General features: G+C 37.5%; 5 protein-coding genes across 7 annotated transcripts; 1 reads left to right on the top strand and 4 right to left on the bottom strand.

Moving 5' to 3' along the window:
• Window positions 1-14,737: 14,737 nt before the first annotated feature.
• Window positions 14,738-15,992, bottom strand: LOC138898986 (uncharacterized). The gene is made up of 3 exons (XM_070185096.1): window positions 15,558-15,992; window positions 15,408-15,485; window positions 14,738-15,226 (listed from the first exon to the last, which is right to left on the bottom strand). The coding sequence occupies exons 1-3, from the start codon at window positions 15,990-15,992 to the stop codon at window positions 14,738-14,740; spliced, it is 1,002 nt and encodes a 333-aa protein (XP_070041197.1).
• Window positions 15,993-17,169: 1,177 nt separating this feature from the next.
• On the bottom strand, window positions 17,170-17,835 carry LOC138898985 (uncharacterized). Its single transcript, XM_070185095.1, has one exon. It carries the CDS (start codon window positions 17,833-17,835, stop codon window positions 17,170-17,172), a length of 666 nt encoding a protein of 221 aa, XP_070041196.1.
• Window positions 17,836-21,595: 3,760 nt separating this feature from the next.
• Window positions 21,596-22,054, top strand: LOC138898984 (uncharacterized). Its single transcript, XM_070185094.1, has one exon. It carries the CDS (start codon window positions 21,596-21,598, stop codon window positions 22,052-22,054), a length of 459 nt encoding a protein of 152 aa, XP_070041195.1.
• Window positions 22,055-36,160: 14,106 nt separating this feature from the next.
• On the bottom strand, window positions 36,161-40,783 carry LOC104097203 (beta-glucuronosyltransferase GlcAT14B-like). 3 transcript variants are annotated; one of them, XM_070185644.1, is made up of 5 exons: window positions 39,916-40,783; window positions 39,179-39,254; window positions 38,972-39,087; window positions 36,781-37,282; window positions 36,161-36,727 (listed from the first exon to the last, which is right to left on the bottom strand). In XM_070185644.1, exons 1-5 carry the CDS (start codon window positions 40,475-40,477, stop codon window positions 36,715-36,717), a joined length of 1,269 nt encoding a protein of 422 aa, XP_070041745.1. In that variant the 5' UTR covers window positions 40,478-40,783; the 3' UTR covers window positions 36,161-36,714. The 3 variants fall into 3 exon arrangements, with proteins under 3 accessions (XP_070041745.1, XP_070041744.1, XP_009602042.1); XM_070185643.1 differs by having other exon boundaries at window positions 36,161-36,708; window positions 36,761-37,282; window positions 39,916-40,782; XM_009603747.4 differs by having other exon boundaries at window positions 36,161-37,282; window positions 39,922-40,781.
• Window positions 40,784-63,036: 22,253 nt separating this feature from the next.
• Window positions 63,037-63,810, bottom strand: LOC138898983 (uncharacterized). Its single transcript, XM_070185093.1, has one exon. The coding sequence runs from the start codon at window positions 63,808-63,810 to the stop codon at window positions 63,037-63,039; it is 774 nt and encodes a 257-aa protein (XP_070041194.1).
• Window positions 63,811-72,089: the final 8,279 nt, after the last annotated feature.

The following is a 72,089-nucleotide window of genomic DNA, read 5'->3' as shown; positions in this document are numbered from 1 at the left end:
TACAACTTTTCTCAACCCATGAGTCAATCATTGTCATGTAACCAACTCTCCAAGTACTAAGCTATGTAAATTTTAAATTCATAGTCATAATCATCTCAAGTTCGTAGAGAACAACTTACACATAATCAAGCCAATGGAACTGAATCTCTCAAAGTTAACCAAATTACGCAGACTGCCAACCCAGATGTCCTACCATAAAAGTGACTGCAATGCCCTATCATACTAAAGAAGACGATCATTTCCATTACCATACTAACCTAAGCCACTGCTATACTGACCCAAGTTCTTCAGATTACTCTTGACATGTTTTTAAGGCATCTCTTTTTTTTCTCAGTATATTGTGGTCTTTAGCCAAAACTTATCCTAAGTGATCCCAACATGAAACTGTGTCATCCTAATATCCGTAAGCTACTTTATTCTCTTCATGCACCCAAAAGTACCTCAACCCGAAATGTCTGCTCTAGTGAGTCCTTCAATGAATTTGAAGTTGTTCCTTTCATCTTTCTAATACTGCATGGCGAATTAATAATGATATAGAAGTACTCCTAGACTCTATAATAATCCAATACAAATCTCAAATTATTAGCCACACAATGAATCTGGTAATCCTTAAGCATCACATCTTGGAACTTTAACCCACTAGGACCATTTTTTAGAGTCACCCACTTTGCTCTAGTCCCTGATGCATAGCCAAACACGTCAAATAACTTGTGCTCCATTAGCACATGAATACTAAAGAAGAAGAAATCTCGTCCTTAAGCAACTAAGGGAATCCCTTATCCTTGCGCACTATAACCACGAAGAATATCAAACCTAAGTCATTCAACAGTCTCCTCATATCAATAAAGTATAGTACATCACACATCAAGCATATTCCGTGCCCAAGTCATCCTCATTGTCACTCTTCTCAAGTTATAACTAATCGACAAATACACTGTAGTCCATAAACTATAACATCACATACCCATATGATCCGATCATCGATGGTAGACCCCGCCACTTGGCTTTAAGCCATAATCTCATCATCTGATAATCCACAATAGTTTTTCCTTCTTATTTGCCATGATCTCACACTGTTGCACAACTGAATTTCTCATAATCTCATTTAGTACTACTCATAACACTTTCTAGATTATCTACCAAATGCATATTCATCCTTGTGACAGTCATTCCATCTTCCTCAAGCGATCCAAACTCTCTCGTCGTACATACACTCCACTTGATAAAAGGAAACTCTTCGTAGGAACTTTATATGAAATCATACAACCTCAAAAACCTTCTCACGAGAGATAACCCACCGGTTTAGCCTCAAATCATCTTCCTATGATCCTTCCATGGTTACAACCATTATGTAATCAATTAACCCTCCCGAGTCTACACTCATCACAAGATGTAAGAATATATTTTGTTTCACTAATGAATAACTGAAAGGTCCACCAATACATCCACAACTTAAGACTGCATTACACTCCAAGATGATAATGAAGCATCCATATTTACTTTGCACCTCAAGAAAATCCTTCCCGTAGCACCCAAACTCTCTAAGTGTAGCCCTTAGGCACACATTACTCATAACATAGCTATATTGCCTCTTATTGTGCCATCAATCCCACCACTAGGGATACTATTAGATATAAGAATCCAAAATTACATATTCACATAACTGAGTTTGTCGAGCCAAAGCCGCGGTATAAACCTAGCCACAAGTTTTTTAGACTAGCCTACCCTCAGAACACAGAAAAAGCATCTCATACCCCATACATGACATCACAAGCCATCTGTACACAACTGATATCGAGTACTCATCATCGCATACGAATGAATAAAAAGAGACCAAAGATGTAGGCTTCAAGAGGAAATAAAGTGGCAAGATAAGGAGAGAAACAAAGAGTTCCTAAATGCCATGTAGCCTCTCGAAGATAAGTATGGACGTTATCATCCTGATCCGCAAGACTTTGCTTTGCATTTGCTCATGACTTATAGAACTTATGAACTTAGATCTCTAATGCCAATTTGTCACGACCCAAAATCCCACCATGTCATGATGACACCCAACCCAACATGCCAGGTAAGCCAACTAACATGTACATAATCCAAACCAAAAATCATCATATAAATAATAAAATAAAAGGGTAGCCCGGTGCACTAAGCTCCCGCTATGCGCGAGGTCCAGGGAAGAGCCAGGCCACAAGGGTTTATAGTACACAGTCTTACCCTGCATTTCTGCAAGAGGCTATTTTCACAGCTTGAACCCGTGACCTCCTGGTCACATGGAAATAACTTTACCAGTTACGCCAAGGCGCCCCTTCTCATATAAATAGTAAAATAAAAATACAAAATAATTACACATATTTCTAGGACTGGTAGTACAAGTCATGAGCCACTAAGATTAAGATTTACAACACTGGTACGAAGACTAAGAAAGTCATGAGCCTCTAAGATTAAGATTTACAGTACTGGTACGAAGACTAAGAAAGTCATGAGCCACTATATGGGGTTGCTCATAACATCCCATGAACTCAATAAGTATCAAGACTAACCTCAGTAAAGTAGTAATGAGGTTCTGAGTCATAATATACTCACTTTATATAACCAGTGCAGCTCATAAGTATATACAATAATAGAAACTTATCCAAGGAAAATAGCCAAAGAATATCAGATATCAATGATAAGGTACACAATTCAAGCAAAAGATAATAAGCATGCTTTTCAAATAACCAAATCAGAATATGTACAAATGCACCAAATCTGCATATCAATAAAATTTTGAATCACGTAACATTTATCCAAGTTCTTCTATATGATCAGAAAGGGACTATGCATGATTGAGATTCATTTTCTCACATTTCGTAACTAGCATTTATTCAAATGCTCTATCATAAGTCTAAGTGTCTATGCATGATAAAGTCTCAATATGTTCATCAAACCCGATACTCTCCAAGTGTCCAACAATCCGTTAAGAAGTCCCATGCATATGGAAGATGTGTGAATGTATATATGTCGATGATATGTATGAATGTTTCAACACGAGTCTAAGATGTCCATGCATGCTCAAGACTCAATCATTTCTACAGAATCAACACCAATACACACAAACACACACACACACACACACACATTGCGCTCACTGGGCCCAAGGTACAATGGGTGATCACCTGACTCCGGAGCGACATATTCATATCCAAGTGCAACACTTACAACTCACGTGCTGCACGGATAACTCATGTGTCAATAATAATATCACTCGCATGGAAAACTCATGTGCTTTAACAATACCAATCTGCACAGATAACTCACGTTCCATACTCAATACCAGTATTACAATAACCACACGGTAGATACCTCATGCCATAATCATCTCAATAGCACGGACTACTTACGTGCTATAATATCGGTCCATATAAGAGGATCATATGCAGATATATATATATATATGCATGTGAATAACAGATAAACATATATAATACACATGAACAAAGACATAACCATGCAGGGGTATATACATGTGTACATATGTTGATATCTTGATAAAATGTATGCTTATGTGCAACGTGTGATGACAGCCCCAACATGTAATCCATCATTCAAATAATCGTCATGTCCAAGTAAGAATCAAAATACTAAACATGATATCTAACATTAATAAGAAAGCTCAAGTAGTCACACAACAGTTTAAGGCATATCACAAGAATAACATGTATGAATGTGTGTTCAGAATATAACGTGTAACTATGGCCAAAGAGTATATCAACAATCTTAAGAATAACTCATCATGCCCAAAATAAGGTATTATTAACCTAAACATTATCTCTAGCATGGTTTATTATACCCACATAGTCATTCAATCGAATGAAATATAGAACAAGTAGAACACACAATCAGACAAGGCATAAAGTAATCTAGAATCTACCCCCAAGCATGAATAATAACGGCACATGTATATAAACTAGTTTCCTCACATATACATCACCACCGCGTATAGAAAATAATATTATTTATTAGAAACATTTTCTCAAATCAAAACTAGGCAAGATATATACCTTATCCGGCTAGTCATCAATCCCAAATCACGTCTAAATTTCATTTTTGACCTCCAACCATGTAAATACAGTCAAACATCATCCATGAAAGTCAAACAATGCTATAAGAAGTGATCCCAATCAATAGAGTTTTGATCTTTGAAAAACATCTAAAAAGTCAACTCGGGGCCGCATGCCCAAAATCCAAAACCAATATCAAGTACCGATGACCCATAACCTGTTGAGTCCAAATATGTGATTAGATTTCAAATTCGAGTCTAAATCAGTATTCAAAACTCTAAAATATATCCTCTTAAGTTGGAGACAAAAATCTAAGGTTTACTTTAAATTTTCATATTTTAGGTGTAGACATTCATAAAAAATAAGATATATGATCAAAATCAAGTGGAAATTATTACCGTTAAGCTTGGGGTGAAAATATTCTCAAAACTCCTCTTAAACCGATGTTTAGGTCTCAAAAATGGAGAAAATAAACTCAAAATCCCGATAATCAACGATTTATACTATCAGGTGAACCTTCTTCGCGAATGCGACCAGACCACTGCGTGAGCGATGCACAATTGTTGTTTTCATCAAGTCCTCCATCCCATTTGCATAAAGCACATTATGTTCGCGTAGAATAAATCATGCCCCAGCCAAGTCCTTCTTCATGAACGCGGACAACCTCTCGCGAACGTGAAAAACAAAATCCTTCAGCCCACTCTCTTCTTCGCGAACGCAAGACTTCCCTCACGAATGCGATGAACACTTGACACCAGCCAAATCCAGCAATCTCACAATGGCCCAAAAAGATCTGAAGCCACCCCGAAAATCACTTAAGCCCCTCGGGACCCCGTCTAAACATACTAACTAGTCTGTACACCTTCCACTAACTTGTTCAAAGTCTCAAAACACGAATAACAACATCGAAATCAAGAATCGGGCATTAAACCAAAAAAATTCAAACTTTCATAAGTTCAACCTTCTACTAGAAGCGCGGAAAACCCCGAACCACTCGAGGCTTCAACCAAACATACGTATAAGTCCAAAATCATCATATAAACCTATTGGAACCTTCAAATTACCAATCCAGAATCTTCTACACTAAAGTCAAATGTTGCTCAACTCTTCCAGCTTAAGGCTTTCAAATTAAGAATTGTTCTTTCAAACCACTCCCAAACCTCTCGAAAATCAAAACCAACTATACTCACAAGCCATAATAAATCGTATAAAGCTACTCATTGTCTCAAATCACATAATGGAATGCTAGAACTCAAAATGACTGACCGGGTCATTACAAAAACACAATACAAAAATACATAACAACAATTAAAAAATGAAGAAGAAAGGAGAAACTCGTTATTGAATCTTCCGCCTTGCTCCTAGCGTATTCTTGCCTCCATAAATATTGTACCCCCTTCAAAAACAGTTTGAGAAAGTATTTACACGTAGTAGGGTTTGCATGAGGCGAATTTGCATGAGCCAACTTTAGAAAGGCGTCTGAATTTGCTTGTTTGCCCTCGCGTGACGCAAGGGCATGGCGAGCCCCAACTTCATCTTTTCTTCTTTATTTCGTGTACGCTCCTTCTCTTTTAGTTTACTATTTTTTGTGCAAGAGCTACCTCTTTTAGCTCGTTCACTCTCGTGTTGTGCACGAACTTGCACAAGCGATCAATTTTTTTCTTTCTTTGCTTCTTCACTCTCAATTATGAGTCGAAACATTTCTTTTGCTCACCTTTCCTCTACTCCCCTCCTACATACGAGGAAACATGTAATGAGCATAAATCACCTCAAAAACCCATGTAACCTCCCGCAATCACACAAGTTATGAGATGATATTACACCTAAAAGTCAATGAATTTTTTGTTTTTGTAGTCATCTTGAAAACTATAACACCAACATGGATTTATTAATTAGAAACATAGCTACCCGCCCACCATACCATACACATTTTCGATGGATCCATTTTCAGAACTATTTAACTTGCATGGTTGGCCATTCGAGATCCTCTAAAGGTATTCACCGTGCAGGTTCATTTTCCAAACTACTTTACTTTACAGGATTGCAATTGGGAATTCTCTAAACTATTCTCCTTAAAGGCCATAATAATATTTTTTGGTCAACAAACAATCACAAACTTCATTTTTTTTTAAAGGAAAAAATATATATATTTGAGTCAATAGACTGGTGAATGTGTAAGAAAGACAAAAGATGGAAGGATGACTCAATGGTCAAAGTCTTCCAAATGGACGAATATTCAAAATGCGGACATGTATGAACGCTGACCATTTAATAACTTGTATATCACATTCAAACTCGCGGATTGACTTAGCTTGCACCTAATTAGACAACTAGCTATAAGCTATTCGTTCCCGAGTTTAACTTCTATATGCTAATAGTGAAAATAAAATTTTACAGGTAACTATCCATAAAAAATGATAGTTATAACATTTAAAAAGGCAAATTACCTATTGAATACAACGACAATATAAAAGTTCTTTAAACTATCACGGTATATTAGCTAAACTCGTCCCCACACCCTAAACTTTTTATTGTTAATTCTCAGTCACCAACTTTAAGTATGCCTAAGATACATTAGATCAACCTTAATATATGTTTAAATATACTCTCACAGCAAAGCTAGAACAGCAATCTGAAAATGGACTATAAATTACTGGGAAATCCGTAGAGCTAGAATAGTGCAACCAGGAAAGAAAGAAGAGATGAAGGGACTCATGTCGCAGGAGAGATGGCACTTGTAATATTATTCCTCTCTGCGAAAAAGACAGTACGGAATCACCATTATTCAAGTGCCTCCCTCCTGCGACACGATGCCCACAATCTGCAATTACTAATTACCTACTCTTTTGTTTTACTTCATTGAGGTTAGTACTTTTAGTCTTTCACATACAGCATATGTATATAGATATGGATATACACACACTTATTATTGAGCTCAGCTGGTAAATAAGCTTTTACTTCTGGCATGTAAGTCGAGAGTTTGTGAACGCTGATCATTTCCCTTCTCTTTTCAACGATCGATAACTCTTTCTTGAAGTTTGATCTGCCCATCTGAAAAGGTCGGAAATTTGCAGCTCCGCCCTCTTCTCCCATGCTAACAGGCAATGCCTTGGAAACCACGAACATGGAAACTTGCATATGTGGTTCTGGCCGAGGGCTCTAGTGTGATGTACAAATACGGTTAGGTATCATAATTCGAGTAAGATAGTCATGGGCGCAAAAATGGAAATGGTCTGGTAATATATTGCTCTTCCTATTGGTTATATGTTTTTTACGTCTAGCAGACACCCTTCTAGCAAAGGCTCTTTATAAGCATGTGGCGTTTCTTTCTTTTCAGTATAATAAATTTGTGTGCTTATTGGAGATGGACTCCTACCTATATATGCTAACCATAATTATTTGGTCTTATTTGTTATGTTTGAACATATACAACAAAAACATTCACCAAAGCTTCTAAGCTCACTGGTGATCATCGTAAAGCACCAATGTGAAAAATAAAATGTAATTTCTCCGTTCCAGTTTACGTGAACATATTTGACTCGTCACAGAGTTTGAGAAAAAATGAAGATTTTTGAAATTTGTGATTCTAAACAAGTCAAAAAGGGGTCCAGAGTATTTTGGTGGTTATAAAAAAATTTCATTAAAAATTGAATTGTAAGTTTAAGTTAAATTATTACTAAATTTAGAAATGGGTCATTCTTTTTTGAACGGACCAAAAAGAAAATATATTCACATAAACTGGAATAGAGAGAGTAATAATTATTTTTTATAACCATCACAAATTCCAAAAGTCTTCATTTTTTACTTAAACTTCGTGTCTAGTCAAACAGATTCACCTAAATTGGAACGGAAGGAGTAATAATTATTTACAGTTAAAGCGAGGAATACTGACTGATTATATAATGGTTACGTTGGGTAAAAACAATGGCATTATGATTGTTGTCCTAAGTCCAAACGCATCATTTGCGTCAACCACTTATACTACGTATGAGGCAAAATGGGTACTTCAATAGCGGCTTCATAAAACCCGAATTCGTTTGTTGATTTTTCTTTTCTGCTTTTGTTTAGCGGATAACTAAATGCTCCTGCTTATAATGTGGACGTAACTTTTAAATAAGTACATAAGCTATTATAAAAGCATAAATGATGTGGAAAGGGACATTTTTACCCCTACTGTGTTAAGGTAAAACAAGAAGAATACTAAAACTAAACCAAGAAAAGTCATCTTGATATGGTTTGACCAGTTGCCCTCCTTATACTGCAAAGTCAGAGATTATTTGAAAGTAGTGTTTATGAGAACCATGAAGTAGAATCAGATCTTACAATTTGAACTCAATTGCATATGGTGTAACGATTATAAATTATTGTAAATTATTTCTAAATATGGAAGTGGATCATTCGTTTAGGCACGAACTAAAAAGAAATAGATTCACATAACTTGAAACGGAGGGACTATTCATTTGCAACAGTGTATATACATCTTTATATATTATTATATAATATTATACACTTGTTATAAATAATGTATCAACTTGTATTAAAATTTTAAAATAGCGTATAAGAGGTTATACACACCTTTACATAGTTACACAACATTACACGGTGTTATACAAAAATTAAATTTCACCTCATACGAATTTCAACTCACGATACTCCATCAGAAATGGATAAAAAAAACTTCACCAAATTACTCAAATTTTCACCAATATCTTTAAATTTTAAGCATAACTTTAAAATAAATACTCCCAGCAAATTCCAAACATCAATTTGTCAAAATTTTCAATAAATCATAATATCCCATGATAAGTTTTCAAGCTTTTAAAAATCCTGATAATGGATTTTCCCTTTCCATACTATTGAGTTCTTACAAATGGTTATTCACATTTATAGCTGATCCCATTCCTGTAAAGGACTTCCGCTAACGTTCAAGTTCAGGGGCGGGTTTAGAGGGTAGTAAATGGAGCATGTGAACCCATGAATTTTCTGTCAAACTAGGTATTTTATATACTGTAATATATAGCTATGGAAAAAAAGAAAAAAGCAAAAACGTTTAACTTCAATGCCTAGTATCCATATACTGTAATATATAGCTATGGAAGTGATTGGCGGCTAAACCGGGTAACAAAGTAAAATAGGAGGTAAATTGAGTAATTTTTTCCCGTAATTTTCTTGAAAAGAGGGTACGTTTTCTTTACAATCGGGGGAATTTTTATTTTAATTAGATAAACTTTAAAACGGAAAAAGACAATTGCCCCTAATTAAGAAGTTTAAGTTTTGCCTTCCCAATTTGCTCGTAGCTCCCTACAACGGTTTATGCAAAAAGAATTAGGTGGGCTAGCTACTTCTTGGATACTAGAGTATAACCAGCTTTATAAATGTTTTGATAAAGTAGCTACTGGTCCATTTAAATTTTAAATTAGAGAATATTAAAAATTTTACACCCAACTAAAACACCGAACAAACCTTTATTAATTACTTCAAACCCCAATAACAATACTGGAGTTCAGAATGGAAAAAAATCTGTGTCCCATTGGTCTGGTTCATACCATACGCATACTGTATGCTTCTGTGTGATTAATAATATAGCAAATCCTCAAATCAAAAGCAAGGAACGAAGATAGACGTTGCTGCTCCTCTTACTTGCAAACTTCTTTTAGTTGGAAGCCTGGCTTCGCTCTTTTGGTTTCGAAATAGGATATCTTGTCTTGTCTTAGATTGTTGTCATTGTTTATCCTTAAATCGAATAACAATTAAATTGGTACGCGATTTTAAAGATATGTGGTTTGACTCAACACAAGTAATCAAGAATATTAGATAAACGAATTAAAGACAAAATAAATGTTCAAACCAGTTCCAATGTTATTTTTTTTTATATATATAAAGCTGCCCAGGTGAATGCTAGGTGATGTTGTATCAAGCAAAAAAGCACAATGGAGGGGGACTAGACCAGAACCTCCTTTAACAACACATGGGTGATTCGATCACCCCAAAAAACAGAAGGAACCTCCTTAACAGTCGTAGGAGAGAATTCCTTCTAGCCAAAAATTAATGTACATCAACTAACAAAGAAGTTGGCTTTGCCATATCTTGTTCTAATACTAGGCATTTGACTTTTGTCTAGATGATATGATCCTCTAGCTTGTCTTGGAAGTTGCCGGTGATCGTAAATAATCATGCTCTCATTTTGCATAGCAGCTTGTTTGGCCAAACAGTCCGCGATTTGATTTGCCTCTCTGAAGCAATGTATGACATCTACATTGGCTTGTTCTATAATCCTTGTAATCCTATCCGTAACATGTTTAAGTTTGAGGTTCCTGGAATCTTTATTCTTCAGCATTTCGTCAATTATCATGGAGTCAAGTTCCAAAGAAAAATTAGTGTAGCCTTGTTGGCTATACCATTTCCCTCCAAACTCGTCTGCTAGAGCCTCTGCCATATTGTTGCTGCTACAAATAATAGGGATTGAGAAATCCATAATCATATCACCATTCCAATCCCTAATAATGCCGCCAATACCAGCTCTTTTAGTTTCCATGAAGAAGCTGCCATCAGTGTTAATCTTAACTGTGCCTTCTTGTGGATTGTTCCATCTGACTTGAATACTCTTTATCCTGGACCTTAGTCTTTCCGCCATAGCGCAAATGTTAGGCTAGTGAGTAATATTATCAATACAAGAGGCCATCTTAGATATGGCCATTCTTATGTTCCAAATTAATTCCCTGGAATTCCATCTTGGATAGCTGAAATTTCCTGTGTGTGCCATAAGTGCATGCGCACTTTTGTTTCCACAATTCCCAGCATATAAATATGGGGGCAACCTGTAAAATCAGCTTTTGAAAGTTCTTGCAAGGTTTCATATCCCACCACTTCTTAAATACTCCAATTACTGATGCATTGTTGTGCTTTATTCCAAGTGGATTACCGATCGCATGCCATATGAATTTAGCCGCATCAATTCCCACAAAGTCATGTTGTATAGTTTCACTATGTGGATGCCTGCAACAAGAACATCTTGAAACAATGTTAGTGCCAAACCTGTCCATAGTATCATCAAAAGGTAATTTTTTTGTAAAAGCCTCCAGTTTAGGAAAGAGATTTTAAAAGGATTTTTGGCATGCCAAATCAGTGTTTTAAAACACGTTTTCGGGGCGAGCCCCACCAAAAATGTCCCGAGGTGATGGTGTGGGGCAAAAGTCTCAAGAGGCGTACACCCAGCAATTCGGGGCGTACGCCCAAGCGTTTGAGGCATATTTTTTTAGTGAGGCGTAAGCCCTAGAGACTTTTTCAAACTAAAACATAATTTGTTAGAATAAGTCCTTCATATAATACCCAAATTCTCAAAATTAAGCTTGATAATTACTCAAAAGTTTTAAAAAAGAACTGAAATGTATTAAATTTAAAAGTCAAGACTTTTTTATTGATTGAAGCCCTAATTGATGGTCTTTTTCAATTCTTTATCTTGTCCACTAGTCTATTAATATCTCCCAAAAGCAACGAATATTCAATTTTTATTGTTTACAAATACAAAGAGAACTACATTCTCCTTCATAGCAGCAAGTTCAAAGTTCAAATTGCAAGTTAGTCATCATTTTTGTTCCTCCATGTAGAAAACTTTATTCTTTAGGACTCAAGTTACTTGTGATTGTAAGTAGCGTATAATAGATTGTTTTGACTAATTTTTTGTGGAACGGCGCACATCTATATTTTTTTTTTCCACATACATATAGTTTTTTTCAAATTTTATGCAATTTTACCCGTTTATAAATATTTCCTGTAATTATATTATTTTATAAAATATTACAAATTAAATACCTATGGGGCTTACGTCTCATGCCTCAGGGCTTACGCCTCGCTGAGGCATATGTAAAGCGTCTCGCCTTACGCCCACGCCTTTTAAAATACTGTGCCAAACCATATTTAAGAAATCATTTTTTTTTATTATGAATTCTAATGACCTGCCAGGCAGACCTATTAGTAAATTGGCCATCTTCTGTGATATTCCACAGGATAGTCATTGTCTCTTTGATTTCCAATAGCAATGTTGGAGATGTAATCGATCAAGTGGCTAGGTAGAGCATGATGAAGCTTTTCCATATTCCAAGTCGCATTCTCAATGAACTCGCTAACAGTGAGCTTAGCAGACTTGCCAGCACCTGGACAAAGTTTGGCTAAAGCACCTTTTCTCGTCCAATTGTCCCACCAAAAACTAGAATTCCCTGCTTGAATTTTTCAGATAATATTTGGCTCTACTTTGATTTTGATTTTCATATGACTTCTCCAGGAATGAGAGTCTGCAGAAGTACCAACCTTAGCGACTGAGTGAGATTTTTTGCAATATTTGGCTTTAAGAAAGGAGGCCCATAAGGATGGTTGAGTTCAAAATCTCCACCATCTTTTCAAGATGAGGGATTCCGTAATGTCGTCAATTCTTCTTATCCCTATCCCACCTTCCTCTTTAGGCCTGCATATTTTGTTCCAAGAAGTCCAATAATACTTATCCTTCCCTTCAGAGGAACCCCAAAGGAAATTAGCAAAATATTTTTTTATAAGTCATAGGGTGCCTTTGGGAGGGTTCAGAGCAGATAAGGTGTAGATAGGCATAGATTGGAGCACATTTTTTATTAGAGTCATTCTGGCGCCATAGAAAAGCATCTTACCCTGCCAATCACTCAATATGTTAATAATTTTGGCAAGTAGCAAAAAACAATCCTCCCATGAAATATAGGACAACCGAGATAATTAAAGGGGAAGTCCTTATTCATAAAGCCTGATGTTTTTCTCATCCTCTTGATTCTAGTAGCAGCAGTGTTAGGAGTTGTGATGAAGAAACTTTTATCATTATTCACTTTCTGGCCGGAAGCTTTTTCATATCTTTTCAACTGTTTCATAATAAGCTTGATGGATTTGTTGTTGCCTGATACGTTCAAATTACACCTATATAAATTGTGTAAGGCGGTCAGTGTCAAATATAATAACCCAACTAGGTTGGGGTCGAATCCCATAGGGAATAGGTGTGAGAAGGTTACTTGAATAGTGTGAAACTTGACTTAAGCCATAGTTCTACTCCGTTAGTTTAAAAAGAGTTTTGTAATTGTGAATTGTCAAGAACAACTATTTTGTTAAGAGAATTTGATTAATTTAATTAAGAAACCAAGGTTGTGTCCCCATCAATCGAATGTAAAGATATCGGTGTTAATATGATATATTTCTAATGGAAGGTTCTTTAATGTGCAAATTCCTAAATGACTACCCAATATTTTCTAATAACTAGGTAGTATTTCCTCTTTATGATTTTCCCAAATATAAAAGAGTTACAATTAAGAGCAACTAATTTATGTCAGGTAGAACCCGCTTATCCCTAAGCGATTCTATAAAACAAGGTTTAAAGTTTTGAGTTCTTGTTATTCAATTCTAACAAACTCTAACCCACGTTTTCAGGTAAAGATAGAGTAAAATGGCACTAGTCAATGTTTGCAACCATCAATCATAAATGAAGCATGAGAAATGAATAGAAATCAACCAACCATTATATATATATATATTTAATGGTAAACACTCATTAACATTACACCCCCTTTAGGGTCCACAACCTTAGTATTTAAAATTAGCTACTCATACTAGAATACAAGAATAAATAATAAATAAAGTCATAAAACTTACAAAGAGAATAAAGTCTTGGATTCTCTCTCAAAAGCTTCCAAAATAATGGTGTATTCAATGCTCTAAGTATAACCTCTTTTTCAGACAAGATGGTCCACAAAAATCCTAATCATTCTATTTATAATGGTCTAAAAATCATGGTCAAAAAGTGACAAAAATAACCCTGCAGATCAAGTTTGCGACCGCATAATGGGTCGCATAACACTTTCGCGGTCCGCACATCTGCATTTATTACCGCAGAATTGATCACAAACTTTTCCAGTTTTCCATTGCATTATGGTTATGCGGTCCGCATATTGGTCTCGCAACTGCATAACGTACCGCAAAGTCATCTTTGATGGAACTCTTCTTGCATTTATGCGATCATTATGCGGTCCGCATAAGAGTTATGCGACCGCACAATGGATCGCAGACTTGACTCTAAGAAGCTAGAATGTTCTGCTTCATTCTGCGATGGGTCTTCGGTCCGCACATCATTTCTGCGGTTGCACACCTGCCGCATTTTCTGCCTTTCCATGGATTTTTGTCATCTTTTTCACGTTCTTAGTTCTTCAAGTCTAGTTTCCTATAAAACACCAAAACTACATAAGAAATGACTTATAATGATTTAAAAGATGAGCTAAAGTCTATGTAATTAGTATGAAAAGTACCGCATTTCTACGGCACATCATTGCCCCTGTAAGAATTAAAATGGCATCTGCATATGCAAGATGAATAATAATAGTACCATGGGTGTTCATACTTAAGGGGATGAGTTTTTCATTATCATGAAGCTTGTTAAGAAGTCTTGAGAGTACTTCCGCCCCCATAATAAAGAGAGAATGAGACAAAGGATCTCCTTGTTTGAGACACTGACTGAATGTGAAAAATCCCTTCCTAGAACCATTGATAATAATATAATACCATACATTTGAGACCATCCTCCATATAATATCAGTCCAGTTTTTAGAAAATCCAAACTTCCTCATTACGACCATAAGAAATTTTCAGGACATTCTATCATAGGCTTTTGCCATATCAAGCTTAATAATCATATTTCATCCCATGTTGCTATGATTTATGCCTTGGTCAAGTTCATGAGCCAATAAGACATTCTCAGTTATCATTCTCTCTTTGATGAAACCACTTTGGTTTCCCCAGATAAGCTTACTTAATAGAGGATTGAGCCTAATAGAAAGTATCTTGGAGATGATCTTGGAAAAGAAATTACTCAAACTAATTGATCTGAGATTAGAGAAGTTGGATTGAGAATCAACTTTAGGAATGAGTACAAGACAAGTATGAGAGTAGAACTTAGTAAGGCTCATTCCGCTAACTTGAACAAAGTTCTTAATGTCATTCTTGATAATATCCCAACATTTGTGAAAAAAAGAACTATTATAGCCATCTGGGCCAGCTGAGTTGTCAGCACTCATGCTAAAAAATTCTTCCCTTATCTCATCAAGATCAGGAATTGCCGTGAGCGTATCATTATCTTCATTTATGATACAACAAGGTCTATTTTCCAGAATTTCATGGTCTCTGAACTGATTATTGAGGTTGAATAAATGTTCGTAGTGATGAATAGCTTCTTTAGCAATTTTTCATCCCCGTGCACCCATCTGTCTCTATGATTCATAATTCTATGTAACTGAAGTCTTCTCATTTTGTCCCTGATCAAATTATTTAAGTATTTGGTATTGCTATCTCCTTCTTCAAACCACTTACCTGCGCTTTCTGCTTCAATAGAGTCTCCTGCATTCCAATCCATTTGATATATTCAACCTGACCTCTATTCAGCTCTTCCTAAGATAGTTCATCATTGCGAGCAAGGTCTAAGCCCTCTAGAGTTTTCATTCTATCTTCCCAATGGCTCACCTGCTCAAATACATTTCCAACAACCTCCCTGGACCATTGAGTTAGTTTCCTGCTAAGAATTTTTATTTTTTGTTGAAGAATCCACATAGAGTTCCTAGTGACTTGAGTATTCCATGCCTCTTCAACGAATTGCATAAATGTAGGTTGGTCAGTCCAAAAATCGAGAAACCTGAAGTATTTAATACCAGCATGTTGATCTTTCTGGTAAGTGATAAGAAGAGGTATGTGATCATAGCCTTTCCTCACAAGATGCATGACTATATTATTCTGGAATAGTTGAGTCCATTGATCATTGATAAAAACCCTGTCAAGTCTTTTCCAAATTTTCTTCCTAGGCTTTTGGTTATTGCACCATGTGAATCTGGGACCCACAAAGCCTAAATCTGTCACCTCACAGTTATCCATGCAGTTGATGAAGTCAAAACTTCTATGCATTCTATGAGGGTTACCCTCTCTCTTCTCATCACGGTCCAAAATGACATTGAAATCACCTCTAATGCACCAAGGAACATTGACTACTAGACGTACTCCTTCAAGACTACTCTATAATTCCTTTCTCTCAGCTGCTATACATTTTGTATAAACAACAGTAATATACATCTCATTGTTGGCAGTCCCATAAAGCATCTTAATAGTTATCTATTGATCGTTGTTGTCAATAATAGAAGTTTGACAATGTCTAGTCCAAAAGAACCAAATCTTACCATTGATGTTGGATATACAGTGTTGATATCCCAATAATTTCATGTATCCATCAATTTTATTCATGCTAACAAAAGGTTCTAGTATGGAAACTAGTTCCACTTTATTGATAGTAATAAGTTGTTTGAGTCTATGAATCGCCTTTTTTTATTTGACCCCCTAATATTTTAAAATATTTCTCTAATCATGGAATAGAAGGGTGGAATTAACTTGACTTCCCTCCCTTGGAGGAGGGGATGTTTTCTTCTTTATTCTTTTTTCAATTTTTTTATTCCTGCTTCTTCCCTTTTTAACAGGGGAAAACCATCATTCTCTTATGTTTCCTCCAATCCATTATGTGGTGGATTATCTGGAACCCAGGCAGTCACAACCTTTCTATCGGGAGAGGTCATTTCAATTTTCTGCTCAAGTATATTCCTGTTCTTTTCCTTTTTGTTTTGGTCTTGAGGAGTTCCACCTTCCAGGTGGACTACAAGATTCAGCCCTGGAAGTGCCTTTATTTCGGAAGGGATACTGTATGAGTCCTCCTCTTTCTCCTCGTTAACTTTCTGATCAACGATCACACTTGTGGATTTGTATTCTTTGTGATGCTTCACATTCTCTTGCATATTGCTGGATTCTTGAACCATTTTCATGTTGTTGACTTGATCCCATCCTTGTCCATTGGTGTAACTGTCTAGTCCGTTGGTGCTTGCTTCATTTTGGTTAGCCTCCTCAATTTGGTTAAGTTTTTCCACATGTTTCACAATCTCTTGATCATTCTGATTATTTTGAATTAATGTCTCTTCTTGGTTTTCTTTTTCTTCCATATTGGCCTGCTTGATTGCCTGATGATGCTTTATTTTCCATTGATTCTTCTTGTCAGTTAACTTCTTAGTAACAACTGGTTTGAACAACACTTTGGATTTCTTCATAGGCATCTTCTTGTTATTTCCCTTCTTCTTCTTCTTTGTTTTTCCTCTTCATTATTTACAATTGTATTGTCCTCCTTTGTAGTAATAGCAACTTTCTCAGTTATCCTTTCCTCTAATGTATGGTGTTTTTCTTTGTTGGTAGCCTGCTTGTTAGAATTTTGTCCTTGCATACTATCTTTTCCTTTGACTGATTGATTTTCTTCTTTTCTTTCCTCAATAGTCACCTCAGTTTCAGTTATGCTCTTGTTTGTCACAACAACTTCTTCCTTTGTTTCATTAGCTTTTTTCCTTTCCAACACTCGACAATTTATCATAAGATGACCCAATTTCTTACAAAATTTGCAATATTTTGGTATACCCTCATATTCAAGTTTTTGAACAAAACCTTCCAAAGGCGAGTCTTCTTTCTTTGATCCCACATAAACAGTTTCTAGAAGGGGTTTTAACAAATCAATTTCTACTCTTACTTTTGCCATACTAGGCCTTGTTATGCCTCTAGTGGCCATATCCATTTCTAAAGGTGTCCCAACATTACTCACAACCTGTTTTACATAGTGCCATGTGTGCATATGAAATGGTAAACCAGGTAATAGGACACATACCGGAGCAATTGGGAGATCTTCTTCCGGTTTGAAGTCTAGTGACCACTTCTGCAACCACATTTGTTGACCATCAATGGCAATTACTCTTCAGTACCAGACATTGTTGAAGTCTTCCTCATTAGTAAAATAAAGAAAGACATTGAAGTTGTCATAGACTCCAATCTTGGCTGACCCCTTTACTAGAATTAGTTCTTTGAAACTCGACCGGGTCCGTTCAATTTGGGGCCTAGGCTTTAAGAATCTACCAACGATTGTAAGACGACATTCAGCTGCCATAATCCAATAGTAATCTGAAGCTTTAAAAATCACAATTGGCATTCCATTGTGTGTAGTTAGTCTAGTTATTACTGATTCCCGTTCATGGTGACCTTGCATCATAGATGAACCCGGTGCTACGGTCACAATTGTTGCATAAGATGATTTTCCTATGGTTGGAGCATTTTGCCCTTCCAGACGCACCGATAAGGCGCCGTCCGACGGGTCTATCGAAGAGAGCGTGAGTTTGAGACGCCAAATTAGGTATCCATTGGTATTTTAAAGATAGAAAGAGATATAACTTTTCTATTTTCTAATTGATGATTCAAGTATGGTTGCAATGTTATTACCTAGCCCGAACCTATAATGAATAGTAACCTCGTCCCTTATTGGACCCTTGGCTCGAGCCCAGTTGAGAATAAGGAACAGAACAATTAAATAAGAACTTTAACAGCTGCTAGAAAGCAGAGAAATAAACTTGAATTGCTTTGATTTGCATGTTACAATGTGTCTTACATAAGAAAAACTTCCCTTTTATATAGTAGGAGAGTTTCATATCTAGTACAAGTCTAAAAAGGTTAAAAAATTCCTTTTTCGATAATTACTGATCTGTAACCGACATCGAGCGAGATCTACGTCGTGATATCCGGTTAGGTAAAAATATCACAGCCCTTTATCTGTCATGTGTAACCGTTTAGCGTGTTACCTGAGGTTTTAGAACTTGTTCTGGGTCCGGGGAGCGTCGCTTTATCATGCCCGATGATGAGCACATCATTCACCTTTCATGGATCTCGATACGAGGGGCTCCCAGACTCGATTTCAATCTCGTGCATTCATTCCCTTTTTTCATTTTCTTCACCGGGAAATCGGAGTATGCATTATCCCTGATTTCACCCGTATACAGATAGTCCCCTCGTTTTCCGAAGAGTAGGTTTGCCGAAACGATGGGAAACGATAGATGAACCTCGGTTCCTTCCTTTGTACATTAAAACTGAGATAACGGGTAAATCAAAACGTCCCATCATTCGTCTCGTTCTGACTTTGGACACGTGTCAGTCACCGGCTGGCTGCCTTAAACCTTTTTCACTTCTTCCACTTTCTAATTCTAGACTTTACCCTCAAACTCTTTAACGACTTTTAACTTCTTAAAATCTTCATATATTGTTCTTTGAGCCTTCATATATCTTCAATCCTCATACATTTTCATTGAACCTTCAACCCAGACATTCATATTTTCATACCATATTCAAATCTTCATATTTTTATTAAGACCTTCATATCTCCCATATTACAATGTCAAAAACTTCCAAGCCAGTGCCTTAGCAGGCTACTCCTTCATCTTCCCACCTGGCCTCAGATGCCGAGGTGGCCGTTCCCGAAATGGCTCAGGAGCCTCCCATGAAGAGCTTCATATCCGGGGGCTGCTCTATCGGGGACGAATTCAAGGTCTAGAAGGCCTCTAGTCAACAAAATCGAGGCGAGGGAGCATGGAGATACATATGCTCCGTCATTGAAGAAACCCTACCCATAGTCCGAGCGGACTGTAAATGGGAGGGTAAGGACGCGGTCATTCCCGAGCCCAATGACGATATTACTACTCACGTTAAGGGGTATTAGAGTGTTTACACTTACCCCTTCACGCTTGCCTCGGTGGACTCCATAGTCCTTTCTTTTTGCAAAAGGTACGAGGTGTGCCTTGGGAAAATGCAATTGTCCTTATGGAGGATCGTGATCCTCTTACACCATTTCGTGAACCATATCGAAGCCCCTCGGTTTACCCTTGATCATCTACTATGCCTATACAGTCCCTGAATCTTCCGAGGGGGACTGATCAAGCTCGTTCGCCGAGCAAGCAAGTCTCTTTTATCGAGCATCAACGAGTATCGAGACCGAGACTAGCAGAGGAGGTTTGTTCGGGTGAAAATCGAAGACCTGATCTCTCCCGAATGTTTTCCATTCCCCAAAGAGTGGAACGCATCCCGTAAGTATTATCTTTCTTGATTATTCCTTTTTTTATTCTTTCTCTCATTGTCTGTGTTTGTGGTCGTACAACTGTTGCCTAAGTTCCTAATACAATTCCCCGATTCAAGGAGTGGATCGAGGGGATCTGCAAGAAGATGTCGTACTCCTAGCATGCATGGCGCAAGCTTTCAAAGGGCAAATGGGAGGCTCGTTATCATGGTGAGGTTCTTTCCTGAATAGTTATAACCGTGCTTTTAATTTATACAGTGCTAACCCTTTCTCCTTTCTTACAGGTTTACCTAAGACTACCGAATTTAGGCCGTTGGATGAGGACGAGGATCCATCCTCGCTTGTCGAACCCTCCATTTTGGGGCATCCCCGGGCTTCCATGAAGGAGGATAAGAAGAAGAAGAAGAGAAAGTCCTCAGGTTCCCCGAATGCCGAGGCGAAAAAGAAGAAGAAGGTGACCATCCGTGTCCGGAAGCCCAAAAAGAACACCAAGTTCAGGGTATCGGACCCCGATTCTCTCTACCGGCTCAAGGACGAGCACAAAGACGACGACCTTTTCATCGCTCATGGGTCGACCCTTAATGAGGGGGAGCAGGCGACGACCGAGAAAGAGGACCATAAGGTTGATCCCCCTCTAACTAGGGAACCAGAGGGAGAGACGGAGGCTACAGCCTCCCAGGAAGTTGCCCTATTCCGAAGGAGGCAACTGGTCTCATTGACATCGCGGATATACCATCGTATACCAATTCTATGCTCTAAGAGGCCTAAGCGAGCAAAGAGAAGCCAAGCGAGGTGGCACAGGGCCTAAACGATGCCCTCAACATGTTCTTTGACGGCATGGATATGGCCGCACTAGAGGATTTTACCGAGCTTGGTCACCTGGATATCCCGAAGAAGGATGTGCCCTCGGGAGTGGGTGGGCCGAGTTTGAGCCCAAAACTAGTGAAGCAATTCCATGCTCCGAGTGTGGACCCCGAGCGCAAGAGAACGATCGTTCTTAAAATCTCGAAGGATGCCCGGGTCCTGTCTGCTCTGGTGGACGCAGGCAGCTACCTTCGATGCCTAGTGACCGAGGATGACCAGGCAAAGATGAACGAAGTGGGCACGTCGATCCTCTTCAACGAGGCGTAGCAGGCGCTGAACCGGGTAAGGCGTCAACCCTTTTGTACCCCTTTGTGAATCTCACTTTGGTTTTTGATGTCCTCTACTAACCTCATTCTTTTTTAGGCTTTAGTGCTTTACCATGAAAGCTTTCTCCGGTACCTCTTGGAGATTAGCCAGCTCGAGTTTGAGCTCAAAGAGCAGGTCCAGAAGAAGGACATGTACAGGGCTCTTTGTGAGCAGCAGGACGAGGCCCTCAAAGACCTCCTGCTCTCCAGGCCTAGCTGGCAAAAGCTCAGAAGGAGGCCTCGACCCTGAAGCAGGAACACGCTGACTGGTTGAGAATGTAAAGATCTTTGAGGCTAAAAACTTGAACCTAGTCGTGGTGACTAACAACACAACTTCACAGGTCCAACAGAAGATAGACCTGATCGACTAGCTTCAGGCTGAGATGGACGAGGTCAAGGCTACGACCGAAGTGTAGAAGGGAAAGATGGACCTGCTGGCTTCGGAGAAGGAAGTTGTGAAAGCGGAGCTGGCATCGATCGAGAACCAACTTCGGGTGGCGAAGGACAAAGCCGATAAGTGTTCTCGGTTGAATGATAACCTCCGGGCACAACTGAGCTCGGCAGTCATAAAACGGGATGCTCTCAGAAAAGAATATGCGGCACTGAGGTCCAAATTGGATGCAACCTCTGTTGATGCCGAGGAAATGGTGGCCCAGTACAAGACCGATGTGGAGGTAGTCGAGAGTCGCTTAAAAACGAAGACTGAGTACATAAAGCGGTTATCCCGAAGAGAGACCCTCGAAGAGATCCATGCCCAATATTTTGATCTATCGGTCGAGATTGAAGAAGCTAAAAGGATCGAGGCCGAGGCAAAGGAGCTCTACGAGTATGAGGGCTCCGATGGTTCTGGCGATGAGTCGGGCCCCCGTGAAGACCAAGCATAGATGCCTGAGTACTTTTCAGTTTTTCCTTATATATTTTATTTACTTATTTTGAGGTCGTTCTATCGGGCCTTTGTAAAGATATTTTGGAGTGCATAAATTTTTTCCCTTTTTGGCAATACCGTGTCTTTACTTTTCCAGAATATTCTTGCAATTTCTATTTGAGTATTATTTTTCATGCCTTAGCATAAAATCAGATGTAGTTCTGGAGCATCCATTTTTCGCAGGTTCGAACGGAGCCCGACTTCGATGCAACTTTGGTTTACTTGTGGCTTCGAACCCTCGGTGAGACCGAAGGTTTTTAAGATGATTTAGTGTTTTTAGATGATATTTTTGCCAAGGGTAACCATTTAGTAGGTTTCGACTTTTCGTAAGGGCCTTACTTTCTGGTTATGGACTTCGGATGTCTCCGAGCCATTTTTAGGGTGGCCGTAACTTTTTATATTTGGGCACCTCCTAATGGGTTTGGTGCCTTCATGATTCGGTAGCCCGGGTCTTCCAAATGTTCATCAGGTAACTGTCCCCGAGTAGGGGTAGCGCCGAGCTTGACAGCCATCAAGCAGGGGTAGCCCGTGGGCTTTAGGATCCACGATCGAAGAAGAAATATTCTCAGTAAAAAAGTGTAAGGGAAGTAGAAATTCCTTTCATTGCTTAGTATGCAAGGTACATGATCGAAGGCGCACAAAAACTTGTGCCATGGCTAAAGTGGGATATGTAGGCACGGTTTATATGACCGTTTGGCCCTTACAATGAATCCTAACCACCAAGCCTTAGCTTTTAGCACATAAAATTTTCTTTTTCCCTAGCTAACGATCTTAATCCGAGGGTAATGGCCCTTAGTAATCGAAGTCGAACTCGTGAGGGCTCAGATACTATTCACCTGAAGCAAACGATTATTGATTCCGATTTGAAACTAGTCTTCAAATCTAAGGTAGCACATTTTACTGTTGCCTCGTTAAAAACCTTAACGAAAAACCCACTTCGGGACAAACCCAGTTCAAGAGGAAAAGTGCGCAACACATGCTTTCAAACCTAATAGCCACATCCGTCTTTGGCTGATTATCTGCATACGTTAGTCCGATTTATAACATGATTAAAAAGTAATTGAGTTCGTACCTTAGCAGTAGTACCGGTTTAAGTGTGTACATTCCAATTGTTTCGTAGTTGTACGCAGTTTCCCACTTCGAGTTTATATGAGCCTTTTCCTGTTATTTCGACGACTCGATATGGTCCTTCCCAATTTGGGCCCAGTTTCCCTTCGTTCGGGTTCCTGGTATGTAGTGTTACTTTTCTCAATACCAAGTCCCCGATTTGAAAGTGTCGCAAGCTGGCTCTTCTATTGTAATACATTTCTATTCACTGCTTCTGGGCGGCCAACCGGACCAGGGCGGCTCCTGCCTTTCATCCAATAGTTCTAAGCTTGGGATCATGGCCTCACTGTTTGGATCTTCAGTCGCGTACTGGAACCTAAGGCTTGGTTCTCCCACCTCGACTGGTGTTAAGGCTTCGACTCCGTAGATCAAAGAAAACAGGGTGGCCCCGGTGCTCGATTTCGAAGTTGTACGTTATGCCCACAGGACTTCGGGGAGGATCTCCTTCCATTTCCCTTTCGAACCGGTCAACCTCTTTTTTAGGTTTTGAAGTATATTCTTGTTCGTTGATTCTGCATGCACGTTTCCACTAGGATGATAAGGTGTCGATAGTATCTTCTTGATCTTGTGATCTTCAAAAAACTTACTCACCTTGCTGCCGATGAATTGTTTTTCATTGTCGAAAACAATCTCGGCCAGTATCCCAAATTGACATATTATGTGGTCCTAGATGAAGTCAATGACTTCTTTATCTCGAACCTTTTCGAACGCTTGGTCCTCAACCTATATGGAAAGCTAATCGGTCATGAATAGTATGAATTGAGCTTTACCGGGTGCCCATGGCAGGGGACCGATGATGTCCATTCCCCACTTCATAAATGGCCATGGGGACAGGACCGAGTGGAACATTTCTCCTGGTTGATAGATCATTGGGGCATGTCTTTGGCACTCATCGCATTTCCTTACGAAGTCCTTTGTATCCTTCTATATTTCGGTCTCATAATGGTTCCCGCAATTGCCTTCGTGAACTTCTCTCATGGCGTATTCGTTCTCTCCTGGTCCTAAGCATCTGGCGCCAAAGAAGGTCCTCCTAAACAATGCCCCTTCGACCAAGCTAAATCTGGCAGCTTTGGTTTGCTGGACTCTCGATTCTTTGGGATCCGTAGGTAGTTTTCCTATCTTCAAGTAGTCTATGTATTTGTTTTTCCAATCCCAAGTTAAACTCGTTGAGTTCACTTCGGTGTGGCCTTCTTCTATCACCGAGTTCATTAGCTGTACTACTGCTCCCGAACTGAATTCATCGGAATCGACCGACGACCCCAAGTTAGCCAATGCATCAGCCTCACTGTTTTGATCTCGGGGTATATGCTGCAAAGTCCATTCTCTGAATTGATGTAGGGTCATCTGTAATTTGTCCAAGTACCTTCACATCCATTCTTCTTTTACCTCGAATGTCCCGTTAACTTGATTTACCATGAGGAGGGAGTCGCACTTAGCTTCGATCACCCCAAGTCTTTTAGCCAATTCTAGACCTGCAATCATGGCATCATACTCGGCCTCATTGTTAGTCAATTTCAAAGTTCTAATAGATTGCCTAATTACATTTCCTGTATGCGATTTTAATATGATACTGAGCCCAGACCCCTTTGCGTTTGAGGCACCATCCGTGAAAAGGCCCCAGATTCCCGAAGTGGTCCCCGAGGTTAACAATAATTCTCTTTCGACTTTGGGTATTATGGTCGGCGTAAAGTCGGCCACCAAGTCTGTAAAAATCTGAGATTTTATGGAGGTTCGGGTCGATACTCAATATCATGCCCGCTAATTTCCACGACCCATTTGGCCAACCGGCCCTAGAGCTCGGGTTTGTGCATAAGGTTCCTTAGCGGGTAAGAGGTCATGACACATATGGGGTGGCATTAAAAGTACAGCTTTAGCTTCCTAGAGGCACTTAGCAAAGCGAGTGCCAATTTATCCATGTGAGGATACCTTGATTCGGCCTCGCCTAGAGTTCTACTGACATAGTAAATAGGAAATTGCATTCCTTCTTCCTCCCGGACTAAGACTCCACTTACCGCCACCTCGTAAGCCGCCAAGTAGAGTTATAGATGTTCGTCTACCTTCGGAGTGTGCAGCAGGGGTGGACTCGATAGGTACCATTTGAGTTCTTCCAAATCTTGCTGGCATTCTGGGGTCCAGGAAAAGTTATTCTTCTTCTTCAATAGTGAGAAGAATTGATGGCTTTTGTCCGAGGATCACGAGATGAACCGGCCCAAGGTGGCTATACGCCCAGTCAGTCTTTGAACGGCCTTGACGTTGTCCATTACGTTGATGTCCTTTATGGCCTTTATTTTGTCGGGGTTGATCTCAATTCCCCGATTGGACACCATGAACCCGAGAAATTTTCCCGATCTAACCCCGAATGTGCACTTCTCCGGCTTTAGCTTCATGTTGTATTTCTTTAGTATGTCTAAGGTCTCCTGCAAATGTTTCAAATGGTCCTCTGCAGGCAGGGACTTGACCAACATATCATCAATATAATCTTCCATTAATTTTCCTATTTGTTCTTCGAACATCCGATTTACTAGGCGTTGGTAGGGTGGCATAGGCATTCTTTAATTCAAATGGCATTACGTTATAATAGTAGGTGCCAAATTTAGTGATGAAAGAAGTATTTTCTTGATCGTCCGGGGCCATTCGAATTCGGTTGTACCTGGAGTAGGCGTCGAGAACGCTGAGTATATCATGCCCGGTCATTGCGTCGATCATTCGATCGATGTTAGGCAAAGGGAAAGAATCTTTAGGGCATGCTTCGTTTAGCTCTTTGTAATCTACACACATTCTTAGCTTATTCCCTTTTTTAGGTACTACCACTACGTTAGCTAACCAGTCCGGATATTTAACTTTTCGGATGGATCCTATTTTCATAAGTTTGGATACCTCATCCTTAATGAACGCATGTTTGATCTCGGACTGTGCCTCCTCTTCTGCTTAACCCGATGGAACTTTGGGTCCAAACTCAGCTTATGAGTGGTTACCTTAGGTAGGATCCCTATCATGTCAAGATGGGAACAAGCGAAATAATCTATGTTAGCTTTAAGAAAATCAATAAGTTTTTCCCTGAGTTCGGGGGTTAACCCCGTGCCCAGGTATACCTTTTGATCCGGTAGGTGTTAGATTAATATGACTTACTCCAACTCTTCAACCGTTGATTTGGTGGTATCTGTGTTATCAAGGGCGATGAATGATCTCGGAATACTACCATCGTCCTTCTCGTCTGCGCCCCGTTCCTCCGGTTCGGCCAAGGCCGGCATCATTGATTGCTATTTAATTTCTTCCTTTCTGGTCGGCTCCGCGTTACTTGATGTCGAAACCGCGGGCACTGGGATTACCTTGTCGACAGCGAACATCTCCTTTGCTGCCAACTACTCTCCATAGACCATCTTGACTCCTCCCGGTGTTGGAAATTTTAACGCTTGGTGCAAGGTCGATGGCACCGCCCTCATGTTGTGAACCATGGCCTTCCAAATAGAGTGTTGTATCTCGTGTCCCCTTCGATCACATAGAATTTTGTTTCTTGGATCATCCCGGCGGTGTTTACTCGCAGGGTTATCTCCCATTTAGTGGTTTCGCATGCCACATTAAATCCGTTCAATACCCGGATTGCCGACACGATTTGGTATCGTAACCCCAATTGCTCTACGACCCTTGATCTAATGATGTTGGCCGAACTACCTGGATCAATCAACACACATTTAACTCTAGACTTATTGATAAGTATGGATATTACCAGCGCATCATTGTGAGGTTGCACGATGCCCTTGACATCCTCATCACTGAACGAAATGGCTCCCTCTGGGACATAATCCCGAGTGCATTTTTTCCCTGTGATAGATACTTTAGTGCGCTTTATCATTGGTCCTTGGGGGACATCGAATCCTCCGATGATCATATTGATGACGTGCTGAGGTTCCTCTTGTTCGATCTGTTTGTTGGCGTCCCTGCTCCTGAAGTGGTTTTTGGATCGACCACTCAGAAATTCTCGAAGGTGCCCGTTGCTGAACAACCGGGCAACTTCTTCTCTCAATTATCGGCAATCCTCGGTCCTGTAACCATGAGTGTCGTTATATTTACACACCAACTTAGGATCTTTTTGGGTAGGGTCGGACTGCAATGGTTGGGGCCACTTGGTCTCTTTGATACGCCTGATGGCTGACACGATGCTAGCAGCATCAACGTTGAAGTTATACTCTGATAATCTCGGTGCTTCCCTACCTTCGAGCGGCCTGTCGAAACCATTTCTTCTCATCAGGCCTTGGCTACTAGGTCCTCGATCGCTTCTATTCTCATTCCTTGTGGGGTGACGCCAGGACCCATTTCCCCTTTGGTCTGCGTTGTATGGTTGGTACCGATCCCAGACCGGTCTTGGCTCATGATCAACGACTCTATTAGACCTATCATCGGCCATGATGGGGTAAATAGACCCAGAAGAAGCTCCGATTTGGTCGTCCTCGACCCTGATATTTGACTGGAACTTGTTGTGGACGTCGTCCCAGGTCATCGCTGGGTACTCTACCAAAAAACAATTAGTTGTTGAGAGGCCAAGGAACTTCTGGGGTTAAGCCCCTAAGTGAATGCTTGGACGGCCCAATCATCTGCAACCGGAGGCAGGTCCATTCGTTCCATCTGGAACCTTAACATGAACTCCCTGAGCATCTCGTTGTCTCTTTGTTTAACCTTGAAAAGGTCTGACTTTTTGGTCTCGACCTTGATGGCCCCGGCATGGGCTTTTACGAAAGTATCTGCAAGCATAGCAAATGAGTCAATGGAATTTGGGGGTAAGTTGTGATACCATATCATTGCTCCTTTAAACAAAGTCTCCCCAAATTTCTTCAGTAACACCGACTCGATTTCATCGTCTTCTAAGTCGTTCCCCTTGATTGCGCACGTATAGAAGGTCACATGCTCGTTTGGATCCGTGGTTCCGTTATACTTGGGGATATCAGGCATACAAAAACTCTTTGGGATCGACTTCGGTGCCGCGCTCGGAGGAAAAGGCTTCTGGATAAATTTCTTGGAATCCGACCCCTTCAATATGGGGGGTGCTCCCGGGATTTGATCGACCCTAGAATTGTATGTTTCTACTTTCTTGTCATTAGCCTCAATTTTCTTCTCACCTGACTCAACTCGTTTCGTTAATTCTTCAATCATTTTCATTATCTCGGCTTTGACCCTGGGCTCGGCTTCACCCGGTCTCTCGGTGATTTGTTCGTTTCTTCGGGTTCTTTCCCGGGATTGTTCGGGCTCGATTCTGCTGGGGGCATGGCCTTCATTCTACAGCTAAGCTATTACCGCCTATTGAGCCTGCAACATTTCGAAGATTAGCTGCAGGCTTACCCCATCACCTTCGACTTTGGGCGCTTCTCGAGCTGTTGGTCGGGGTCCCCCGCGAACATTGTTTTCGGAATCAATTGGCAAATTAACGTCGATGGCCACATGCGAGTTAGCATTGACCAGATCAGAAACTGGGACGCTGTTGGGATCAGTGGGAGGCACCTCGTTGCTAGGCACCAAATTATTATTTTCGCCATGAAGGTCAGACTCAACGTCAACGTTCAAATGAGCAGACTGGGAGTTCAACATTTTCGGGCTAACATGAAATTAAGACTTTAAAGAACAAGCGTAAAAGAGGGTGTGTTATGAAGATTCATATCAAATCACCACTATTATCCTTAGCCCCACGGTGGGCGCCAAACTGTTTACCCTTAAATCGGATAACAATTAAATTTGTATGCCGTTTTAAGGAATGGGTGAACGACACAACTAACCACAAAAATAAAACTATTTACCATTGCCTACCCATTTACTCTTTTACTCATCAAACTAATTACCTTTCCTACCCATGACAGCTTTTGTGGGTAATTTTCTCATTTTTCGCCTTTTCTTTTTTATTTTTCTGCTTCTTTTCTTTTTTCCTTCTTTCCTTTCTTTTCTCCTTTTCTTTTTTTCGTTTTCTTCTTATCTTTTTCGTTTTTCTCCTTTTTGGTTCATTTATCTTTTGCCCAAGTCGCATTATTATTATTATTATTATTATTATTATTATTATTATTATTATTATTATTATTTAATTTCACACTCAATTTTGGCTCCTTCTTTATTTTTTTATTTTCTTTTTTTTCTTCCTCATTTTCTAATTTCATTTAAATCTTTTTTTCCTTTATTTCCTTTTTCTCTTTATAATTAATTTCATTTACTTTTTTCCTCTTTTTTTTATTTCTTCTTTGTTTATACAATAAGAAAAGATAACTGATATAGTAAATATTTGTTCACCTTTTTTTAAATATAACTAGTATAATATGCATTGTTTTTTTTTAATTCACATATTAGAACAACTTATACATTATAACTGTTTTCTCTTCTCTTTTTTGCTTTTATTTTTTTTCTTTTTTAATTTTATTTATTAATATTTTAAATTTTTTTTTTTATAATATAATTTTGCACATATTTTTGGCTTCTTAATTTGTTGTTTTTATTTATATGTATTTTTATATATATTAAGTATTAACAAATAATTTACTTTAGCATATAGTATATCAAAAATAATATATTAGTAGCAGTTGAAGTATATTACTGCCGTATAGTATAATACCCACATGTTATATATCATATACTGACATGGTATATGATATTGAAAACTTTAGAATATTGTGTATAGTATAATACCCACATTTTATATTAGTAGCAGTTGAAGTATATTACTGCAGTATAGTTTAATTGTATTGTTACATTATATTATATACTATAATAGTATATTGTGCAATAAATTATATACTATTGAATTAAATATTATATACCAAAATGATATATAGTATGCTATTTTGGTATATAGAACAAATTAGTCGTTTTCGCTAGTTCAACCTAAATTTCAAAAATCTACTCAAGAATTTCCATCAAATTGACTCAAACTTTATCCACAAACCTACAATCAAATATTTTAAACTAAATACTTTTGTTTAAGAAAACAAAATAGCATGCAAACTTCGTTGAAAAAATATTTAATGAAAATTTCAAAAAATTCTAAAATGACCAAATTGTAATAGTGTACTATTACATTATATAGTATACTGTAACAGTATATCGTTAAAATAAAGTGTATACCAAAATGGTATATAGTATATCATTTTGGTATACAATACAAATTCTTCTTCGCCAATTCAATGCAATAAATTATACACTATTGAATTAAATATTATATACCAAAATTGTATATAGTATGTTATTTTGGTTTATATAGGATTGATTTATTCCTTCAAAAGAAATTAGTGGTGTACAACTCAATTTCAACCAAAAATTTAAAAATCTACGCTAAAATCTCAACCAAATTGACTCAAATTTTAGCCACAAACCTACAAAACAAATATTTTAAACTAAATATTGGTTTAAGAAAAAAATGAAAAAGCTTTAGAACTCCACTTAAAAGTTAAAAAAGAACACAATGAAAATTTTAAAATATTCTAAAAGGCCCAAATTATAATAGTATACTGTTACATTATATAGTATACTGTAACAGCATATCGTTGGAATGAACTATATACCAAAATGGTATATAGTATATCATTTTGATATGCAGTACAAATTCTTTTTCACCAGTTCAGCACAATAAATTATATACTATTGAATTAAATATTATATACTAAAATAGAATATAATATGTTATTTTGTTATATAGAGGATTGGTTCATTCCTTCAAAAACAATTAGTAATATACTGTTGTAATTAATTATATACTCTTGAATTAATTATTGTATACTAATATGGTATACAATATAATATTTTGGTATACAGTACAAGTTTATCCTTTGCTAGTTCAACTCAATTTTAACCCAAATTTTAAAAATCTACTCTAAAATCTCCACCGGATTAACTCAAAGTTTAGCCACAAACCTACAAACAAATATCTTAAACTAAATATTTTAGTTTAATAAAAAATTTAAAAATGCATGAGAACTCCGTTGAAAAGTTAAAAAAGAACTCAATTAAAAATTTTAAAAATTCTAAAAGGCCCAAATTGTAATAGTATACTGTAAAAGTATATCATTGGAATGAACTATATATCAAAATGGTATATAATATATTATTTTGTTATACAATATAAATTCTTCTTCGTCAGTTCTACACAATAATTTATACATTATTGAATTAAATATTATATACCAAAATAGCATATAATATGTTATTTTAGTATATAGAGGATTGGTTCATTCCTTAAAAAAAATTAGTAGTATAATATTGTAATTAATTATATACTCTTGAATTAATTATTGTATACCAAGTGGGTATATAATATAATATTTTGGTATACAGTACAAATCTATCTTCTTTGCTAATTCTACTCAACCTAAATTTTAAAAATCTATTCTAAAATCTCCACCAAATTGACTCTTTAAACATAAATTTAATATTTTAATTATTATAACATCTTTAGCAAATTTTGCTTGTGAAAATATTACAAAAAAACAGAGTCATATTTTAGATATTAAATTACTTTTAAATACATAAGAAAAAGAAAATTTATAAAAATATATTTTCTATTAATTAGGTTTTAATAAAAAAAACTAGTTATTTTAGTATTTTTTTAATTACTTCTTGTTGTAATCTAATTATTTACTTCTATATTTTTATGAGTCTAAAAATAATAAGATATTATTTTTTATTTTTTTTATTTTGAAAATAAAAAAACAAAAAAGGAAAAGATAAATTAAATCAATGGACAGAAAAATAAAGAAAAGAAGAGTTGGGGAAAAACAGAGTTTCTTAAAAAGTTATTCTTGGCATATGGTGAAATAAAATTCAGTGTTAGCTAATTTACTTTCTGAATATGTTATTTAATGTGTGATCATAAACATTGATGGATACCCTTTCAAAATAATAATAAACAATATCCTTTTGTGCAATCCAGGTTCATATATTTTTATAATATTATATACTTATTTAATAAATATTATATTATATTATTTTTAATTAGTATTATTATGATAAGATGATAAAACATAATGGAAAAATATGATGCACTTAAAAGATACAACAAAGGTGCATATGAATATGAGAACATGAATTTTCATGATAAACAATGGCAAAGATAAGAATGGGTATAGCGGAGTAAAATAAATGTGCTGCATAGGTATAAAATATTAAAAAAATAATCATGGGTAGATAAGGGTAAATATTTTATCTTTTATGGGTATATAGCATAATTTTCCCTACTCATTGTTTATATCAAAATACCAAAACAATAAATACGAGACATATGTATTTCATAAATATATTTATTATTTAATTATGATTAATTAACATATATTCTTAATTTAATTTGTAACTGCTAATATTAAATTATTTGATTTAATATAAACATCAAATGTGTGTATACATTTCCTTTACAAATACTCAATGACAAAGTAGGACTCCTTAATTGGTGGTGAGAGATTTGCACAAATAGGATCATTTGAGGCTGCTGATTAAATATTGTTCCCGTTTAAGAAAGTTGTACAAAAATATCCTTGACGCTAGGGTGTACGAGGAATTGATTGCTTGTGTTGTAGCTTTCACGTCATAACAATTTAGATTTAACTTATATACGCTAATAACAAAAAAAAATTACATTATCACTATATTTTAACACGTTGTAGGTTATATGACATATATACCAAGTCACTAACCTCGTTATTATGAACCATGTGATTGATTATTTTTTAGGTGACTTAGCGAGCAAAACAAAATATAGATGATATTTGGCTAAGTTTATAAGCACCTTTTGGCTTATCTACGTGTTTGGTAAACATCCAAAGTGGTTATAAATCAAGTGCTTATAAGCTAAAATCAGTCATAAGTCATAAGTTGGTCACCCCAACTTATGACTTTTCAGCTAATAAGTACTTTTAGTTTGACCAAAGTTTTTACTAGTTTATCCTTAATAATATTTTTGAATTTACAAAATATTTTTTCCAAAATAAGTTTTCTACCTTTCTCTTCGTACTATTCGTTATTCATCTTTTTCTTTACAAAGAAAATTTCTAATTTATAATCTTTTTGTAAAGTTTTAAGGGTATTTTAGTCATTTTAATAAAAGAATAGTTTATCAGCACTTTTCTACCAAACATACATCAACTGCTTATTATCAGTTTCAGCACTTAAAATGCTTTTCAGCACTACAAACTTATCAGCTATTTACAATCAGCTAATCTAAACAAACTCATATTCTAACTAAACTCATATTTTGCAACTAGTTGTCTCCTCTGTATTCCAAACTCCGCACAGCACCGATAATTGTATATTTCTAACATAGCCCATTTCTAACTTTACCATGATGTATAATCATTTTCTACACTAGTCAAAAATGAATTGAAGGCTAGTCGGTCATAGGTTTATATAACATGGGAAAAGGATTCCTTTCAAAGTTGTTGAAGGTGAATTCCATTGACTATTAAAACATGAAATTATAGAAACAAGTCCCTTTATTGTAGAAAATGAGAGTAAGCCTCAACTTTTTAGTGCTATACGCATGGCCCCTATTGAGTGTAAATGGTTTTTTTTTTCATGAAACTGTTAGGCAGTTAGGGGAATGGCACCCGCTGCCAGCAATCAGCATATGCCATAACAGCAAGGGCATCATTCTCCTGTGACATGATTCCCTAGTACTTCTTTGCAAATTCGCATTTTGTACTTGCATAAATAATCAATGTCTTGCTGCAACGGTAAGAATAGTCGCTGTGAAACTAAAAAATCACATATTCAAACCATAAAAATAATCTCTTGCAAAAATACAAGGTTTCACTATCTCTTTTTGTTATGGACGGACATTAATGAAACCAATGGCAAAAGCTTTTCGTGGAGTAGATCATAAATAGGGAGAAAGTGAAGCAAGAACGAGGCGAAGTGCACCGTAGCGACATTTAAGCATGTTATTTAAAATATATTCACAATTTACAATTTATATAAAGATTAACCATTTCACTCAAACTTCATGACTATGTATTCTGTATTTTTGTAGGGGTATTATCACTTTTAGGCCGCGCCATAAATTATTTATATTTGATAGCCGAAAAAGTGTAAAAAAATTGTATATTTTTTGTATATTACATAGGGAATAAATATATATCCAAAAAATATACATTTTTCGGCTATTATTTTGAGAGTGGCTGTACAGTGTCATTTTTTCAGTTTTCCTAAATTTTGAGCTGTTAATTTGAAATTTAGGAGTTAATATCTTAAGTTTTTTAGCTGCTAATTTAAAATTCAGGATATAAGATTTAAATTTTTTGACACAATTTTCGAACTTTAGGACACAATTTCCTAAAGTTTGAACTTTGAGGTTTAAACTTTAGAACTTCGTGTCCTGAAATTTGAGCGAATTGGCTAATCTTTAAATTCATCGTAAACTTTGAATATATTTTAAACATGCTTAAAAGTGACTAGCCGGTGTCATTTCCACCCAGTACATGGAGGGAATGACTTGGGTAAAATTTGAATCTCACACCACCTGAGTGCGAAATATAAATAAACTTTACGGCAAATGACCAAATATACCTCTCTATTTTTGAAAATGGTCTAAAATCTGAAAAAACTGAAATTATTTTTACTAAAATAAAAAAAAAACGAAAATATTTTTTTTTTTAAAAACTGCTTTAGAAAAAACTGAAAAATATTTTCTAAAACAATGTTTTTGTAAAAACTGAAAATCAATTTTCTAACGCATTATTTTTGTAAAAATTTTAAAAAACTGATTTTTTTTTATACTAAAAACTGAAAAAAACGAAAATATTTTTTTCCAGTTTTTACAAAACAACTACTTTTAAAAAAGCGGAAAATATTTTCTAAAATAATATTTTTGTAAAAACTGAAAAAAAACTAAGAAGCAATTTTCTAAAGCAATGTTTTTGTAAAAACTGAAAAAACAAATATTCTTTTTTTTTTCCAGTTTTTAGTTTAAAATATTTCAGTTTTTTCAGTTTTTAATTGCTTTAGAAAATTACTTTCCAGTTTTTATTTTTCAGTTTTTACAAAAAAATTGTTTTAGAAAATACTTTTAGTTTCTTTAAAGCAGTTTTTCAAAAAAACTGGAATTTTTTTTTTTTCATTTTTTCAGTTTATAGTAAAAAATATTTTTTAGTTTTTTCCAATTTTTTCCAATTTTTACAAATAATATGATTATTTTTCGGGTATGGGTAATGAGTCTTTTTAATTAATTAGGAGATATATAGAATTGACCAACAAGACGATGGCACGTGTCCATCCGTTTAAATGAGGAGTATATTTGAACCCAAAGTATGACTGCAGAGGTATAGATAACCTAATAGTATAACGAGGGGTATTCTTAAACCATTTTTGAAAATAAAGAGGTATATTTGTCCTTTGCCGTAAACTTTATAATCACTAGACGGCTAGACCACAATCTATCCCATGACAAAAGAGCTCCTTTTACTATTGGTGGAGCTTTGTTATGTCCCTTTTTTCACCTTGGAACTATAATGATTTTCCTACAATGCTTCTTTTTGTTTGCGCACTATTTTAATTATTTTTTGCAGGTGCCAAGATATGGTTGGTTGATGGCTTGCAATGGTGCATAATAACTGTCTGATGTTGAATTAGGGGATGTCTAGAGCTTAATCTTGGAAAAACATATACTATGTGACCTTATGGTCTATTTAACGGGGGAAATAGAGTTAACTCTTAGCTCCCTCTATTTGTTATTCTCCACCTAGTCTAAACTAATGTCGCATGCCTCCTACAGCTTGTGTTCTTGAATATGGAAACAAGATTGCCTGTCTATTCTCTAATCACACAATCCTGGTTGTTCTCGGTCAACCAGGCCATGCTCCACATCGTTCCATCCAATTACAAATGTGTGCCATGCAAAAGTAGAAATTCCCTTTGATGGAAAATTTCGTAAGTACTCAAGCAGTAAAATACCCAATTTGAACATGTTGCAAGAATTGTAAGCTGCTGAACACTCACATGCAGCCACTGACAAGGTCTAAAAATTCTCTGTGATACCAAACAACAGCAGTGCAGATTATGATACATTCATTCGCCACTCCCCCTCCCCCCTCCAAAAGAGATTAGATAAAGTAAAGCAAAAAAAAACACAGAAGAAAGAGTTCCAAGATCCGATTATTTGCACAAAGTATATTCTATTTAATAAACGAAAAGAAACTCTCACCAGATAGGTTACACGTTCTTTCATTCCCCTGAGTGTTCACGCTCCAAAATTGCTCCATCCTAGTATGTCATAACTTCAGCATAAGGGAATTGCAAATCCCATGTCAATACAGGGCAAGTAGGTGAACGTTGGTAGAGCAGGAAACCACGACCGGATTCCCTCACGTTTCTGGAACAATACTCTATATTTGTACTTCTTCCTGGAGTATAACCCGCGAGTGCTGATCTCGAAGCAAACGATATATTGAGCATTCAGAGAAGTCATCACTCTCGCAAAGAAAACTGCCAACTCATAAAATCACCTGTTTCTTCTGTATGAAGACTATCACAAAGAAATCTACTTTCAAAATCTTGGTTTCACTATATGCATTGCCTGGACCGGAAATTGTCATTTGATAAGAGAGAGCCTTTCACTATATGCATTGCCTGGACCGGAAATTGTCATTTGATAAGAGAGAGCCTATCAGATTTTCCAATCTCTTTGCCCCTGCAGTAGGTCTGAGGAATGTGATATTACCTACTATGGAGCATGGATCTGTTCCATTCTCCCGACTCCCTATACACCAACCACCGGGAACAAACATGCCTTGACCTCGAAACAGGAGTTCAGAATCAATCTTGTCAAGCACTGGATCATCTTGATGGAACTTTCTCGCAAATGGGGCATTACTGTCAACCATCCTTTGCATGTCATCAAGTGTAAGGTAATGAGGATGCTGCTTTGGAGGGTTATCCCACGATATATAGTGCAGATCACTGTTTACTGTGGTATTGCGGAACTCCTGAGCATTACAGACGACAGTGTGGAAATAACCTTCTGGAGTTGAGATGAAGTTTGCATAGTACATAAGTACAGTTCGAGGCAAGTTGTCCCAACCCCATATGCAGAAGTCAATGAAGGGTCGAGAAAGGACCGTCCAAGCAGACCCTGTAAAGAGGCAACAACAAAGTTTTAGAAATTTTGTTGAGTCTAACAACAATAAAAATCTAGACGAAGAATAAATAAAGCAGTTGTTCCATATGTTAACTCTTGCTCATAATTTTATGCCCTCCAGCCCCCGTCAAATAAGTCATTAACAAAAGTAAAGCAATAAACGACAGTCCTTAGATAAGAGCACTCTTTCCAAAGTCCAAAGTTTATGTTAAATAGAAATATAGAGCTGCTACAAGCTTATGTAGAATATAAAAGATGACCTTTCAAAGAATTTATTTATAAACACCTGATAATCTTCAAACAATGAGTACACCAAAATACAATTAGATGAAAAATAAACAGTTTATCAGGTCGTCAAAGTGAGTACTACTCGAATAAACAATGTAAAATTTGCTCCTATATAAAATGTGTCAGTACAAACATTTATACATTTTCTAGGTTGAAACTGTCCATCACACTGTAGGATAGAATAGCACAAGAAAATCCAAACTGATACCAAATGGCATATACAATATAGACCACAGGGTATGAAAACCCAGGGCAACAAGAAAGATGTGTTTTTTTCACTTGGTAGGCAGCAAGGAAGAGAAGGATCACCTATACTAGGTGGCACTTTATGTGCAAGAAGTCAAGAACTAGGGTAAGGACGTGGATCACCTCCTTTTGCATTGCCAGCTAGCGATGCACTTATGGTGGAAGATTTTGAGATGGTTTGGGATACAATGCCAGGCACTGTTCAGTAGGGTGTATGGAATACTTTTCTGGAAGAGAACAAGCAAGCATGGGATGTTGCCCTATTGAGACTCATATGGATTATATGGAAAGAGAGAAATAGGAGAATTTTAGATGGGATACAAAATGACTTAGTAAAACAAGCCATAAACATTTATGTGTCTATAATCATCTCAATAAGGGTAGAATGAGAAGTTTAAAGTTAAATTGTTTCTAAAGAAAGGAAAGTTGCCATTCTTTTGGAACAAACTAAAAATGAAAATGTGCCACATAAAATGGGACAGAGGAAGTTTATATTATCGAACAGTTTTCTAATCCACTTCTTCCAATCCAACCTGACAATTGTAACAGACATGATATAATGCTGCAGAATAAAATTAATGTGTTTAAATTTTAATCTATCTCTTGAAACAGTTTCCATGAAAAAGACCCCAGCGCACCAGGTAAGGAATACTTCTCTAATATAGCCTTCAAATTCTGCATCCACAGGTGTCAGAAACATTGAGAAACATCACAAAGACAAATGTCGCTGCTATTGAAATCAAGAACGTCTCCTTCACTTAAAGCATCAAAACATTTTTGTGTTTAATACAGGGATATCGAATCATCAACATCGTAGACGGCATGGTCTGGTTTTACCAATCTCAACTACCATAACCTCTAAACACACACGGAGCTTAAAATATTTCCAAGAAAGTTCATCAAAGCAAGAAAAATGGACATTTTGAATTAATGATTCTGTTCACTTCCAATGCTGTATATTTTCTGCTAAGTGATTTTAATCTGTCAATTTTTCAAGAGGTTCTGTAATAGAAAGGATTCAAGTTAATTCATTGTAGGAAACGGCAGGTTGGAATGCAATCAACACGCCAGCATATGTAAAGCATAATATGGGGAAAAAGAGTTCAAAATTATCAACCTATACACAGAAAGAAATGATGCCAAAATCACCTGTAAAAAGCTTAAAAGCTGTTGGCACACTTCTTCTCTGTCTAATCCAGAAAACATCAGATTTCTTATTCAAATACAATCCCGGATCAACGATGATTGGCTTTGCCCTTTGAAACCTTCAGAAACATAAAACCAAAGAAGTCAAAAGTCACCCAAGTAATGCTGTATATCCCATCCAAAATCAGGAAAATGGGAAACTTTGCTTACTCTTTCCAGCCAATATCACTAGTATGATCAATGAAGTTAAGATCCCGCGGTATATGTGAAAATGTATGAATTAGATCTAATCAATCAAAAGAATTCAACACCGAAATTAAACCCCATTAGTAAAAATTTCAACAATAATCGACTGAAAATCTCAATAAGCATAATTAGAGGCGAATCCAGGACGCGTGTGATGTTAGTATATGAATACATTTTAAAAGATTTAGCATATGAATGTACATAGTTCGAGTAGAAAGCAATGGATTCAATTCACAGTTAAATCCATAGGCAGTGGCGAAACTAGGAATTTTGACAAAGGAATTCAGAAAAATCCAAAAATACCACAACTGGGATCTGAACCTGCATTTCTCTTTATGGTAAGGGGATTCAAAAATTTTATATACATATAAAAAGAAGTGTTTAAGTATAGATTTTTTACACCCGTCAGCTTAAATTCACTTGTAACAATAGGTAAATCTTTATAGCAAGCCTGATATGGTAAGAAAATAAAAGAGTAACCTGGTATATTGTGTAAAAAATTTTTTTTTTACATTGTTAGTGTATATAACATAAATCCAAAAAGACTTAATTTTTACCCTGTACAACTTATAACCTAAAAAGGCTTATTTTTATCCTATTAGGCAATATAATTTTCCATTGAACCCCTTCCTCCCAACTGCCCACAGAACTCGCTCTAGATCCGCCTCTTAGCATAATTCACAAGGAAAAAAAGGGCTTACACTCACCATCTTGAGTAACAAGTGGGTAATCAGAAGCACTTAAATTGATAAACCAATCCCATTCACCACCTTCTTTCAACAATATAGCAGCAGCATGTAAAGTATTAGCCACCATAGTGGGCCCACGGTAAGTAACAAGATTAGCTTTACTAATCATTTTTACATTCGTGAATTTAGCAAAAATTTTGTGATTAACCACAAAATTATGCAAATCAAGTCTCTCATCAGCTGATGACTCAGCATCAAGGTGCACTACATAATGGTTGTTGGGGTGGTATAGAGCTTGAAGGGTCCGTTTCAGCATGCCGCCGTCGCCGGCGGAGCCGGAGATCAAGTAGGCGAAACGTGGCGGCGGAGGAGCGGCAGAAATGGGTAAAGATTGAAGCTTTGATTCGACGAAAATGGGAAGGGGTATTAAAGGAGTGCCATTTGGTGAAATTAAGGTTGTAAGGAATACGATGAAAATGGAAACAATTGAGGCTATTGCAAGTGGATAGATCCATTTGCTTTCCGTTATTGGTGGATGTTTGAGTTTTTTGTAAAAGCTTTTGAGTTTCTTCATTATACTTATTTTTTGGACTAAATTTGAGTAAAGATGTGCTTTTTGATGAAATTTCAGTGATGGGTTTAAGAAGAAATTAGGGAACTTGGTCTAAGAAGAATGAGTTCAAAATGGAGCTATTCAAAATTTGTGTTACTTTGATGAAATTTGATAGGAAATGGAGTCTGTAATAATTTCTAGATGTATGATTCCCATTGTAGAGTTTGCTCAAGAGTTGTAATAGGGGTAGGTGAAAGGGTGGAAAAGAATGGCATGCTTTGCTGGTGTGGTAGGACATTGGAGGTCGGGGCTGTGTTTGTATGGTAAAAAACTTATACTCCCTCGCTTTCGATTTTTATGAACTCATAGTGATTGGGCATAAAGGTTAAAAAAAAATTTATTTTAAAACTTGTGATAGTAAATACTCCATGTCATAATATTTAAGTGGCTATAGAAACTTCTTATTAAGGGTAATATTTGAATTCTAAGATTAAGAGTTTTCTTATTAAGAATGAGTTTATTCTTTTCGAATTGTACTACATAGGAAATAAGTTCACATAACTTAAAGGAATGGAATATATCTTTTGTGTTTAAATTATTTTATTTGATGTAAATAACGAGTAAGTTTTATCGTGTTAATATTGTGTGTTTATTATTTTTGGTTGGGTGTATGCTATATACACTGATATGTGACGAACTTTTGCCATACACGACCAGCACAATTCTCCCCAGTCAGCTCCTCCTCTAAGAGAACGCAAGCACTCTCACGCAAATGTGAAGACCAGCTCCATAATACTCCGCGATCACGACCACCATTCCGCGAATGCGATGCACAAAATACAGCCAACCAAAATCTTTCTCCGCGATCGCGAAGCACTGCAATACACCAGCCACTCAGCTGCTACAAACTCAACCAAAATGGTCCAAAATTATCCTGAATGTCACGCCCCAACCTTGGGAAGCGCGACCGACGCACAACCGAGATATCCCGGTCGAACAAGCCTACTTGATGCCTTCTACCCAACCTTACCCATGAACAAATTGAGAATCAGTAATAAGAGATAGTCATGTGAAGAGTAAAGTGCACCACATCCTTTTTCCATTACTTATAGAAGCTTCATTTACAATTTCCAAAATATTATAAGTTCATAGTTACGAGTAGAAACATGTTTGACAACTTCAATATTTCTAGTTCATTACCCCAAATCAAATACCACCCACAATATTTCTACGGAACCTCTAAATAAAAGAAGAGTAGTATGGAGATGCCGGAGACAAGGTCCCGGGTATACCTCAAAACACAATGTGCAAAATCAAATGACATAAGACCCCGAAGTAGAATAGGGCTCACCGAATCAGCTGAGAAAAGGTACACCTATCAAGAACCTGAGCCACCTGCTGCGGAGCCACCTACATCCATTAAAGATGTAGCATCCCCGGCAAAAAGGATGTTAGTACATATGGAATAGTACTAGTATGTAAAGCTAAATACCCTCTCATGGAATAGAATACCAACATAAGAAGGAGAGAATCATGAAATCAACAAGAAAAACCAATAATATCCAAATTCCAAGTTAAAACGTAATCAATTCCAATTAAGTATTAATAATTTTGGTTGGGAGATCATTAGTCACCGACCATCTCACCATGCACAAGGCATGGAGTTCGATCGCAGCTCGATCGGCTAAGTCATCTCTCCATGAATGAGTATGGATCTACATGTGATGCGAATCAAATACAATAATAAGAAGGGGAACCACCATGGGCGCGACATGGCGTCTGATCGCCACTCGATCGGCTAGGTCGTCTCCCCATATATGTCGTGTGAGTCGACATCAACTTTTGCTAGCAATAACCTCATCCCAATTAAGGGGAATAATCTCAATACAATATACCACGATAATTCATCCCTCAATCAACTCCTACACTACATGTGTAGTTTCAGGTGTGGGCCTTTACAACCTACCCTTCCTCGGCTCACTAATGATATGCCCAAAAATATTTTTATATACAAAGGGAATAGAAATATAAATGTATTCATCTCATAACCTTTCATACCATATATAGCTTCATTAGAACTTTTAACCACTCACAACATCTTTATTTCATTGTCTCTTTTGGCCATACCTTGTGTTCTCCATTCATGGCACGGTGGCCGCATTTCATATTTCACACTTTTATTTCTTTACTTATAAGGATCATTATACATCAATAGATAAACCATTCTGGAAATCATAGCTTTAAGTTCATTAGTAATGAGTGCCTTAAACACATTCAATTTCTTTCAAAGAGTGGAGCATAATGATTGGCAATCGAAACACAAGTTAAAATCATAAGGGATTAATACACCATTTATTCTTCGAATACTTTTTCCAAGGGGAGCATGATATCTATATTTTAAACTCATGAGCATGTAAGAAATCAAAACACATTTAAAACACTTACAAAGGAGAGCATGGTGATTTACCATTGAAACATGGATTCAAATCATATGCATTAGTTACAACAACCATATTTAAAAAACTTTACACTAAGGGGAGAATAATATGATAGGAAAAATTGGAACATGACTCGAATACATAAGCATTTAGGAAAATCAATCATCAGAAACAATTTGGAAAAGTATGAATAGGAGTTTGAACAAACCACATTTGGTACATACGAGGAACTCATGGATTCCGACTAGAAAGGGAGTTTAGCCAACATACCTCAAATTCGCCCCTTAATGATACTACAATGATACACTACAATAATCAACTTCAATCTACAATATCAACATCCAATGGGACCAACATTAGTAACAAATTCTATAGTTTAGGCCATTTTGGCACTTTATCAAATACCTAGTAGGCATAAATCTCTACATCTCTTAACCATAGAATTAGTTCATCCAACTACTACCATTTATCAACAATTTATCCCACCATCATTCTTAAATAATTTATAACTTCCAACATCACATGCATGGCCAACCATCCACACCCAACCAACAAAATTCTATCAAATAATCACTCTTCAATCTCTACAATGGTTATGCATTTAAATTGGGAACTTATGACTTCCAATCACCATTCCATAATTTCCAATACTTAATTCATACTCATATTCCCATAATAAATCCATGCACATAAGTCTAAGGGTGTAGAATTGCCTTTTGGAAGAAATCTTGCAAAATCCTCCTTTGAGTTCTTGAAAATATTTCTTGAAAATGTAAGGTTTTTATGGTGGATTGAGTTAGTTATAGTATGGAAATGATAGTATTCACACCAAGATAGTGGGGATTTCTTACCTTAAAGATGGAAGGAGTTGAGGGTCTTGAGAGAGTGGAGGAAAGCTCCAAAATTCATACAAGTGAAATGGGGAAAATGAGCCCCCGATATGACTTAAAAGAACCTTAAGCTGGGGGCGCCCAGTTTGGCGAAGTGAGCCTCACGTCTCTATCCACTGCATGCAAGGGAAAAAAGGATCTGCGCCCGGTCTGGCAAAGCGAGCCTTGCTTCGCTGCCCGCCAAAATAACTGGGTGGTCTGACTTTAGTAATTTGATCATTACTTTTAGTAAGAATGTCCAAATGACGAATGGCTTGATGCGTTTGAAACTAGACTTAAAGGGCTACACTTTAGGGACAAAATTCATGGAAACTATCTTTTTATTATGAGATTTATACCCGTTCAAAGGCAGGTGTTGTGCAAATTAAGACACCTTTTCCACTTAATATTTCCAACTCGTTCCAAACAACTTCTTCCCACTTACAAAACTCTTTAATATGTTCCAAAACATTTTCCATAGGTATTTTCTTGTCAAAATAATATGGTTCTATCCCATAGGTATCCTTTAGAACTCAAAAACATTATTCCCAATTATCGTTGGTGCACTATAAAGTCTTAAATCATTAAAAATATTTTACGGGGCCTTACATTCTTCCCCACTTGGGAACATTCGTCCTCGAATGTTGGATCTTGGACTTTCCATCCTTAGAGAGAGTACTTAAGCTTTCTTTCCACATATTCATCTTTTTTAGGTTAACAAACCTTAATCGACTTCCTGAAGACTCCATAAGTCTTAGCTAAGTATAGAGTCATTCTCCTTACCCTTAAACCATCTCCTTAATCATTCATAACTTACCCTTAAGCCTTAGTTCTTCAAAATTTAACCAACTCCCCAACTTTCCAAAAATTTTGTCAGAGTCTCCTTTGTATATATGTCTATCCACCTGTCACAGAGCCACATAAAGCAACCCAAGAAACATATCTACATGCCATAAAAGGCACCGTAAGTATACATAGCACTAAACACACCATTTCATACCATTTCATTGCTTTTAACTTACATAACTGCTCCAAGCCATGGAGGTGCACATACATGAGCAAAAAACATAATACCCGAAAGAAGAGAGCTTCCAATAGTCTTTACATACTATTACCTTGTCCTACAAATAAGTGAGGTTATCTCCTCTTCATATCTGTTAACGCCTTAACGGATGCAACTTCGTTAGTTGTTAGTTTTCGAACTTGTCTACAAAAGATGGCAACAGAAACCTCTTTATAGGTCAAACCTTCATTAATTCCAACATTCTCCACAGGGACAATGAGTGACGGATCCCCAATCACTTGCTTCAATAGGGACACATGAAATACGTGATGCATGGAGGACAACTCTTTAGGTAATTCAAGCTCATATGCTACTTGGCTAATTTTCTTTAAGATTTTATATGGCCCAATGTATCTTAGACTCAATTTCCCTTTCTTAACAAATCACATAATGTTTTCATGGGGAAAATCTTTAGAAACACCTATTCATTTTCCTCAAACTCCAAATATCTATGTCAAACATCTGAATAGAAATTTTGATGACCTTCCGCCTTCTTCAACCATTCCTTGATGATCTTGACTTTTGCCATAGCTTAAGGAATGATGTATGGCCCTATCAACTCTGTACACCAACTTCAGACCATCCGACGGGAGATCTACGTCTCCTGCCATACGAGGCACCACACAGTGCGACAATAACCCAATATATGATAAAATTCTCGACTATGTCCTTCATTGGCCCTATACCCATCAAAATACGTTATTGTAGCCACTCTTTGCTCCAATCACGATTCGATATATGAAATTACATCATTATAAATACTATATTACTTCCCCTGTTATATATGGACATCTATATTGAAGAGACAACATAAACATGATCTTAACATGACATTGAGTCACAAAACACTACATGTACATACTTTTGAACCAGATGCATCATTAGTGGAACATCTGTATCACATTTCTCTTACATGTGACCTCCTAGGAATTGGGTTCTATGATAATTTCATTGATAGAGTTACAACCTTTTGTTAATACTTGCAACTTGCTTCTCCAAATTCTCAACAAAGGACTTTACTTGATGAGTTTCTTATAGGACTTTCTATTTCAAATGAATAATATATGCTAGCTTGTGCACACACCCTCGTAACATTAACCTGCATGACATCGAGTGAAATGCAAAGCAACATTGTGCTCAGACCTTTCTTAGCCACTCTCTTTCCTTCTTATGTGCCTCATAGGATTTAAAAATTGAATCTACTTACTTTGTGAACATTCTCACGATCCCTATTTACTTTTAAACACCTCCAAAGTACATCTCAACACCCTTTTTATGTATTCAATTCAAAAGAGTCACTGGCCAGAACAAGGCCTTTTCTGAAACTTGAGATCTTCCCGAATTCTTCAACAACAACTTCCTATTTTCCTTCTATGTGTAACACTTAGTCCACCTGATTCCATCCTCGATAAGTAACTCACCTTATTCCCAATATTGTAGCTACCAATGGTGTTGCCTGGTATTGCATCTTGAGAGCTATCGAGTTAAACATGTATGTTTTGTAATAAGTGTTCATCCTCTCTCAACATATTTTGAACATTTCCCTTTGTCCTTTGGGTAGATTTAATTATTTTTCCCTTTTTGATCGCCCTTTTGGTCTAGCCAATATGCTGGTACTATCTTTTCTTTGTGACTGGGACATGTATTCCCATCCCATTTTGCCCTTAATGCATAGTTGATAGCCTTATTGTGTCACACACCTGTCTATCTCTCATGAACTCGTAGTATCATTGTGCCTAGTTTATTGAGTTTACTACACCACCAATAGTCTCATTTTCCATTGTAATATGTAGGCATGAACTCCCTCTACATCTTTTAATTGATATTCAGTGTCACCCAAGTCGGCTGCATTACGATTGGTTCTATATACCTTCTATTAACACTTGTGCTCTAGGCGAGTCCACAATCCTGGTACGAACTATTTTGTGATAACTATGACCACCTCCGTTTATAGATTTTCTTCCAATCCTTCTTTCCTCATTCTTCCTAGTTAGTGAATAGTTATGCACTCTTCCATATGTTACGTGGTCCTTTCCCTTAGTTGTAAATTCATCATCCTAGCCTCTCGACACCTGTTGAAATACCCGTGAGAAAGTGTGTTTTTCAATCTATCACTTAACACTTCCTTGCTTGTAAGATTCTTACTCTTGGGTTATTATAGCATCACATTTATTTGTACCACTTGTTCCTTCTTTCTTAGAGTCTTGGAACTTTACCTAAATCGCAAATCCATGATTAACTCATTCTGAAAACTCACAAGCCTTTCACATTTGATCTATAGTACTTCATTGGGTTCCATTGTCTGACTCTCTAAAAAGTATAAAACCCTCTTGCAAACCTTACACTTATTCATTTTTCTGTTCTTAGTTCCTAGGATCGTTGACCATGTCATGTATGAAGAATTTACCTTTCTTAACCTTCCACATTCTTGGTTTACTAGTAGTCTATCATTAGCATATCCTTTTAGAGAATCACATTAACCCTGACCACTTTTATAGACTACATATGTATTCAATAAAATATTCAAAATCATAGCTACATGGTTCCACTCTTGTTTTATTGTACTTAAGTAGCCTCACTATGACCCTTCCTTCCCCACTTGGGGTGAATATTCCAAATTTTGACACGGGTCTTGAACTTAGCAACTTGAGGGACATGTGTTTTATATCTCTAGTCCTCTTATATATGATCGATTATTAGGGAGGTTTAAGTCGTCATGGTATTAACCTCATAAATGCTCAACTCTTATTCAGCCTCACAGGCTTGGGACCCAAATTCTTCATGTCAATATCTTTTAGGAGTGTAACACAACTTCGTACATTTATGGGTCTCTTATAACATTCATGGTGCAAGGGTCTACTCATTGTGAGTTCAATTGACTCTCCTTATACTCAAAGGGACATCTTATGACATATACTTTGATGTTCTTTTTTTTTTCTCCTTAGACTTATCATTGCCAAACAAGTCATATATGGGCATAAAGAACTCATCATTATCACTTTCATAACTTCTTGTCTTCCGTGAGAGACCTACACTATCATCATTACCCTCCAAGTCATGCCTTTCATATATCACATGCCTATGTAACAAATTTTCTTTTACATCTTAGGATCATATACATGGTTTCCACAATATCTACATTTACTAGTTTAGCCCAGGTCTCATTTATCATGTCAATCTCTATTTGGTGGTGGGTAATCACTTCTAACACTTTTCTCATATAAAGTATGCTCCGGGTACTATATACTTATCTTATATGTCCACACCATTCATTAAACATGATACATGTACCATTTCCTTAATATTATGTCCTTTATCTATTTGTCATGCCATATGACAATATTACTTGGAATAGACGGAAGAACGTTTAGACTTACCCTGAACCTCAACACATGAGTTAGAAGACAATCTTATAGTCAAGCTCTATCTCACAATCTAGAGTTTTGAAGAAGGGTAACATTCCTAGATGCCCAAGTAGCCTCCTAATTATAGATGTCGTCGACTCCACACCGATAATAAAGACTCCACTAGATAACACTCCGAGACATTCTAGGACACTTTAAAACCTTAGGCTCTGATACCAAGCTTGTCACGCCCAACCTTGGGAAGCGCGACCGACGCTCAACCGAGATATCCTAGTAGAGCAAGCCTACTTGATGCCTTCTACCCAATCTTCCCCATGAACAAATTGAGAATCAGTAACAAGAGATAGACATGTGAATAGTAAAGTGTACCACATCCTTTTTTCATTACTTATAGAAGCTTCATTTACAATTTCCAGAATATTACAAGTTCATAGTTATGAGTGGAAACATGTTTGACAACTTCAACATTTCTAGTTCATTAACCCAAATCGAACACCACCTACAATATATCTACGTAGCCTCTAAATGAAATAGAAGAGTAGTATGGAGATGCCTATGACAAGGCTCCGGCTATACCTCAAAACACAATGTGCAAAATTAAATAACATAAGGTCCCGAAGTAGAATAGGGCTCATCGAATCAGCTGAGAAGAGGTACACCTATCAATAACTTGAGCCACCTGCTACGGAGCCACTTGCATCCATTAAATATGCAGCATCCCCAGGAAAAGGGACATTAGTACATATGGAATAGTACTAGTATGTAAAGCTAAATACCCTCTCATGGAATAGAATACCAATAAAAGAAGGAGAGAATCATGAAATCAACAAGAAAAACCAATAATATCCAAATGCCAAGTTAAAAGATAATCAATTCCAATTACGTATTAACAATTTTTGTTGGGAGATTATTAGCCACCGATCATCTCACCATGTACGAGGCATGGAGTCCGATCATAGATCGATCGGCTACTCCATCTCTCTACGAATGAATATGGATCGACATATGATGTGAATGAAATACAATAATAAGAAGGGTGAACCACAATGGATGCAACATGGCATTCGATCGCCACCCGATCGGCTAGGTCGTCTCCCCACATATGTCGTGTGAGTCGACATCAATTTTTCTAGCAATCACCTCATCCCAATTAAGGGGAATAATCTCAGTACAATATACCATGGGAATTCATCTCTCAATCAACTCCTATACCGACACATGTAGTTTCAGGTGTGGGCCTTTACAACCCACCCTTCCTCGGCTCGCTAATGATACGCCCAAAAATATTTTTGTATACATAGGAAACAGAAATATAAATGTATTAATTTCATATCCTTTCATACCATATATAGCTTCATTAGCACTTTTAACCACTCACAACATCATTATTTCATTATCTCTCTTGGCCATACCTAGTGTCACGACCCAAATTCCACAATAGGTCATGATGGCGCCCAACTATGTTACTAGGCAAGCCAGTGCATGAACCTCCACTTAAGTCTCCATTTTAAAATTGTAAAATCAGGAATTCCATTAAATAAATAGAATAAAATCTAGCACTCATAGAAACATGTGCTTTTCTTTACCAAATTTCCGAATATAAATAAATCATAAAATGAAGTGATAATAATAACGTGAAATAAAATAATGAACATCCACTTGGAACCCCCAAAACCCGATATCACAAGAGTATGAGCATCTACTAGAACAATACAACACTACCACAACATCTGTCTAGAATACAAAATAGACAAGATATAATAACTGAATAAGATGGAGACTCCGTTTGCAGCGAATCGTAGCATAGAATGTAGCTCACCATAAAGCCCCCTCAACATCTCCGCCAATGCGCCAAGATGACCACCTAATGTACATGCCTCAGTACCTGCACATTCATTACAGAAGTGTAGCGTGAGTATGTAAATCAACGCATACCCAGTAAGTATCTAGCCTAACCCCAAAGAGGTAGTGACGAGGGATCGATATTGACACTACTAGTGGTCCACTAAATCAAATATAATAAGGTAGAGAAGTATGAAACATGGTTAGTAAACAATGAGAACATATATAGGAAAATAATACAGTCTACAACTGAACAGTGAACACAAATTCCTCAATTATCGGATACCTTCTCAAATGGAATACGTAATGGTCAACACCAAATTAACGGTCAGACCTCAAGTCAAGAAACTCATGAGTACGCAGACTCCTTATCAAGTATTTCGCACAATTCTACCGAGGCGAGCGACCTGATCCCATAAGAGTGATACATAATCCTACCGAGGCGAACGACTTGATCTCATAAGATTATGATGCATGATACACCTGAGGCGATCGACCCGATTCTATAAGAATATGTTACTCTGCTGAGGCTAACGACCCGATCCCATAAGAGTATTGCTGAGGCATTTAGCTCTATCCCATTAAAATATGAAACTTTGATGGGTCACTGACCCCACTCACAAATATACGTGTGAGTTATAAAATTCAAGAAAACCTATCAGACGAATACGCACAACACGGAAGAAGTCCGTAAAGGAATGTACAATTTCCACGAGCTATCCACGGCTAATCAAGAAGCTCGTCAAGTATCTATAATAGCAAGTACGATACTCTACGCGAGTCTAGTATCAGGCTAAATGTAAATTAAAGCATTTAAACAAGCAAGAATAAATCAAATAATACAATTAAAGCATGCCGTGAGTCTAAGTCTACCCGGACGTAATAATAAATTCTAGCATACGCGCGGACCCTTGTCACCTCATATGTGTGTAGCTCCCACAATATGTAGTACATAATAAATATAACACCTACGGGTAAATTCCCCCTCACAAGGTTAGACAGGAGACTTACCTCGCTCCGAAATCTGATAACCGACTCCAACACCTCTTTAACTCCTCAAACCAATGCCAAATGATCCGAAACTAATCAAACAACGTGTAAACCAATCAAAATATACTCCAATACTCTTAATTTAATAATTTATAATAATTTCTAACTCTGCTCGAAAAGTCAACATAGTCAACCCCCAGGTCCATATGCCCGGATTCCGAAAATTATCAAAAATAAATATTACCCTTAATGTATATAGTATATATCCATAAAATCATCCAATTTTGTCTATGAATTGACCCTCAAATCAAAGATTTACCATTTCTGAACGCTGGGGCTCAAAATCCCAATTTCTACAATCCAAACACGGATAAAAAAATCCAATGGAAATAATCATAGAAAAACATAAAAATAAAGGTTTTATATTTACCCCCTTGTTGAGACGAGAACAACGCCGCAACAATCACCTCAAACAGAGCTCTAGAACTCAAGATATGCTCAAAATACTAAAATGCTCGATCTAGCCATTTAAAACACTGCTAGGTGATTTTTGTTCTTCCCCTTCGCGGGACACCTTCACGTTCCTGAAGAGAAATTTTTCGTGTCGACCGTTCAACCCAGAAATCCTTCTTCGCATTCACGAAGAACAAAGGTTCTATAAGGCCCCGTAAATTTTCACCTAAAACCCGGGGCTTCGTGGTGCCGAGGTGGGCTAATGTGTTTGAGGATTGTAGAAATTCCGCGATACATACTTTTCAGGTTGTACAGTGCGTTGGGGAGCTAGAGAAAAATTATTTAAGAACAGGTCATTTATGCGGTCCATTATGCGATCGCAGAACTATTCTGTGGGTCGTAGATCAACCGCGGAGTAAAGCAGAGAAATGGGACAATTTTGGAGGTCATTTTGTAGTCAACAATGCGACCGCATAATTATTTCGCGGGCCGCACATCCGTCGCAGAACCAGTAGGAGAAAACTTTAGAAGGAGGTTTTGCGGTCCATTATGCGATCGCAGAATTGATCTGCGGATCGCAGATCAGTCGCAGATCTGTCCAGACCTGCCCATTTCTTGCGGTACGATCTGCGACCGCAGACCCAACTTCATAAGTTTATGTTTTGGAAAATTTCACCCGATCCCATTTTTATAAAACAACCTTGGGGTTTCTTTTAGAAGATTCAAATTGATATTTTAGAGAGAGGAAAGTGGTCTAGAGTGAGAAGAGGGATCCCTATGCTAGTTGTTCATCAATCCTTGCTCAAGACTTGGAGAACTCACAAGGTCTTCATCCAAGAGGTAAGGTTCCATACCCTAGTCTTCAATTTTGAGTTTGGGGCTAGAAGATGGATAATGGGGAGTGTGATTCTTAGGTATGGGTGTGTTATCTATGCATGCATGTACCTACAAAGTTGTGGGAAGGTTGTTGAGCTCAAAAGGGTATATATTGGGTTGTGGGATGAAGGAATCCACCATATGAGGACCTTAACATCATAATTCCCACTTAGTGTTTAATAAAATGCTCAAATGAGCTAAACCCCCGAGTATCTTCCTAATTATGGTTCAATTTTGTTATGTTTCTAAATAGATTGAAGTTGCTAGAATTTTCGGAACATTATAGTAATTTAAGGAAGCTCAAAGCGAGGTATGTTGGCTAAACTTCTCTCTTAGAATTGAATCCCACGATGTTCTCGTAAGTCTCAAGTGTTATGGCCAATTTCTTATTTCTCATGTCCCGAGTTAGTCATTATAAATTTGACTATTCCGAATAAGCTTTGTGTCGAAAGATATATGTTTAAAATATGTTCTGAATGCTCTTGTCATACTATGTAATCATTCAATAATGTGCTCAAAGTATGGTTTGTGTGTTAAAATGTTATGACTTCAAGTCGTTCTTCAAATGAAAGTTATTATGCCAAATTGTGAAAGAAAACTCAATGTGCTTAAGACTCTTAATTGCTCATATGTGTACCTAAAAATCTTGATTAAAAATACCTTGTTGTTGATAACCCATGATGATGCTTGAAAGTGAAAGGGGTGAGTATGAAATATGAAATACAGTCAACGTGCCAAGAATGATATTACATTTATGGCCACTAGTGCCAATGAAATAAAAAGATGTGTAAAATAATATGAGTGAGCTAAAAATCCTTTTTATAATCAACATTTTGGGAGTATTGTTAGTCACCGAGGAAGGGTAGGTTGAAATAACCTAACCCCGAAACTACACGAGCCGGTGTATGAGTGATTGAGGGGTAAATCCCCGAACTGATGTGTTGAGAATACTCCCTTAAATGGGATGAGATTATTCCCCTTATTTGGTTTGAGGTGATTGCTAGCAGAAGGTGATGTCGATCCACACGGCATTGTGGTGAGACGGCCTAGCCGATCGGATCGAGATCAGACGTCATGCCGCACACATGGTGGTAATTGTGATTGAGATTGTGATTATGACTGTGATTGGATGTCTTTGGGTGAGACGGCCTAGCCGATCGGGGCGTGATCAGTTTCCGTGCTAAAATCACGGTGGTATATCGGTATTAAGGATCTCCCAACCTAAAATAATGTAATTTACTTGAAAACTTATCTTGTTCCTAACTTGATGTTTTGGTATTGTTTGAGGCTTCCATTGATTCTACGATTGTTTCTCCTTGTATTGTAACTCATTCTATTGAGAGGGTGTTTAGTCTTACATACTAGTACTATTCCATATGTACTGACATCCCTTTTGTCATAGGCGTTGCATCTTTAATGGATGCAGGTGTTTCTACAACAGGCGGTATTGATCAGTGATAGCGGTACACCCTCTTCCCAGTTGACTTGGTGAGCCCCACTTTATTTTGGGGTCGTGTATCTTTTGTTCCTTGTGAATTATTTTTGAGGTATAGTTGTGGCCTTGTTGCCGGCACTATTATAGTACTCTTTTGTATCCATTAGAGGCTCCGCAGATATATTGTGGGTTGTACCTTGGTTATGAAAAAGTCAAACTAAAGATGTTGTAATTGTACCACATGTTCCACTTCAAACTATGAAAGTGTATGTAATATTTTGGGAGACTTATAATTGACGTGACTAATGGTAATGAATTGGTGTTGTCCACATGATCTTCTCATTATTTACTTAATGAAATATATCTTCTTGTTATTAATGGGTAAGTTCGGGTAAAAGGCATTGTACAGGCTTGCTTGACTGGGATATCTCAATTGAGCGCCAGTAGCGCTCCCCGAGGTCGGGGTGTGACAGGTTCGTACAAGAAACTAGCAATCTTTCCCGACACGGAAATGGGCATAACTCTCTCATACGACCTCGGTATTCGACGATTCTTGTTGCTATGGTTCCGTAATTGTGATAAAGATCTAATAATTTAATCTAATTACAAATCAAAGGTCATTTTCTCAATATGGCACCCTTTATGCCTAAAGAATCGACACTGAAACATCAAATAAGAGCGCGACACAACCCAAACACATCCAAAACACACCCGAGGCCCCTGGGACCCCGTCCAATCACACAAGCCAGTCCAAAAACATAACACGAACCTACTCTAGGTCTCAAATCATACCAAAAAACATCAAAACCATGAATCGCACATCAATTCAAGCCTAATGAACTTTTAAACTTTTAAAACTCATGCCGAATCATACCAAATCAACCCAGAATGACCTCAAATTTTGCATGCATGTCCCAAATGAAAGAATGGAGCTATACCAACTCCCGAAACTACAATCCGAATCTGATATCAATAAAGTCAACTCTTGGTCAAACCTATCAACCTTCTAAACCTCAATCTTCCAAGTGTTGCCAAAAAGCATCAAATCAACCTACAGACCTCCAAATTTAAATTCGGACATACACCTAAGTCCAAAATCATCATCCGGACCTAATGGAATCATCAAATCTTCGATCTGAGGTCATTTACTAAAAAATCAAACCATAGTCAATTATTGCAACTTAAAGCTTCCAAATTGAGAAATATTCTTCCAAACCAACTCTGATCTTCCCGAAAATCTTATTTGACTACACGTGCAAGTCATAATACATGAAGTGAAGATACCCAAGGTCTCAAACCATCAAACGACATGCTAGAGCTGAAAATGACCAGTCGGGTCATTATATTCTCCCCCACTTAAACATACGTTCGTCCTCGAACGTGTCAAGAACCATTCCATAGTTTCCCAAAATCACTATTTAACACCTCGTGCACCTACTCGTGCCACCACAACCCATATGAGCACATTAGCTCAAGCCAGGCTGAAGATCCTTCCTTCTACCTTAGCCGACAAGCCTTAGAACCAAATTCCAACATCCGAAATTCTCTACTAGGTCTTCTAACATACGCACGCCGTATCAATCTCAATACGTTGTACCAAAACATGATCATGCACCCATGCTGAATTCACATAATGCACCGCATAATTCGTATGCTCATAATAATATCCTCCAACCACAATAGCTGCAAATTCACGAACCGATGCCCGTTACATACCTCATAACGCATATAAGCCTTGTTCCAACCCTTGCAATATTGTAGTTATGAAAGAGATGTGTAGAAACTCATAACCACCTGCCAAATCAATAACTCATGGAGTCTCTCCACTTGGTGAGAACCATTGCCTAATTCTGAACTGATTAGTGACATTTTTCCTCTAATATACATTATATAAATCTGATTGCACTAATTCCATGTTTAACAACCTCGTCTCTGTTCGCAACAAATTTTCGTAGTACGAAAGATAAACTTCAAAAAAAATAATATGAAGAAAAAATAGATTTTATTGATAGATATTTGTGAGTACAATTCTATGTATTCCTTGATTCTCCTCTCTAAAATTCTCCATGATTCCAGGGCTTGAGAAGCGTCTTTCTCGAATGTAGGATGATGCAGACCTCCTTGTGATGCATTTAATCGCCAAGAACGTTGAGCAACACTTTGTTGTTACAGGTTGATCTCCGGGAGGAACTCCATTGATCATTCATTTGTTGAATAACTAGGCACTTGATGATTGATCTCTCTATTTGTGGATGCCTTCACCAATTGCGCAATGCTCTTCTCCAATTCTGAATGTTCCCAGAGAGTTATGTAACCCTTCTATTTATAGTTGCAGAGGATGGACAATCCAGCTACATATGAACTCTCTTGCTTGATTCTGATTGGATCATATGAGTCATCAAACTTATCACATAAGTTATGTGATAAGCTTGCTTGTGATTGGTCAAGACATGTCATTTTAGATACTTAGCAAATTTTGATTGGTCAATGTTTTAGATTGGGATTGCTACATCATTTCACATGTGGCATCATCTTGTTGGCTTTGAGTTTGACTGGATATGCCATGTCACTTGACTAAATGGACTTTCGGCTTGCAAATAATAGAAATGGACAAATGTAATTTGTAAAGTCTAAATTAATTATTTAACCCAATTGGATCTAATCCAAATATTGTATGGACTAAGCCCGATAAATTTTATACATCTCAAATGGCCCCTACTTCAAGATTCATCGAAGTATATTCTTGATAAACTGTATAGACGAGGCTTGAAGTACTAATGTAGTACACAAATGTTTTGAATTCACATCTACTATTTTCCTTTTGCATCTATACCCGGGTTTTGGGTCATAACTGAACTTATACCCACTTTGCAAAAATATTTGCAAGCCTACCCACTTTACGATCAACTTCAGACTTATCGTGTCTGAAGTTTAAAAATAATTTGTCTGAAGTGAAAAAATTACATTTCAGATGCACGTAAGGCCAACTAGATCTGAAGTGCAACCAATGGTTTCATGCACTTAAGGCCAATAAGTTTGAAGTGAAAATTTATACTTCAGATGCACATATGGCCAAAAAGGTATGAAGTGCAACAAATATTTTCCTACACTTAAGACTAATAAGTCTGAAGTGAAAAATTGCACTTCAGATGCACTTAAGGCCAAAAAGTCTGAAGTGCAACCAACGTTTTCATGCACTTAAGGCTAAATAGGCCTAAAGTACAAATTGTCTAGAAACAGAAATTTGTTCTTCAAATTTTAACAATCCAATAAACGATTTAATACCTAAATCTGCTCCAAATGAGCACAAATTTGAAACATAACTTCCAAATATCATCAAGAACAAACCCCAATCATCAATTTATCAAAACAACAATATATGTAACGAACCCATTTTGCAATTAAGAAAAAGAAGAAGAAGAAACCATAAGCAATAGTAAAAGATAAAGTGCTACAATAACTCACCACTGTAAAAAATCATAAACTACCTTAAAATATGTTCACAAACAACATATAAAATCACTGTCACCCGAATAATAATAATAATAAGAAGAAGAAGAAGAAGAAGAAGAAGAAAGCTTGAAGTTGTTTAAAAAGTGGGTACAAGTTAAAAAAACTTAAAAAATGGGGGCGACCAAATAGGGTGCCAGTGTAATTTTTACCTTAAGAACTGCTTGTGCACACGCTGTCCAAATTGTAGTTTGAGGTGATCGAATCTTGATTTTTGTAATGCTAAATGGATTAACATCGCAACAGATGCAAATTAGTAGTAACGTCCATTCTTTGTGTTTGGATATTTTTTATGAGGTCCATTTTCTTAAATCTATTCTCAAACATTAACTAAATATGCTTGAACCAAGATTAACACATTGGATTCCATTTTGAGTAGCACTCTCTTGCTGAGCCTCGTGAGAATTGGATAGAAGTAGATTACCATCATTACTAGTTAAATCCAACTAGCTTAATTTGCTTCCACGTAGGAGACCATGCCATCAATAAAAGTACTAGAAATCCTTTATAGCATATGTATATCTAATAAACCAATGGTTCAAGCACCTCGTTCTAGAAAGTCCCTTCTTTTCTATCATTGGCTTAAGCTCCGTTAAGCTAGAATTCTTTCTCAATGTAAATTTGTGTCGTATTCAAACAACAAACTTTCTTCTTCAACTTTAAGTAGGTTACTTCAGGATGAAAAGACGCCGCATTGATACTTATGTCCTACTGAAATACAAATTTCTTTCCCACCGATGCCTATTAAAGGGTACTAACCCAACTGATTTTGACCACAAACCAATATCGAGTTTCTCTAACATGTAGACTTGTAGTCAATTTGTTTTGCACCAGTAGAAAGTTGTCTTCTTGCATCGGTCAAAAATAAAAAGAACCTTGCTGTCTAACTAGGCGAAGTACCAGAGCTAATATTAATTTTTCACCCATCTCAAATTAAATTGCTTTCATGAACTGCTTTCGCTCATTCTTTCTTTACTTCTCTTTTTTTTCTAGTTCTTAACTTTTGATAATGCATGACTTGCCCCTTTTTTGTTGTTGCAGCAATTCTTTTAGACTAGAAAAAGCGAGAACTAGAAGTAACCCAAGGGCTCCGAGACAGAAAATCATTGTGTAATTGACACAGAGATTGCAAAATATGCAGAAACTTCGTTGTTGGCACTGAGGGCATCAAAATCTCCTTTTCCTATTTATCTGGCAGGAATTGACATCACCCAGAAAAGAAGTTCGAATCTGCAAATCTTCAGCTATTTAGATGGTTGTTTTGATATTAAACTTGGCGATAGTTTCAAGCTTCGTGTCGTTAGCGCTATTACCTGTCACGCTGATCCGAATTTCGAGTCGCAAGTACAGTTATCTATTGTGATGAATTTAAGCCTCGTGTCATTGACACCGGTACCTGCTGCTGAATCAAAGCTTCGTGTCATTGGCACCAATCAACTAGACATAACCAAAAGCTTCGTTCCGTTGGCACCGAGGCCTCCAAAATCTTTTCCCTTTTACTGCAGAATCTGTCCGGGATAATAATCTTTAGGCATCTATGGAGAAAACCAACATATGTTGTCGTAGGAACACCGGAAACACAAGCTGTCTAATCCTCTTGACACTACACTTCAATTACTTCAACATATCAAAAATTTGGGGCAAAATTCCTTCTGTAGCTTCTCGGGTATTATTTCGAAATTTCGTTTCAGATGCTGTCGTGCTCAAATTTACATCTTTGTGCGCCTTCACAAAAGACTTATATCTTGGTATAGCATCGTTGAAATCATGAGAGATTTGTGGCATCGGAAAGTAGAATTCTAGAGCTACAAAATATATAAAGATTACAATTAGATTGACCTTATATCTTCCCAGATATTTTCTAGACATTAGGCGATGAGTTTCTTTAGCTTTGCGCGCTCTCACCGAAGTGAAACATGTTCAACAATATCTTTTTCTTTTTTCTGCAGGCGAAGAGGTTCATGAAAACTTCGTATCCATCGAGACTTGGTGTAGATGACTTCTTTCAACTTAGCGAATAAATCCATAGAGAATCCTCTTCTTATAGTTGGCCGAATATGTACATGGCATTCCATGTCCCAAGAAGTAGACGAAGCATGCTCTTCTTGCAATTTATCACGGAAAGTTAGATAAAGTGTTCCCTCCTTGAGGCTTGGTGAGAAAGAGGCTTGCAGTGACCGTATTCCATCCTTGGCGAGAGAGCACATGGCACATCTCATCCTTGCGGATTGGCTCGAAGAGGCTTGGAGTTGGAGCAACCATATTCTTCTTGGCAAGCGAGCATATGGCGCGTCTCATTTTTTTTGCAGCTTGACAAAATTGACACTATTTGGAGCATTCCTTTCCAACCTTGACGATCAAGCAATTGGCACATCTCTGCAAAGATATCCATTCATTAGCACGGGCGTGATGAAATCACAAGCCGCTTTTTCGTAAAGAATCAGAACTCAAATATCTGTCGCTTGACTTCATAGCACTGCATGCTCTTGTTAAAAATTTGTATGCCAACCTAGGAGTGTCCAAACTGCAATCCACTTGATTCTACAGAATCAAAACTTGCACCACAGAGACATATACATAATTTAGGGGAAAATTCTATCAGGAAAAGTTAGAATAAACTTTTGAAGGCGATGCATACGTCTGGCATTTCGACTTCACAGCACTGCATGCTGCCATTAAAAAGTACATATTTCAAGCTAGGAATGTCTAAATCATCAAGCATCTATGTCATCGGAAAGAAAAGTTTGAGACCTACAACATCTAAAAATATCATGGCAGAAATCCTTTTAGATTGGCCGCAATATTATTTTGAAGTCGCTCATAATGTCTTCCTTCCTTCTTTTTAACTTTGTGCACTCTCGTCGAGAAATTCATATCTCAAGCTACAGGTATCGAAATTGCGAACCCTTAGTGATGTTGGAAAGAAAATACCGAAAATCATAATATCTGTAAATACCACGCAAAAATCTTTTCAGAACATCTGCCATAATATTTTGAAGTTGCTACAGACATCTAACTGTACTTGTTTTCCAGATTTGCGCAATCTAGATAAAGAAAATCATATCTTGGGCTAACGTAAAAATCACAAGATATTTGCACCAATGGAAATAAGACTCAGAGATAAGAAAATTCTCAAAATATCACAGAAGTATTCCTTCCAGATTGGTCGCAATAATTTCTTGAAATTGATCTAGACGCCTGTCTTGCTGCTTTTCAACTTTGCGTGCTCCAGTGAAAAAATTCATATCTCGAGCTAGGAATTTCCAAATTGCGATCTGTTTATGGAGTTAGAAAGTAACTCATAAAGCTGCATCACATTTGTATTTCATGGCAGAAATCTGTTTGGGCTGGAAACAGAAAATTCCCAAAGTGCAACCTAGTTGCATTAAACTTTCAAATTCGTGTAGTTCCAGTAAACAAAATCATATCTTGAGCTAGGAGACTCCTCAATAGAAAACAATTTGTGTTGTTGGAAATTAGACATCCAAATCTACAACATATAAAATGTTAGGGGCAGAATGTCTTCCAGATGGTCCGCAATAGCTTTCAAAAGTTGATCTCGTCGTCCATTGAGCTTGCTTTCCATCTCTATGCTCTCTAAGTTGTCCTACAAATTTTTTTTCTTGAAATTGGCTCTATAGTATTGCGTGTAGTAACTTTAGCTATCATGCTTCACAAATCTTATTTCTTCATTTATTTATTTTGCAGACTCGCAAAGAACCTCAAAGAGTCCAGATATCAGACTGAGATGTCATATAAGATGCTGAGCCACCCTTTCACCAACTGTTGCACTTGATTTGTTAATAGTCTTGAAGTTCATCAATGGTGGCTCCCATGGTGATTGAAGATTTTTTTAAGAGAGACGACTTCTCATATATGGGACCTTCAACCAACACTTGCACAAGAAAAGCAAACTATCATGCTCGAGGCCTAACAACAAGATACGTGGTCAAGAGATCATCACAACTATTGAACGCGAGAGACATACATCGAGAATGGTATTAAATGTGGAGACGTCATACAGACTTGGAAAAACATTTAAGACGCACCAACAACAAAGCCTAGTTTACGATCATTTTCATTACTTAGGCTTTGTATAGGATAATGTCTAATCTCTTTTGTCTCTTTTGTCTCCACATTTCTGGATGTATCAACTTTTTGCAACATTGAAGCAATAAAATATCTTTCACACTTCAATGCAAATTATCTTCTTTCTCGTATTTATATATGCCTATGTACTTGATAGAGTTAATGTGACGATCCCATAAGCCAAACCATTCTTTTTGTTTTTTAAAACTCACGCGACTAAACTTAGAATGAAATTCTAAGCTGCCTACGTACCTCGGTGAAGGGGATTAAGTCATAACGTAGTTCAGAGAGATGCGTTTTTTTGTTTTATTTTGTCCTAATTTTTGCCTAGGCTACCTCTCGCAATGTTTTCAACCTAGCTGACGTTTTTTTTGGTCTTGACTTTTGCCTAGGCCGCCTCTTTCGAAGTTTTCAACCTAGCAGACTCTTTTTGTTTTTTGGTTGTACACAGTTTAGACTAATACGGGCCAGGAGTATAACAATGTGTAGTTTAGGCTCATGTGTCAAGGAGCGTCATGATTTGCAGTTTAGGCTCGTGTGTCGAGGAGCGTAGGTGACTTTCATGGGAAGTATTGCTTCAAAAATTTACCGTTGATTGGACAAACTATGAGACCATCCTTATCAACAATTTTGTATGCGCCACTTGAATATGCTTCTTTCACAACATATGGCCCATCCCATTTTGAAGTAAACTTGTCGCCTATGCGTTTGTTGAGAATTATGGGTCTTCGAACAGCTAGGACCAAGTCTCCCACTTGGAATGATCGTGGCCGCACTTTCTTGTTGAAGGATCTAGATAGTCGAGCTTGATATCACTCCAATTTTTGTTGCGCGTACAATCTTTTCTCATCCAATGCCTCTAACTCTACTAGGAGAAGTTGAGCATTCTCTTCAGACGCGAGTCCTTCTTGGATTGCGATCTGCAATGATGGAATTTGTTGCTCTAGTGGAAGGACTGCTTCTATGCCATACACCAAAGAGTAAGGAGTTGATTGTGTAGTAGTCCTGAAGGTTGTACGATATGATCAAAAAGCTTCACCAATTGTTTCATGCAAATCCCTATTATTCTTTGCAACAACTTTCTTCAAAAGGTTACCAAGCGTCTTGTTAAAAGCTTCAGCAAGGCCGTTGGTGGGTGCATTATACATTAAAGACTTATGTTGCTTGAAACCGAACTTCTCGCATAGACTACTTACGAGCTTATTGTCAAATGGTGTTCCATTATCAGTGATTATGTATCTTGGTATGCCGTACCTAAAAATTATATTTAACTTGATAAAATCGGCAACAATTTCCTTTTTCACTTCCTTGAGTGGAACAGCTTCAGCCCATCTAGAGAAGTAGTTTGTGGCAGCCAATATATACATCTGTCCCTTTGATGACATTGGAAGTGGTCCAACAACGTCAAGTCCCCACGCATCAAACGGTCACGAAGCTATAGCTGGATGAAGAGGCTCTAGAGGTTGGTGGATGTAGTTGGCATGAAATTGACACGCTTGACATTTTTTGGCATGCTCCATGCAATCTTTCACCATTGTCGTCCAGTAGTAGCCCATCCTCTTGATGCAAAAATGGAGCTTAGGACCAGATTGATGTGCTCCACATGAGCCAGAATATGCTTCCTCCATCGCTTGGCAGGCTTATTCTTTGTCAAGATATCGCAAGAATAGTCCCTTCAAAAGAGCGGCAAAACAATGTCCCCTTATAGAAGATGAATCGTGGTTCCCTTTGCTTGATGTCTGTTCTTTGTCGCGGATCCTCAGGTAACTTTCCATGTTCAAGGTACTCTATCAGTGGTTGCCTCCAATCTTCTTCTTCAATCACTCGAACAAATGTATGATGGCTTTCGTTAATTTGAAGAACAAGAAGTCTAGGAACAACCCATTGATGACACACATATACCTTTGTTGACTCATTCTCTCCAAGTGCCATCGTCGTGGCCAAGTTATCCAAAGCATCAGCCTTGTGATTTTCTTCTCTTGGTACGTGGTTTAAGAACACTTGGTCAAATCTTTCAAGTAAACTAGAAGCATGTTGATGGTATGGCAAGCGATCTTCCTTCTTTACCTCATAACACCCCAAAAGTTGGTTGATGATCAACTTCGAGTCGTCGTAGATCTTTAACTGTTGAATCTTCATGTCTAATGCCATATCAAGACCGATGATCAAAGCTTGGTACTCTGCAGCATTGTTGGAACATGTTTCACCTAAAACTAAGGAGAATGGAAAGACTGGTCTTTCCGGAGAGATCAACACAACACATTCCCCCATACTGTTACGACGTGCGGATCCATCAAAGAACATTGTCCATGGTGGCAATTCTTCAATGAACAAAAAGTCTTCATCTGGAAGCTCATCATATATCTCGTATTCCGCCGGAAGAGGGTGATCATCTAGAAAATCAGTGAGTGGTTGTCTTTTCATAGCCTTTGAGGTGTATATGTGATCTCATATTGGTTAAACAATATGGACCATCTTGCTAGGCGTCCGGAAAGAATAGGTCGAGTCATCACGAACTTCACAGGATCTACTCGAGAGATGAGTTTGATGGTGTATGCTTCAAAATAATGCCTTAGTTTTACTATTGCATAAAGTAACGCTAAGCATATTTTCTCAATAGGCGTGTGGTTCAACTCAGCTCCTATCAGAGTTCGACTTAGGTAGTACAAGGCTTGTTCCTTTCCTTCATCGTTCTCTTGAGCAAGTAGTGCCTCAAGTGAGCGTTCTTGTGCCACAATGTAGAGTATCAATGGATTCCAAAGCATTGATGCCCTTAACACAGGTGGATTCAGCAAGTACCTTTTGATGCTTTCAAAAGCATTTTCACATGACTTATCCCAGTGAAAAGGGACATCTTTCCTCAATAGATGATTGAGGGGTTGACACCGTCCGTCCAGATTAGAGATGAACCTCCGGATGAATGCTAAGTTTCCTTGGAGACTGCGAAGCTCCCTCAAGTTCTTTGGCTCAGGTATTTTTTGAATGGCGTCAATCTTTGCGGGATCAACTTAAATTCCACAATGATGCACAATGAAGCCAAGAAACTTTCCTGAGGTAAATCCAAATGCACATTTAGGTGGATTCATCTTCAGGTTGAATTTTCTTAACCTTTTGAAAACAATCCGAAGGTCTTCAAGGTAGTTGCGCCTATGCTTTGTCTTCACCACTAAGTCATCAACGTAGCATTCAACTCTCTTATGAAGAATGTCATCAAAGATGTTTTGCATTGCACGTTGGTAGGTGGCACCAACATTCTTCAAACCGAAGGGCATTACTTTGTAACAGTATATCCCTTTTGGAGTTCGAAAAGCGGTACACTCTTCATATTTTTGAGATATTCTGATTTGATTGTATCCGGAGGACCCATGCATGAATGACATAGCTTCATGCCCTGTTGTAGCATCACCCATGAATTCAGTATTTGGTAGCGGAAAGTCATCTTTCGGACATGCCTTGTTTAGGTCACGAAAGTCAACACAAACACATATTTATCCTTTCTTCTTCTTGACAGGTACAATATTCGAGATCCATGACGGGTATTTCACCTCTCGAATAAATCCCGCCTCGATAAGCTTGTTGACTTCGGCTTCAATTTGTGGTACTAACTCGGGTCGAAACATGAGTTGTGACTGCTTCATAGGGCGTGCTGCACACTTGATTCCCAAATGATGAACGACTACCTTAGGACTAAGTCTAGGCATTTCTTTATACGACCAAGCGAAGACATTTTTGTACTCAGTTAACAATTTGAAGTATTCCTCCTCCTCTTGAGGCATGAGAAGCTCACTAATGAAGGTTGGGCGTGGATCTTCTAGAGTTCCTAAATTGAGTTCTTTAAGCTCATCTATAGTTGATTGCCCACCATCTTCTAGTTGAGGGGGAGCCTCGTGGACATCATCATTAATTTCAAGGCATGGGCTATCTTCCACTGTTATGTAATGGGATGTTTCCACGAAGTCTAACTTTTCTCTTTGACTTCCTTGGATGGTTGGCATGGCTCCTTCCTCTTTCCTTGTTTCTCTATGAGGCTGGCAAGTGTAAACAATGGTACTCATTTTGACCTTCAGCGGACCATCTGTAGATATTGACAAAATGGACTTCCTCTTCATACGTGATGGGAAAGTACTATAGATTTCCTTGTCAACAACAACATCACAGTGACCGTGCTCCTCATGTTTTGACAACTTATTTCTAGATGGTGACTTCTTCGTAGTTCCCAAGTGACAAAATATAGAGGTCTTTGAGATATCAACCACACCCTTTAGATGTTTGGGAGATACACATTCACTTTTGTGACCTAGCCTTTCAAATAATAAGGCACAAGGTGTTGAGCCTTCAATGTGATCAAACACTGAAGCGGTTTGTTTTATTTTCTTGTCTTTAACTTCCTTCGTCTCCTCTATCGAGGTGTGTTGTGATGAAGCTATCTCTTTATTTCTCTTAGATGAAATTCGAAAAGGCTCTGCCAAATGGAATCCTAACCCAAACTTAGGAGTAGCGACATAGTGCCTTTGCTTTCTCAACCTCATTTGGGACTCAGTAAGCCCATGTATCTTTTCACCAATGGCTTTATCTTTGAGTTCTCCTAGTATTGATGGATTTGAAAAGTTGTAACCAGACTTTTCAAGAAGTATGAAAGCCTTAGGATCAAAGTGCCCTTTTATTTTATCAGCTAGGAGATTGCCTTTAGTAGACTCACAAGTCACGGATGGGATTTGTGCAACTGGGACAATCATATGCTCCTTCAAATGTTGGATAGCTTTGTGACTCATTCGCTTCTTTGGAGTACATTCCTGTAAAAAAGGATGCCCTTTCTTTCGACGCTTACGCGGAACATAGCGAAAAACCAGATGCTCCTTATGAGTCTTTGTCTGTATGTCACCTTCAGATGATGATAGCTTAATGGAGACTTCTTCAGTTCTCTTCTTAGGCAGCTTGGCGGTAGCCTATTGAGCCTCATTTTCTTCTTCTGACTTCACATCAGCTTTATCGACTGATGATGGTTTCTCCACACTCGGTTCACAAGAAACTAGGTAGAATTTTGCATCTGCAAAGTATGACTCCGTCTCAGTGAAAGGATTGATGTCTGCATCAATTTTGACTATCTCTCCATTCCTTCTATACTTCAGACATTGATGCAAAATAGATGATAACACTCCATTCTCATGAATCCAAGGACGTCTAAGCAACAAGTTGTATGATGTTTTGGCATCTATGATGTGAATCAAGGTGTTTGACTTTATCTCACCAATGGATAATCGTACGCGGATCATACCTATGGCTCATTGTCCTCCTTGGTTGAAACCTTGGATTGTTAGGTTACTTTTGGATAGCTCATCGATAGAGATCCCGAGCTTTTTTAGCACCATCTTCGGCATGATGTTGATAGCCGAACTATCATCAACAAGTATGCGATTGAGATATTGTTCCCGAATAGTCCCTACAACAAACAAAGGTCTGTTATGTGGCTTAGACCCCAGTAACAAGTCATCATCTATGAAGGAAATTGTTGCATAACATGTGACAACTTTTCCATTATCATGATGTTCTTTTGTTTTCATTAGAGCAAGCTCATCGTTGCTTTCCTTTGTTTCATCAGTACTAGAAACTACATGAGTTGCACCAATGTGACCTCCATGAAGGAATTTTCTAGGAAGAATTCATGCAATGTGATGGGCTTTCAAAACTTCGGCGATAATTCACCGTTAATATTCTTGCTAATAGAAGATTTGATAATTCTTGGTGGTTGTAGCTTATCCACATCACTTATTTTTGCTCTTGGCTTAGGAAGTCGTAGCCTTAAAACTGCTTGATGTTTTCGTTTCTTGTGAATGACTAGAGTCCAACCCTCATCGTCTTTGTCTTTGGACTGAGTGTCCAGCTCTAGTGAACCTTTAAGAGTTTTCCTTGGAAGATCAACTTCACCGGGCTCAAAACTTCCAAATTGTAAGAAGGCAATGCTTGACATGTTCTGCAACCTTGAACACTCCTTTTCCTTGAGTGCGATACTTGCATGATTTGCTTATGCTATTTCATCCATGTCTATGATGATTTTTCCTTCACTTACAAGAGCCATGATTTTCTCATTCAAGATGAAACATTTCTCTGTAGGGTGGCTAATGACGTGATGAAATTTGCAGTATTTCGGATCACCAACTTTACCAATTTCCTCAGGCCTTTTTGATTCAGGGAGATCGATGGCTTTTTTGGCCAGCAATTCATCAAGGATTGTGGGTACTTTTGAATTTGGAAATGGATAAACCTTCACCTCTAATTCCTTCAAGGTGGGACAGCATTTATCCTCTTAGGGATATTGACTTGGGGTCTTATCCTCCTTCACCCTTTTCTTGGCCGTGACTTTCACAGAAGTTGCTTTCACTGCTATAGATTCTTTGGTTTGGTGCTTTGGTGCAATATTTTTCTTGAACTCCTTCTGATCAGCAAATGGAGACGCCTTTCCATGACTTGCGATTCTTAACTCTATGTCGTGAGCTCGTATTGCAAGTTCTTCAAAAGTTCATGGTTTGATCCTTTGTAGGATGTACAAAAGACCCCAGTGCATTCCGTGAATGCATACCTCCACAACAAATATTTCTAAAAGGCGATCCTTGCAGTCCAAACTTAACGCTCTCCAATGATTGATGTAATCCACCACAGATTTGTCCTTCCTTTGCTTGGTGCATGTCAGCTCTATCATGATTACAGTTCTTCGGGTACTGTAAAAATGATTGAGGAATTCCTTCTCAAGTTGCTCCCAACTATCAATAGACTTGGTCTCCAAGTCAATATACCTATCAAATGTGTTTCCTTTCAGTGAATGAACAAATTGATTTACCAAAAGGTCACCATGCATTCCGCATTGCTACAAGTCTCGACAATGTGAGCAATATATTGCCTTGGGTTTCCTTTACCATCAAATTGATACAGCTTTGGTGGTTGATAATTGGTTGGCATGGTTAGACAATCAATCCGCTTAGTATTCGGCTTAGAGTAGTACAACAAACTTTGCGATGGTCTGCCATATTGAGCTTTGATGGTATTTGTTATCATGTCTTGCAATTATTGGACAGATAACGCTGCAACTGAAGCGGATTGCTTTTCCTTTCGAATGTTGAACTTGGCAAGCAATTCCTCAACATTTGCGAGGTGGAGCCATGTGAACGAGGAGGGGCGTGGTTGGACTCTCCAGGTGCATAGGCCTCCAATTTGTTCATGAGTTGAGCGATTTGAAGGTGTTTGTCTTCAACGGATTTCTTCAAGACTTCTATAGTCTGTTCCATCATGGAAAACTTTTCATCCACGTTAGTTGCATCAGTCATTAAGGCGTTGACTTTTGATAAAACTGGAGATTCCACCAAATCCTCAAGTTCACCAAGGTTGGAGGATGTTTGAGAAAGTTCGTCAAATAGCGAGAATGTGGTATTGCCCCCAAAGATTGCGGTTGCAGATGTCATGTGAGATCTGCTCTTCTTTGCCATCTCCAAGGAGGCAAAGTATTCGGATCCATCCAAGCCACTATCCTTGAACTTGATCCATGTTATTGGTCCAATATGATTAAGCTCAGCGGATACGGCAACGATAGCATCTCTGCATGAAATATCATCACACTTGCAAAAGACCATTGCAGTAGTAGATCTGAAGTTTATAGTTTCAACTTGCAAGAAGGAGAGATAAAGGGTAGAATTGGTCCCACTAGGCATGCCAAAATCTGTTCGCAACAAATTTTCGTAGTACGAAAAATAAATTGCAACAAAAATAATATGAAGAAAAAATAGAATTTATTGATAAATATTTGTGAGTAAAATTCTATGTATCCCTTGATTCTCCTCTCTAAAATTCTCCGTGATTCGAGGGCTTGAGAAGAGTCTATCTTGAATGTAGGATGATGCAGACCTCCTTGTGATGTATTTAATCACCAAGAACGTTGAGCAACACTTTGTTGTTACAGGTTCATCTCCGGGAGGAACTCCATTGATCATTCATTTGTTGAAGAACTATGCACTTGATGATTAATCTCTCTGTTTGTGGATGCCTTCACCAATTGCGCAATGCTCTTCTCCAATTCTGAATGTTCCTAGAGAGTTATGTAACCCTTCTATTTATAGTTGCAGAGGATGGACAATCCAGCTACATATGAACTCTCTTGCTTGATTCTGATTGGATCATATGAGTCATCAAACTTATCACATAAGTTATGTGATAAGCTTGCTTGTGATTGGTCAAGACATGTCATTTTAGACACTTAGCAACTTTTGATTGGTCAATGTTTTAGATTGGGATTGCTACATCATTTCACATGTGGCATCATCTTGTTGGCTTTGAGTTTGACTGGATATGCCATGTCACTTGACTAAATGGACCTTCGGCTTGCAAATAATAGAAATGGACAAATGTAATTTGTAAAGTCTAAATTAATTATTTAACCCAATTGGATCTAATCCAAATATTGTATGGACTAAGCTTAATAAATTTTATACATCTCAAATGGCCCCTACTTCAAGATTCATCCAAGTATATGCTTGATAAACTGTATAGACGAGGCTTGAAGTACTAATGTAGTACACAAATGTTTTGAATTCACATCTACTATTTCCCTTTTGCATCTATACTCGGGTTTTGGGTCATAACTGAACCTATACCCACTTTGCAAAAATATTTGCAAGCCTACCCACTTTACGATCAACTTCAGACTTATCGTGTCTGAAGTTTAAAAACAATTTGTCTGAAGTAAAAAAATTACATTTCAGATCCACTTAAGGCCAACTAGATCTGAAGTGCAACCAATGGTTTCATGCACTTAAGGCCAATAAGTCTGAAGTGAAAATTTGCACTTCAGATGCACATAAGGCCAAAAAGGTCTGAAGTGCAACAAATGATTTCCTACACTTAAGACTAATAATTATGAAGTGAAAAATTACACTTCAGATGCACTTAAGGCCAAAAAATCTGAAGTGCAACCAACGTTTTCATGCACTTAAGGCTAAATAGGTCTGAAATGCAAATTGTCTAGAAACAGAAATTTGTTCTTCGAATTTTAACAATCCAATAAACGATTTAATACCTAAATCTACTCCAAATGAGCTCAAATTTGAAACATAACCTCCAAATATCATCAAGAACAAACCTCAATCATCAATTTATCAAAACAACAATATATGTAATGAACCAATTTTGCAATTAAGAAAAAGAAGAAGAAGAAACCATAAGCAATAGTAAAAGATAAAGTGCTACAATAACTCACCACTGTAAAAAATCATAAACTACCTTAAAATATGTTCACAAACAACATATAAAATCACTGTCACTCGAATAAGAAGAAGAAGAAGAAGAAGAAAAAGGAGAAAAAAGCTTGAAGTTGTTTAAAAAGTGGGTACAAGTTAAAAAAACTTTAAAAATGGGGGCGACCAAATAGGGCGCTAGTGTAATTTTTACCTTAAGAACTGCTCGTGCACACGCTGTCCAAATTGTAGTTTGAGGTGATCGAATCTTGATTTTTGTAATGATAAATGGATTAACATCGCAACAGATGCAAATTAGTAGTAACGTCCATTCTTTGTGTTTGGATATTTTTTATGAGGTCCATTTTCTTAAATCTATTCTCGAACATTAACTAAATATGCTTGAACCAAGATTAACACATTGGATTCCATTTTGAGTAGCAATCTCTTGCTGAGCCTCGTGAGAATTGGATAGAAGTAGATTACCATTTTCAACTTGCAAGAAGGAGAGATAAAGGGTAGAATTGGTCCCACTAGGCATGCCAAAATCTGTTCGCAATAAATTTTCGTAGTACGAAAAATAAATTGCAACAAAAATAATATGAAGAAAAAATAGAATTTATTGATAAATATTTGTGAGTACAATTCTATGTATCCCTTGATTCTCCTCTCTAAAATTCTCCGTTTGATTCGAGGGCTTGAGAAGAGTCTATCTTGAATGTAGGATGATGCAGATATCCTTGTGATGTATTTAATTGCCAAAAACATCGAGCAGCACTTTGTTGTTTTGGGTTGATCTCTGGGAAGAACTCCATTGATCACTCCTTTGTTGAGGAACTATGCACTTGGTGATTGATCTCTCTGTTTGTGGATGCCTTTACCAATTGCGGAATGCTTTTTTCCAATTCTGAATGTCCCCAGAGAGTTATGTAACCCCTCTATTTATAGTTGTAGAGGATGGACAATCCAACTACATATAAACTCTCTTGCTTGATTCTGATTGGCTCATGTGAGTCATCAAACTTATCACATAAGTTATGTGATAAGCTTGCTTGTGATTGGACAAGAAATGTCATTTTAGACACTTGGCAACTCTTGATTGGTCACTGTTTTAGACTAGGATTGATACATCATTTCTGTTACGCGGCGCCTTCCTGATGTTCTTTGGAAGGGCGACGTAAGGCTAAGCAACCGATGTCAGTGCGGTTGCTATGCGCCAACTGAGGTCCTCGCCGTACGCTAGACTAGATTGTCAGTGCCGTACGGGAAAACCAATGTCGTGAGCAATTGAGCAGCGGAAAATGAGCAACTGATGATGAAAGCTGATGATTGTATTGATGATGATGATGAAAGCTATTACAAGATGCTATGCGGTGTCGGGGGGGAGAGACACCAGTACAGAGAATTGTTTGAATGCTTGAATGTTTGAATGCTTTGGTCCCCCTTAATAATGCTTAAAAAAATAAACCAAAGTTACATGAGTTG

The sequence above is a fragment of the Nicotiana tomentosiformis genome, chromosome 9 (genome assembly GCF_000390325.3).
Source record: "Nicotiana tomentosiformis chromosome 9, ASM39032v3, whole genome shotgun sequence".
Classification (NCBI taxonomy): domain Eukaryota; kingdom Viridiplantae; phylum Streptophyta; class Magnoliopsida; order Solanales; family Solanaceae; genus Nicotiana; species Nicotiana tomentosiformis.
The sequence above is the reverse complement of the archived record's forward strand: the minus strand, read 5'-3'. Positions and strand labels throughout refer to the sequence as shown.

Bases quoted from the DNA above. Each gene is read 5' to 3' on its own strand.
- LOC138898986 (XM_070185096.1), bottom strand. From the start codon at position 15,992: ATGCATAGAAGTTTTGACTTCATCAACTGCATGGATAACTGTGAGGTG. The intron at 15,486-15,557 runs GTGAGCCATTGG...GAACTATCTTAG, and splicing joins TTGGAAATGTATTTGAGCAG to GAAGAGCTGAATAGAGGTCA. The intron at 15,227-15,407 runs GTAAGTGGTTTG...CTCAATAATCAG, and splicing joins TATTGAAGCAGAAAGCGCAG to TTCAGAGACCATGAAATTCT.
- LOC138898985 (XM_070185095.1), bottom strand. From the start codon at position 17,835: ATGTGGTTGCAGAAGTGGTCACTAGACTTCAAACCGGAAGAAGATCTC.
- LOC138898984 (XM_070185094.1), top strand. From the start codon at position 21,596: ATGGACCTGCTGGCTTCGGAGAAGGAAGTTGTGAAAGCGGAGCTGGCA.
- LOC104097203 (XM_070185644.1), bottom strand. From the start codon at position 40,477: ATGAAGAAACTCAAAAGCTTTTACAAAAAACTCAAACATCCACCAATA. The intron at 39,255-39,915 runs GTAAGCCCTTTT...TTGATTGATTAG, and splicing joins TGTTACTCAAGATGGTGAGT to ATCTAATTCATACATTTTCA. The intron at 37,283-38,971 runs GTGATTTTGGCA...GCCTCTTTACAG, and splicing joins AGCTTTTAAGCTTTTTACAG to GGTCTGCTTGGACGGTCCTT.
- LOC138898983 (XM_070185093.1), bottom strand. From the start codon at position 63,810: ATGAAAAGACAACCACTCACTGATTTTCTAGATGATCACCCTCTTCCG.